Source organism: Chlamydotis macqueenii, chromosome 21 (assembly GCF_036417535.1).
Source record: "Chlamydotis macqueenii isolate bChlMac1 chromosome 21, bChlMac1.mat, whole genome shotgun sequence".
Taxonomy (NCBI): Eukaryota; Metazoa; Chordata; class Aves; order Otidiformes; family Otididae; genus Chlamydotis; species Chlamydotis macqueenii.
The window spans coordinates 3,726,534-3,796,283 of record NC_141576.1 but is presented as its reverse complement, the minus strand read 5'-3'; the positions used below and the strand labels follow the sequence as shown (position 1 = coordinate 3,796,283).

General features: G+C 45.2%; 4 protein-coding genes across 5 annotated transcripts; 2 read left to right on the top strand and 2 right to left on the bottom strand.

Annotated features, from left to right (window-relative positions):
* Positions 1-9,724: 9,724 nt before the first annotated feature.
* LOC147598163 (uncharacterized) lies at positions 9,725-17,540 on the bottom strand. Its single transcript, XM_086764717.1, has 4 exons — positions 17,469-17,540; positions 16,049-16,182; positions 14,282-14,526; positions 9,725-10,601 (listed from the first exon to the last, which is right to left on the bottom strand). Exons 1-3 carry the CDS (start codon positions 17,485-17,487, stop codon positions 14,293-14,295), a joined length of 387 nt encoding a protein of 128 aa, XP_086620843.1. The 5' UTR covers positions 17,488-17,540; the 3' UTR covers positions 9,725-10,601; positions 14,282-14,292.
* Positions 17,541-27,013: 9,473 nt separating this feature from the next.
* TTLL10 (tubulin tyrosine ligase like 10) lies at positions 27,014-47,744 on the top strand. The gene is made up of 11 exons (XM_010129338.2): positions 27,014-27,309; positions 31,870-32,035; positions 33,518-33,636; positions 34,825-34,945; positions 35,603-35,688; positions 35,907-36,078; positions 37,907-38,078; positions 39,844-39,984; positions 41,249-41,365; positions 46,278-46,371; positions 47,261-47,744. The coding sequence occupies exons 1-11, from the start codon at positions 27,210-27,212 to the stop codon at positions 47,548-47,550; spliced, it is 1,578 nt and encodes a 525-aa protein (XP_010127640.2). The 5' UTR covers positions 27,014-27,209; the 3' UTR covers positions 47,551-47,744.
* Positions 47,745-48,258: 514 nt separating this feature from the next.
* On the top strand, positions 48,259-57,024 carry LOC147598162 (putative pleckstrin homology domain-containing family N member 1). 2 transcript variants are annotated; one of them, XM_086764610.1, is made up of 11 exons: positions 48,259-48,492; positions 49,706-49,784; positions 50,295-50,441; positions 51,314-51,400; positions 52,576-52,648; positions 53,014-53,150; positions 54,412-54,558; positions 55,119-55,205; positions 55,343-55,418; positions 55,776-55,852; positions 56,607-57,024. In XM_086764610.1, the coding sequence occupies exons 1-11, from the start codon at positions 48,404-48,406 to the stop codon at positions 56,697-56,699; spliced, it is 1,092 nt and encodes a 363-aa protein (XP_086620736.1). In that variant the 5' UTR covers positions 48,259-48,403; the 3' UTR covers positions 56,700-57,024. The 2 variants fall into 2 exon arrangements, with proteins under 2 accessions (XP_086620736.1, XP_086620737.1); XM_086764611.1 differs by lacking the exon at positions 55,343-55,418.
* Positions 57,025-61,359: 4,335 nt separating this feature from the next.
* Positions 61,360-68,003, bottom strand: TNFRSF18 (TNF receptor superfamily member 18). Its single transcript, XM_010129337.2, has 6 exons — positions 67,771-68,003; positions 65,630-65,764; positions 65,055-65,142; positions 64,466-64,554; positions 63,636-63,776; positions 61,360-63,356 (listed from the first exon to the last, which is right to left on the bottom strand). The coding sequence occupies exons 1-6, from the start codon at positions 67,943-67,945 to the stop codon at positions 63,208-63,210; spliced, it is 777 nt and encodes a 258-aa protein (XP_010127639.1). The 5' UTR covers positions 67,946-68,003; the 3' UTR covers positions 61,360-63,207.
* Between the last annotated feature and the right edge of the window lie 1,747 nt (positions 68,004-69,750).

The window sequence follows — 69,750 nt, the reverse complement described above, 5'->3', positions numbered from 1 at the left end:
GGATGGTGTTTCCTTGCAGGTCGCTTTAGAACTGCCCTTTTCATGTACCTCGTGGGTTTTTTGCACTTAACCCACCTAACGTACTCACACTGCTCTGTGGAAGAGACTTTGACCTTCCAAGCAGCACGAGTAGAAGGAAGGACATTTGTAGTGAGAGCTGGAGTTAAGCTTGGAGCTAATTTGACCTCAAGGGCTTTTCTCTATCACAAAACATGTCAAAGTCAGCAGGGTGAAAGAGTTCTTAAAAGAAAAGTCCATTAAAAAATTCCTCATTTTCTATCCCTTTGGTTTTTCCCTTTTGCCTACGCCTGTTGGAGAAAGAACCAACTCTTTCCTGTTGAAATATCTTTATTTTAGGTGTTCTCCACCTCTGGTGAGCAGGAGGGATATGAGAGATCGTGTAACACTGCTTGCTAGGTACCAGTGCACTGGCACTGTTCTGGACCTTCTGGACACAGAGAGAGGTTGACCTGTTGACCCTCTTGGCAAGATTTGTGTTTTATACCTTTGAAGCGTTAGTTTGTGGCACTTATGTACGTGGTTTTGGCTTGAACGTGCACCTGTGTCTGTGCAACAGCTCTGAAATTGTTGAAAGGTTCCAGCGGTAAAAAAAAACTGGCTCAGGGAAAGATCTGCTGAGACCCAGGAGGGGTTTGTTAGCCCGGAGTATGTTCCTAGGACAGTTTTCCTCTCATGCTCCTAGAAGCAGGAGGTGTCACCTTCTAGTTGGGTCACAGATGGAAACGCTTTGCATCAGGCTGAAATATTCCTGCACCACTGGAAAACGGCAGGATCACGCCAACACCTCTTCCCTGCTGAGTACATCAGAAATGAAACAGTGATTGCCTTGAATTGCCCTGAGATGTCATCAGAAAGACTAGGTCATAGAAAATATAGTTTGGGTTGGGCTGATTAAGGTCATTTAGTCTGATCTAAAGCTGGGTCTGGCAGCTCAGGGCCTTTTCCAGCCGAGTTCAGGAAATCGGCGTGGATGCTGGTTTCACGGCCTCTCCTCTGGCACGAGGTGTGACGGTCTGTGACACCGCACCGCTCCGTTCCGCACCGTGAGAAGGTGGGGCAGTGACAGGGCACTTGAATGCTAATGTAAAACACTTAGGCATTTTTTTCTTTTGCAGCCACTAGTTTTAAGTGAGAAAGTACTTTCCTGGCAGCTTTTCAAGCTTACTGTGGTATAAAATGTTAAGATGAAGCAAAGGCCCTTTTAACAGCTGAAGAGGACATCTTAAAAAAAAAAAAAAAAAAAAAAAACAACCACCCTCTATGTTCTTTGTAAGCACGAAGGTCTCAGGTATTTTCTACTCCAAGGTCAAGGGAGAAACGTTCCTTTGTTCACCTCAATCGTAGGAAGCACTGGCAGCTTCCACACAGCGGCTTCCATCTGCAGCCGAGGGAATTACGGGTGGTATTTGAGGGCAGAACTAGACTGGTAAATTCAAATATGATCCCACCATCACCCTGAAGTGGTGGGGTGTATCATAGTCAAGGGCCTGAGTTTCGTGACTTTAGACAAATCTATGAATGGGCACAGCACGCTTCGCTGTAGGTCTGTAGCGTAGCAGGTCTTGTTTTGGCAGCTCTTGGATCAATGTCCAAAAAAAAAAGCCAGAAAAAGCCTTTTTGTTACTTGGCAGTGAAAGGGATGCCAAGGGTTCAAGCGTGGTAATGGTAAAAGTGGTCTCTCTTCTGAAACCCCCTCAAAATGTCGACTTCCCAGAACCATAAAACTCTCCCAACAGAGAGAGCAGACTCCACAACCCCTCGATGTGTTTCTGGTCCGTGATTCTGCGCTGCTCAATGGACTCTGCTGTCGCTGGTGTTGTTACGTTTGTCAGGAGTTCTAGGTCTGGCAGCGCGTGAGCCGGTTCTAGTACAGCCGTGCCAACCTCTACTTTTTAAAAAGTTGTCTGGGGTTAGCCTCACGGGAGAGCTCTTGCAATAGAACTTCTTGACGTCAGAATTTCTCTTGAGTGAATCTTGAGGAGCTGTTAAATGATAGGTAGCACGGTGACCCACCTAAACTACCGGGTGATGTAGATAATGACATGACAGACGGAGATTAAACTGGGATGGGGTTCTAGTTGCAACAATGACTTGACCTGTCATTTCACCATGTTTTCTTCTAGCTATTTTTCACTTTATCGCCACCTTCTTTACATCGAATGCAGTCCTGCTGCTCAGTGGTCACTGTTTAGGAGTCATCAGTAGAAGCAGGAAGGGTATTTTTGTTCTTGTTGCTTTTGCAAATTAAATCTCTAGCTCCCTTTATTCAGGAATTTACCCTTGTTGGCCTAGATTTATCGGGAACCAAACAAAAGTTTCTCTTCCCCTACTTGTACCTGCACTTTTTGCATCCCTCAACGTTTGCTGAGTTGGAGGTCATTCTATTGTACCCCGTCACTAATCAAGTTGGCGTGGTTTTGGTTAAGATACTCAGCAATCGTGCAGGCAAAGGAGAAAATGGGTGGAGGGAGAGAATGCCAAAGCCCGTGGTGTAGGCACCGGGCGGTGGAGGGTGTATCTCTCAGCAGTGTCTGGCAAACAGAGATTTCCAAGGGGTTTCAGAAGGCACGGGCAGGTATGTTTGTCAGGTTACAAGGCTGTTCTTTCCAAGGGTATTGAATGTCAACGGTGAGTTTCTTTGTGCTGAGCAAATTGCAGTAATTGGTTTAGTTGCTCCAGAGCTGTTCAGAGGACTCGGCGTATTTTTTAATGTATGTGAGTCAACGCTGTAAAAAAAAAAAAAAAAAACCACACACGCCAAAGTCTTGTGACAATTAAGAGGTGATGTGAAGAGTAAGAGGCTGCAACCGTTCTTAACATTTAAATACTCACCGTTTCTGTGTAATAACTATGCTCTGCGAGATCTTTGGACTCCCCAAATATAAATTCCGATTTAAAGATGACTGAAGGAATCAGCAAAGATGAATTGCCTCATAAAAACATAGATAAAGCCTGAATGGCTGGAGTACTGGAAGAAAGGTAAGAAAGAGTTGTACACCCAGGTCTGCAAGCCTGAGTTGCTTCCTGGATTTTGCATTTCCCCACCTTTTTAATTTGCCGTAGCAGATGGGGCATAAAGGTGGCTGTAATTGCCACCTGAAACACCGTCTTGTTCCATTTTCTCAGTTCCTCAGTGTGTTTCAGTAGGTGTAACTACAAATAAGGCCACTTATGGGCAAGCGACCATTCTGAAGGTGTGCGTGGGGAGGCCGGGGATGGTGGGAAGAGGCAGGACTATGACCTGTACAAACATTTCTGGGATAACTTTTGTCGCTTGCGCCTCTCCCGAATGAATAACATTTGATAACTGCTGACATGACAAAGGGCGGACAGCTACAGGTGGTGTTCTCCCCCTTCTTTTCTACTCCAAAGAGTCAAGGTTCTAGCTTGTGGTGTATCTGCTGTTGGTAGAGCATGCTCCTGAGATGCCATTACCATCTTACTGGGCAGCATTGGATGTTTTCTGCGTTTCTAATACTGCCTGGTAATGATGATGATGGTGTTTCACGTACAACGTGGAAAAGTTCAACAGCGGATTCGGAACCAGAGGTTAGCGGCCAATAGAGAAACCCACGCTTGACTCTCAAATCTCCCCAAGCATAAGTAAATTTAAAATTAAATGCTTTGGGTTCTAGAATAAATGGGTAAAGGCAAACAGAAGAAAATCTTGTCCTTATTCTAGACTGATAAAATAATCTTAAAATAGAAAACCGTGCAGAATGTGGAACAGAGCACAGGTTTGCTACTGCAACGATGAAATACGTTCAGATGAAAATGTTAAGCTTGTAGTGGCCAGGTGAACATAGGTACTCTGCTCCAAACATCTTTTATTTATTTTTACAATGGCAGCCTTCCAGAGAATGAAAGTAAACATTTTATTGAAAGGTAACATTTGAGTTTTCTTCATAATTTTCTCTCAACATCCCAATGTTCTTTTTGTCTAAAGGTAAGATAATTTAAGAACTAGACTGCCGAAATCAAACGTGGAGTTTACTTTTTCAGCTTTGCTATTGTAACTCACTCTTTCCTTTCCACAGCAATTCCTCTGCCCCAGCTGTGCTAACAGCAAAGCAATTTCTTTTAGAACTTTGAACTTTTAGGTAATGTATACACTTTAAATTTTATTTTTATGTCGTTTTCCATCCATTTGTCACTTCTGGGAGAGAACGAGGCTTAACTCCCGTTCCCCGTGATTGTTTTAATTACTTTGTTGGACTAAAATTATAAAACATTTTAAAATGTGATGGCCTTGATTCTTATTCTGTGAGGTTTCTTTCCCTAAATCAATTATATTTGTTAAAGTTGCCTTTAAAGAACTGGCTCAGCGTAAAGGGACTCAGTGGAAGTGAGAATGTTGTCTAAAATGGTTCCTGGAGGATTTTTGTTCTTTACTGAGAATTGAAACAATCCAGGAGGTTACGCTTCCCAGTTAGCAGATACGGAAGGGTCTGTAAATAACGATTTATAAAGGCTGTTGCTGCTCTGAGATGTTTTTATCTGACACATGGCTATGGGCAGGTGTTTCAGCGTACCTGGCAGGTGTTAAGCAGCGAAACCCAACAATAGCAGCATCCTGCCCCCTCCCCTCCTGCTGCCAGCCGCTCCCCGGCATCGCTGACCGATCTGTGGTGCGCCGCGGTTTTCACGACTCGCACGGAAGAAAGTTTGTTGTTTCCTTGAACTCTGTTCTGAAGCGTAGCTTGGATGAAATGTCTTCCAGGCTGTACGTACACCACGTGAAATGCTGTGCTGGGTTCACAAATCACGCTGCCTCCCTCCTGGGTGATGCAGGGGGGTCAGTGAGAGTCAGAAATCCCCAGTCCTTCCAGTAACAGCCCTACCACAGAGCTCTTGCACAGGGAAATGCTCGATGGCGAGAAGCGCGTGCTGGGGTTTTTACCTTCTCTGTTGCATGATGTGCTGCTGCAAACTCCCCCTTCGTCTGGAAAAAGAAAACAAAGCAGTCAAACGCCTCATCTTCTTTATCATTAGTATTCACCGTGCTTAATTACTGCCTAGCAACTGTATACCTGAGCGTCCTGTCACTGTCACTTCCATTTCAGACTCAAATTTGTCTGCGTCCCTTAAACCAAAGCCAGTACAATGAAGTATTTGTTGTAAAAGCAACTAATTGTGTTAAAACTTAGGCCATCTTTGTCACTTTTTGGTGCCCTTTTTAATGCTGTTTTATTTATACACCAGTTTTCAGTATGTCATCTTAATTGGCTGTAAAGACTTGAATCTGTTGTATTTTGATGAAGCAAAAGGGAGGAGGGAGTGAGGAAGCTGAGAAACAAAACACAAGAAAACCTACTGCTTTTTCATCCCGTTGAAATAGCACTTAACCTCGTGTTTTCTATTTTAGATCTTTATCAAACTAACTTTTTATACTATCTTGGTCTCCTGAAATCCACCATCCATGATCTTCAAACTATCCTTTATTATCAAATGTCTTCCTTCTGCCCATCTCATATTTGGTAAATTATTTACGCACCCAGGGATGTAAGGCGACCTTCCTCTAGCCATTTCTGTCAGGTTTTTATGGGACACTGACATCCTGAAGAATGTGGATTCATTACTAGGTGCTTCATTTCTCCAGCTGCTGGACAATGGTCCTCTGTGGGCATCTTACTAGACAGTGCTGGATTTTTTGGATCTACTCTAACACTGTCTGGTAACGATGTTTAAAGGGTGAACCAAACAACAACATGCGTCAGGAGGAGCACTCACAGAAAGACAATTTAGGCCAAAGTGGAACATTTGGATGAGAGGGTAAGGACGTTGGCTATCCTATTAACACAGATTTTACATACAGTAAATGGCTGTAACCGTAAATACTTCCAACAAAGAAAAGTTGCTGGAAACCACTCTGCTAGGTGCTACTGAGCCTTGGTGTTGCTGTGAAGGAGGTGAGACGGGACGAGTTGGTTCTAATATACAAAATACATCTCTTCTCCGGGTACAGTAATGCCACCTTCTCTCCAAACAGCAGGTAGGGCTGAGATGCATTGGTGTGGCGCGGCTCCTGTCCAGGACGCTGCAAGATTTGCTTCTGGGTTGCCGCGCTTGGCTGTGGAAGGTGGTTAGGGCAGGATACTGGTTGTAAAGGTCAATCTTCCCAATTACAGTTCAATTATACCTCCATGGTTGAACAGCCTGTGAACTTTCAACCTTCTCACCTGCCCTGTTCCAGGCAGTGCTCTTAGCCCACAGAGCGGGTGGGTTAATCGCTCCGATCATCCCAGTAAGAAACAAAGGGATTTAACCCAAGCAAGGGACAACTACCAAGTGCTGACCCTGCTCTACCCAACCAAAGCAGGGGAACACGAAGAGCTGCGCCCTCACACAAATTCATTCTGTGTCACAACTCCTGTAGAAGCTCACCGAGTGTGAGAATGGATGAGGTTTGGGTTAGAAGCTGGGACTCTGTAAGGAAATAAGTACGTCTCTCAAATGACATAGAGGTCAGATTTAAACAAGTTTCCTGGAGTGACAGAGGAGCAAGCGCTTGAGGAGACCTCTTCTTACTGCAGGAGTATTGTCTTAGTGACCTCGCATGTCCTATTTGAGCCAGATACTCCAACTCCATCCCCTTCAGTAAAAAAGCAGGCGGTCCAGCACTGCTAGTGGTAACATTGCTTGCTGCGTTAAAGACCTGATTCTGCAAGCTATCTGAAACAAGACATCTATTTGCAGGCCAAAACTGGGGACTAAATTAGGTGCAAGGCTTGCCCTCCTCTAGGGATTTTTTTTAATGCCTCCTGCCTGAACTGCACCTACATTTTCAGGGCCAGTCTTTGCTTACCTTGCAGGCCCTTCCAGTCCTTGAGGGATTGATCCAAGTCAGTATTTTGCAGACAACCTGCTCCATCTGCAGAGGGTAAGAATTAACCGTCCACTAGACGAGCTGAGAGTCATCCTTACACAAGGAGCGTTCACACTGCCTGCATTTCCAAAAGACCATAAAACGTCAGCGTTCCTGGGGATGTGACTTGAGGTGGAACGGTGCGCATGCCTTGTACCGATTCTTCGGCGTTGCCCCCGTTGGCTTCAGCTCTTTTCTGTGAGGAATACAAGGCAATGTTACATGTGCTCCTCGCCCCAGGTCTTTAAATGGATTCCAAGGATTGATTTGGGTTTGAATCGCAGCACCTAAACCTGCTCCTCATCCTCAACGCAGCGTTAACCCCTCCAAAACAGAACCGGTCTAGCAACACAGCGGTGCGCTGGACATCTCTAAATGTTGTTTTTTGGTTTTGTTTTTTTCAACCCTTTGCGGTAAGCTGGGCGAACGATTCCTTCCCAGAACTACTGGGAATACAGGACCAGTAGGCAAAATGAACCAGTTGGTATCTAACTGCAAATGGTTTCCATTATAACGTGAACAGCTTAAAAGGAGCTGGCTGTGCCTGCGGTAACTCCACTGGGTGACTCAAACTGGAACAAAGCTCAGTTCTGTGTTTGCCCTTGCAGGTTGTAATTCTCAGGAAAACAAGGGAGAGGGAAGGAAGAAGCGGAGGAGCGTTCTTTGGTGATTAGCCTCTGTTAATGAGTAACCGCTTCACAAGGGATTGAGGAAATGGTGTGAAATTTGAGTGACTCCGCAAATTGGCTTTTAACAAGCGTTTAAATGAGATGAATTGGAGCGCACACCTACTTCCCATCTAGCTTCTCCTCTTAAAACAAAGTATGGGTCCTAACCTTGGATGGAGGAAAAAAAAACCAACCCCAAAACACCCCCCAATTTCCTATTGGGCATCCATGGCAGGCATGGGAATGCGGCCTTACAAAAAAAAAAAAGAAATAAAAAGGGAAATGGAGAGCAGGGAAATCCCCCCTGCCCTCCCCCGTGGTGATGTGTGCTTAGGAAAGTGTCCCTTCAGCCTTGTCTCAGAGAGAGCCAGTCAGTCGTGAGAGCCAGGGGCAACCCAGAAAAATCCCCTTCTGCCTCAAAATCTTTCTCTCCCTCTCCTCCTATTTTCATCTCGCTCAAATCCGTCTCGCAGGAGAGCAATTCCACAGGCAGTGCTGACTCCTGGGGTGGGTTAAGGGCTGTCTGAGGCCTGGGCTGCATCAGGCTTAATTCTGAAAAAGCTGGCTCGCGGCGGGGGGCTCAATACTGATGAGGGCACAGGTTTTAGATCCGCATCCGCGCTCTTGCTGTGCTGTTGGCGGAGCTGCCCGGACACGGGCATGGCGAGCGGTTTCACAGCACGACGGATGCAGCGGACAGAGCTGTGGGTAAGTTAAGTTCTTTACTTTTTTTCTTTTTTTTTTTTTAAACTTCCGTCCAATGAACTGGAAACAGTTGTGTGTTCATAATTGTACTGCCTCATAATCAGCAAGTATTTCAAGTTAAATATTTACTGGTTATTGCTTTGTCTGAGGGAGAGGCCCTCAGCCTTTCCCTGCCCTATCTTTTAGTCCTGGATCTGAAGAAAGTCCCTTAATGCTGGTGGTTTCCTTTAGCTGAGAGCCTGCTGATTGCTGTCTTACCAGGCAAAGTTAGATCTAGCTATTTTTGTCTAATACTGTCTGGTAATGCCGTCAATCGCACTGGCAAAAATCTTCGTCTTGAGTGAAATATGGAGAAAAAAAAAAACCCTTGCCTTTATCAGAAGAATCAATGAAGTCTGGTGTCTGGGGCTTCTCACTGGAGTTTGGGCTTATGTTGAAGGCTTATTTGAGCACACGGGTTCTGTGTCGGTCTCGTTAACACCCAAACAGCCTGCAGAAGTACAGAGAGATGAGAAAAGTCGAGTATAAGCTTGCGTGTCCGTAACACGTAGGTAGGTCAAGATACATTTTCTGAACTTGCTTCCCTGAGAACCGAGGCTCCTGCACTCGCCAGCTGGCTGTAACCTTTGGGCCTATTGCCAGCCTTCCCTAAAATTCGATGGGTGCAGACGTACTAACCCAGTAGCTTTGAGAAAGGCGTGGTAAAGTGAAATCAGCTGAGCAGAGACCATCGTTGTTCCCAGTGATGCAGCGTAAGCACAGCTGAAAATTCCCAGCGCCATGACACAGGGAGCTGACAGTTTCTGAATTTTAAAAATCTTCATAGAATCATGGAATGGTTTGGGTTGGAAGGGACCTTCAAAGCCCACCCAGTCCAACCCCCCTGCAGGGAGCAGGGACATCTCCAACCAGATCAGGTTGCTCAGAGCCCCGGCCAACCTGGCCTGGAATGTTTCCAGGGATGGGGCATCCACCACCTCTCTGGGCAACCTGGGCCAGTGCTCCACCACCCTCAGTGTAAAATTTTTTTCCTAATATCTAATCTAAATTAATCATAAAGAGTTAGTGCTGTACTCAGTACAGAAAACACTGAGGCTTTTTTGCTGCCGTTTAAGATGAAGAGAATTTCTCTGGGTGAACTTGGGCTGTTCAGCAACCTGAGGTTGCTGCCAGCTTCAGTAGCTGCTTCTGTTTGGGAATTATTTGTTAAATGAGCAAAATTCCTCAATAGCTCAGCGCACCCTGTTAGGACATTGCAACTTCTAATACGGACTGCTTTATTTTTACAGTGACTTTTAAAGGTATCTTATAAAAGGGTTTGCAAAGCCCTCCCTTCAGCCAGTCTCCCGTGTGAGATCGTTAATTAGTCAAATTACACAGTAGGAAAGGTGGCCTCCCTGAGAATGCTCCCATTCCCCGCAGGTGCCTACCAGCCTTTATCCTCCCATCCGGAGAAGCCGCGATAGCCGATGGCGATGGCTGGATTTCTTAATGCAGCGCCTGGGTTGAGCAATGTCGGAGCGGCGGGAGGGAGCAGCGCGGCAGGATGTGTTCCTGACCTCAGCTGCCGAGCAGCCCGGGCCCCGAGGGATGAGAACGGAGATAGCTTAGCTCTCTACATCAACGAAGCCTCGCTAAATTGTCAGGAATTTCCCAGCCAGGAAATCACCTTGCCCAAAACTGTGCAGATGGTGGAGATGGTATCTGTGCCCTGGTTAAAATGATTCACGCTGGCAAGTCTCATTTTGCAGGGTAGAAGCGGTGTTCCTTTCCGCAGTACAATTATCGTACGGAGCCTTGCTACTTCTTCTGGTGTATCAGTGTCTCCTCAGGATCTCAGTCCTAGCAGTGCTATCCCTGAACCTCAGCTGCTGGATCCCTTCTGTTCCTGTCCTCTCTGTGCTCTCTTTGTCCCACACTTACCCTTTGGATTTCACAGATGCTACTTCTTATCGGAAGCTTCTGGTTCTGTCTTCATGAGACGCTCAGAATGATCAAGGGTTTGTTGTTGTTTTTTTTTTTTTGGAGTTAATTTGTTTCTTGAAATGAAACAAATTTGACCTTTCAGCAGCACTGAAAAGAACTACATGCCTTTTATTAAAATGTGTTCTTGGGTAAATTGGTAAGAATAAAAAAAAATAAATCCTGTGAGGTGTCCTATGCAGGGAAGTTTGAAGGGTAGGTACGCGTAAAACATCCTCAGAGAAGAAGAGAGTGAGGCTATGACTGCTGTCCTTCATGCTGTAGCTTTCTGTAATTATTTTGATGAATATTCTGCTGTCACTGTTTTTATCGCTGGAATCCACACGTGTGGATGAACACATCCAGGAAAATTGTTTTCTCTGAGGAAGCAGGAAGAACAGTTTCACCAGCTCTATTGTATAAATACATTTTTATGTCATACATGCCATTTAACGTGCTGTTTCACTGCCTTGGAGCTTACGTTATTAATTGTAGGCATTTTAGTTGTATATTTAATAAAAGAATTTAATCTCAACCCAGCTCTGAGTTGAATTTCTTTTGAAGCAGTACAGACCTGTGTGTTCAAACCAAGTAACCGGCGTGCCCCGGTGCTTCAGATGGGCTGTGTGGGGCTGACACAATTTAAAACCAACTGTTCAAAGGGGGTGAAGCTGAACTGGGCTTTGGGACGGTGCTGATGGACCACTGCCTTATCCTGGCCCTGATCTAGCCAGCCACAGGAGACAAACCCACTCGGTAACATTTCAGCGAGCTACACTTTGAAATATCCACGGGTTGGGGTTGGGGGAAGAATTTCTCAATATGCTCCCATCTAAAAAAAAAAAAAAAGCCCCGTATCCAGAAAAAACGGTCCTTACACAACCCAGGAGCTCATGTGTCTCTCTCAATACAAGTATTAAACCCTCCCTTAGATCTCCTCAACATACAGATAGATATTTAATGTTCCTTGTCCTCCTGAGCTGTAGTCTGGAGCAAGCCCTGCTCTTATGATCCTTGCCCTAGCAAGGCAGATCCCCTCACAAAGGGAGAGAGATCCTAAAACAAACCCCGCCTCGGAATGAAGCAGCACAAAGGAAATAAGCCTCATCTGTTGCTTATTTCAAACTCTTTCTCTTTCTTTGGTTGACAAGGGAATGCCCTTGGTAGGGGATGGATTACCGCTGCTACCAGCCTCAGCAATGCTCTAAAGGCTACAGGAACCCCTACCAGGGTACTGAGGTCTGCCTCTGGTTTCTAGGTGCAGGCACAACTCCTTAATCCCTGCCTTCAGTCTTGGGAGCTAGTAGATTTTTTTTTTTTTTTTTTTGGTAACAAAACTTCGTAAGCAAATTTTATACTGCGGCTAAGAGAAATGGGACAAACTTTCTTTATAGTCTGCTTCCCTTTTATTAATCTTAGACTTAAAATGTTTTGGTACCGAAAATTTTGAAAAGCAGCGAAAAATACTGACTTTAAAGTTGAGAAAAGGAATTTGTTTTCAGCCTTATTTGTTCCTCCCATACCCTAAAGCCCTTATTGCAACATGTTCAACATTCTAAGGTGGTCGCAGGTGCTCCTACAGTTAAATATCCCTTTACCAGCCTACAGCTTGTGCTGGGGAATAGAAAATAAATTTTGAGGACTCCGTTACATTACACATCACATACTGGTAGGTAAAATCCACAAGTGCATTCGACGCCATCAGGCAGCAGCCCCGTACGCCTTGGCGTGGTCAACCACGGCATCAGAGCGGGGATAACCTTTTATCAACCACAGCCCTCTGACAGCACCGTCCCCTTCTCCCCCACACCCTTTGCAACTCACAGCTGGCGGCAGTGCCGCAGCCAGGTTGCTGGGTGTTACTTAGGTGTTAAAATTGGGAAAATTCAGGCACACGCAGAAAATAACTTGCCCAGACAGTTGCGGAAGAAAATAACCAAGAGACTTTGTTGTAGACTCCAAATATTCAGCCTTCTTATTTGGCTTTAACTTACTAGCATTAAAGTTTAACGTACCGGCATAGCAACGCATGGGATTAAAAAAAACGTTCAGCACCTCCTTTCCTCTCCTACAATGAACAATTTTTAAAACCAAGCAAAAATAAACCAGAGAGTTCCAACAGGGAGCTGAGCAAAGCCAAAGCATTTTGTTTCCCTAGTATTTTATATGAATTAAAACATCCCGGGAGAAAAACAGCTTGGACCCTTCTACACACTTTATTATCGTGAAGCAATAAAAACTCCAGCGTGTTAAAACCGCTTCATTTCACCTTTAATGCGATGAAAGCACAACCAGGAGCCAGGCCTGTGCTCGGTGGGGCACGGATGCTCCTTACAGCCTCAGCGACCAGCCCTGAACGCAGCGTAGAATATTTAGATACTTAGGTGGTGGGGAAGGAAAACAGAACGCCTCACCCGCTTCAGAAACCTCTGCCTGGGAGCAGCTCTTTTCCTCTTCCTCCACAGTTTATTTTTAGAGAAGGAAAGGTGGAGGCAGCGCCCAAGCAATGAACTGAACAAGCACCTCCTGGCACAACTGTCACCGTTGGAACAGGGTCAAGAGAAGAGTTCAGGACATTTAGAATCCAGGAACCACAAACAGTTTGATCGTTTTAATCTACAGAAGTGGATTTAGGTATTAAAGCAGCTGCTTAATTAATAATATACACGTCTATCAAGCCACGACCTTTTTAACAGCAACAGCAATTTATTTTTTTTCCCCCAGATATCACGGGCTTGCTCTGAAAGTACAAGGGACCAATCCTGCTCCCAAGTTGAGGTCCGAGGGTTCGTGCCCGTGACGCTGCCCCAGACGGAGCCTTCGGCAGAGCCCAAGGGCCGCGGGAGCAGGCGGAATCCTGGGGCAGTTATGGTCCTAACCCCACCGGGTCACTTTTAACCAGCGTTCCAGCCGGGGTTGGCAGGAAGAACCAAGAGAATCTGATATTTGATAGATCCCATTTTAATTTTGGTGCCCAAACGCAGATCAGTTAATTGACTCTGTTAAACCAGGGAGAGGCTACGCAAACACCGAGGAGAAACCACCTCATCTGGCTTGCTAATTTTATTTGCATACCAGCCACGGCTTTAAACCAACCCGTTTGGATTCGGTGTGCCAGCCTAACTCACGATTCACTGTCTGCTGTTCGACGGCTGTTTGTGCGCCTGGCCTTTCCATAAACGCAGGCACCGTGAGAGGAAAAAGCCTTGGGTGCCACCGAATAAAGGGAAACTTGAAAACAAACCAGGATGAGCTAATAACTTGCGACTCTTTCAGCTTGCTGGCTTCTCTTTGGCCTTTAGCTCCCTTCGAACAGGGCCTAAAATCGGGCCTGTTTTAGAACAGTTTGGGCACAAAGGAACTGCCTATAAATACGCTTTACAAAATAGCAAGCAGAAGGCGAGGAAGAGCCTGCGCTGACTGCGGTTTTATGGTGACCAAAGGGAATTAGACACAGCCTGCATTTGACTCCTTTTGTTAATTGGATTGCTCCCATGGCTGCAATTCAGCTTTAGGCGGGACGCTGGCAGGACGGAGAAGCCCCCCAGTCCCTGCTTTATCCCCTGTTCCTGCCCTCTGGCTGGATAGGGGGCACGGAGGGACAGTGGCTGTTTTGTTGTGGGTTTGTTTTTTTTTCCAGTACTGCTCTAACCTGGCAGCTAAATAAATGGTAAGGGGTTTACCCCCCCAGCTTCCCAGCCTTGTGGTCCCCAGTCATGCACTTTGCTGCCTCCTTATTCACATCGACGCCAGCATTCGCGAGCCCGTGCTCGAGAACAGAGCAGGAAAATAAAGCAGACCGGGGAAAAAAAAAAAAAAAAAAGCATGCTGCTCCCCAGCACACACCTTTCCTCTGGGCAGGAGCAGGAACCGTTACGCTGCGGTGGAGGAAGAGGCTGGGCACAGCGGGAGCGAGCCAGGAACCAGCCCCGCGCCCGGGGGGGGCAGCGAAGCCCCACAGCAGGCACCCCAGCGACCAGGTCCCTTGCTGCAGCCACACAACAAACCCATGCAAAGCACAACCAAGACGGGACTGGTTAAAGACAGCCACGTTTCTTACCTGGGAGCTCCTCAGCACTGCGTCCCGGTAGCTGCTGGTCGGGATCCGAGGCGGGATGCCCAGCCAGGTGGATTCCCACCAGAAATCACTGGATAAGCAACTGCCCTCAGCTGGGCCCCCGCACCCCCCTCTCTGCCGGGCTCCAGCCCAAACCCGACCTCTTTCACATCTCCTGGGTCTCTGTAGGTTTGCCCCGTGCTCACACCGGTTTCTGTCCTGGAGCTGGCCCGAAGCGTCGGTACTGTCTGTAACGAAGAGGTTTTTAAATTTACTGGTGGTTACAAACACTAAAGCAGCTTTGCAAAGCTCACAAAATTCCAGCACGCAGGAAGCTGGGTTTTGAACGCTTTGGAGGCTTTTTTATGGTTTCAGTCAGAACTAAACCCTGCGTGAACGTTCCCCATCTGCAAAGAGCCAGCCCATCCATACTGCGTGTGGGATACTTAGGGGGCTTCAGAGGAATGTGGGGCTAAGCCTGCCGTGTCCCTCAATCCTGTTTTTTTTTCTGAGAATATCCCAATCTTTTTCCTGTTTATAGCTCCAGTGGCTCTCTGATACACTGTTATTAAATTCAGCTACTTCCATCCTCCAGTGCTACTGTCAAACCACTGCTGATCCTGGAAAAATGTACTTTTTTTTTTCTGGTAAATGCTATAGATTCAGCTTGAGAGCTCAGCTGTGACTCTAGCTGTATGTCCGTGAGCAGTTTCACCCATTTCGGTTTGTACTGCGGGGCACGCTTCCCCGCAGAAACACCGCCCGAGCAGCAGGGAGCTCGAAACGCCGAGTTAATCGTCCTTTCAGGACTGCAGAGTCGAGCTCGGTGAGGCCATTCGAGGCCAGGGCTGTAACCGTCAGATGTTCGGTGATACCTACCCAGCCCTTCAGGGCGTTGTCATAAACGTGATAAATCAAAGCCAAGTTCGTCTGTCACCGAGCCGTGCGGTTACTCACGGCAGCCTGCGCCTTTCCAGTAAGGGCCCAGTATCCGGTGCAGGTAGCTGATGGAAACAGAAGCTGGCTCTGTCTATAAAAAGCCACCAGAATACTGAATGCTTTTAAAAAAAAATAGAATTTACAGGCTGCACCTGCACGGAGCTTAAAAAATGTCTGACAATTTCTTAAAAGTGAGCTGTCCACATCTATTCCAGGGTGATGTTGCCAAAATGACGACGACCTTTTATTGCTATTTAGTGACCGGGGTGAAGCGAGGGTCGCTCCAGCCCAGCCTGCAGCATCCGTTTACGTTACCAAGAGTTGAACTGGTGGATGCTAAGTGGGAAGCTCAAAAGAGAAGCCAAGTTCTGGAGCTTCTTTCCTCATCCAAGGCTAGAGAGGGGCAGCGTAAACAGTTCGCAGATGAGTGGCTATGCCAAATAAATGGTTCAGTTTGCTGGGTTGCTCTCCATGGGGGAAAAAAAAAAATAAAAATAACTAGCAGCACAGCTCCATGGGATGGTCTTTGCGGTTTATCCAAAACGTGATTGACAACATGCATGAAAATTTGGCCCCATCTGACACCGTGAAGCAACTGCTTTTATGAACTGCAGCACCCTGCCAGTAACTCACCGCAGCAGCTGGGGCCCCGTCGGGGTTTGAAGAGCTCGCAAGGTACAGAGAGACAGACCTGGAACGACACAGACCCCGTAACAATCTGATTGCCATCAAAACTCTACTGAAACGATGGCCATAGCCTGCCCGTAGACTATCGGAATATGAGCTTTGATCGGAAATTCACTTCTGGCAGCGTCTGGGCATCCCTCTTACCTTCCCAAGGAGGGAGCTGCGGGTGGAGCCTCCGACTTCTCGGTTCACTGGCATCACTTCAGAGTCCTGGAGGCATTCAAGAGACAGGTCCAGACTTGAGCAGCTGCGGAGTCTGAAAGGAACCAAAGGCTTTTCTGAAAGAGGACACGTGCGTAGCTAGCCTGAGCGGTACAGCAGTGAGAAATTTGTTTAGGCTCAGGAAAAGTCCTGCCAAGCAACGGTTTGTACTTAGAAAGCTTTTGAGAGTCTCCCAACGCAGTATATGACATAAAACTTCTGCAGAAAATACCACAGTAAGTAAAAGGACACTGAAACTCATCTAGGGAGGCAAAGGTGCAGAGCTCAGCTCGGACAGGGACGGCTCTGGGGCTGTAACCCACCCTTACCGACTGGCTCTCCGCTGGTCGTGCTGCCAGCATCAGTGTTAGGGAAGTTCAACAAGGTCCCTGTGGTTATTCCAGCTTCTCAGGGATGCAGACAGGACTAGGGATATACAGCTGGAATTTCTGAAAGAGCCAAAGCATCAAAGTGCCCAAATCAAATTGGAATTCAATGGGATTTGGGTGCTCAGCACCCCACGACCTTTGAAAATGCCACAATTTATTTGAGAGCCTGCGTCCCTCTGCTCGTGAATCAGCCCAGGTCGCTATTTTATAACGGCTTCATTCCGTAACGAAACGGAATGTCACCCTCACCCTCCCCGGAGTCCCACCGTACAGAGGGTGGGACTGTACTAAGTGACCAGAGCAAGCGAAGGCAAAATGGTGGGGGGGATGTTGAATGGTGACCCTCTGCTGCCACAACAGGCAAGAGCAACACCTTGGCAGCAATTTATCTTTCAAAACCAAACAAAACTAAACACACTTTTTCATTCACAACCACTGCTCCTGCTCGCGTCCATCTCGAATTTCCTACGAAGTCCGGAGGCTGGCTCTCCAGGTAGGAAAGCGGAGCCCATGAAGTCACGTGTGAGTTGTTCTCCTGTGAGTAAAATCAGGACTTGGCCCTTGCACCTTACACTGTTTGTCTTGGGTTTTTTTTTTACATTAACGTTCTTGTTCAGTGTTGGATCCAACTTTAAAAGGCACGACCTTATATATATACACATAGCAGTGAGGTGATGAAGTTATTAATTTATATTTCACTGGTGCAAGGATGAGCCACGCAATCCTGGGATCTTCCAGGTGCCCCAGAAAATGCACGGACTTGGCTGAGGGGGTACATTCTTGCCCCTCTGCTGCCAAAATAGACAGGTTGCCTTGCAGGAGAGCACAGCCTTAGTGTCAATCTCCACGTGCGCCTGTGCCGGCAGGTAGTTTGGGTTCCTGTTATTGAGCGTTTTTTAAAATATTGGTAGCTCATGAGCCCCTGCCAAACTTGTGGCAGTAGTTCACTACTGCTGCCCTACAAGTTCAGGTACCTGTAGCAATGACTTTCATCCTCCATGAGTCTGCTGGAGCTTCTTAGTTATTCTAGAACAGCTTCCTCCAGCTCTTTGCCAGTTACTGCCTTGTGTTCTTTACCTTCTGGCACAACGCATCATTGACAAAGCAAGCAGGGGACAGGTAAAAGGCTGATCTTTATTTCTTGGTCTTCATGACGTGGCGTAAGTTGTGCTTACAAAAGCTCATAACCCTGTTTCACGGCAGTGCCGGACCTGGGTGACGGCAAAGCTGCGAGCTGGGGCAGTGGACGGACGCTGGCACGGGTTGGAATTGCTTCGTGTTGTGGACACCGAGGTGCTGCGTTCGTTTGCTGGGACAAGAGACTTCTGCAGAGCAGAAAGCAGATGTGTTAGCAGAGTTCTGTGGGCAGGAAAGCAAAGAGCTGTTCCTCCTGCCTGCAGCGTTCCTGCCTTTGTGAGCATGAAGCAAACAGTAACGGGTCTGACACACAGCCCAGAGTCACTTCTGCCACCAAACGAGGTTCTGCATCATTAACAGCCGCAGAGCAAACAGTCTGCTCACCAAAGCACGCTCCTCTCTTATTGCAAACGGTCCTCTGCTTTGTTCTTCACAAAGCCATCATCTTCTGCATGGTGACAGCTCAGACAGAACGGGATTTCAGTGCTCTTCAACAAGCTCAGCATTTCACGTGTCACCTGCAGCAGCAAAGAGCCGGCTGTGCCACGACCAACCGTGGATTAAATCACCTGAAAAAAAAAAAAAAAAAATGCAAAGGGGTCCTCAAGGTCCACGCACAAACACAGAACCTCGCAAGTGTTCTGTCAAGCCTGGGGACCGGGGCCGGCCACAGGATCTGCCCCGGGTGCTGTGTCAGGAACAGGTCACTTCCTTACCTGCAAGGGGAGGGAAGGGGAGCAGATCAAACAAGGAGAGAGCGTTTAGAAACAGCACAGAAAAACACAGGCAAAAGCAGGCAGGGAGTATGACACTTTTCAAGAAATTTCTCCCACATATTCTTTTTTTTTTTTTTTTTTTCCCTCAAGACAGCAAAGGTGCTGGCTGCAGAGTGGTCCAGCTCCACTAGAAGTAAGCAGAGCATGGCACAGCAGGCAGGTCAGCTCTGCCCCAGCCTCCCCAGCCCTTAGGGTCCACCTCTGCCCCCTCAGTGGTGACTTTTCCACGCTGCCCGTGAGGCAGTGTCTTCCAACTCGGCGTCCTGCAGCCTTCAGCACTCTGTCTGCTGAAGCTCTTTTCACTGTGCGGGATGAGGTACAAGGGTGGGCTGCCCTCGGGTCGGATCTTTATGGTGGCAGGTGGACGGCTGGTGGCAGGAGGTAAAGGGCTGAAACACATTCAGGTGGAACCCTTTTGGTTTATTTTTGGAAGAGGAGAGCGGTTTGGTCAACTGCTGGTGGGAGTAAGGGAGGACTGGTCACCAAGCCCACTCTTATGGCGAGGAGGAGGAGCGGAAGCTTGCTGCAAGTCACAATTTGGACAGAAGATGACTTTAGGACCTGTGCTCAGCCCTGACTCCCAGACTGAAGCACTCGGTGATGCGGCTCTCGCAGGAGACACTTGGGTAGGGCAGCTGATTCCCACACAAACTGGGCTACTGGGTTTGGAAGGGAGCAGTGGGAAACCTGAGCAGCGGGAAGGACCAGGTACAATGGCTGTTCGCTTCGCTCCTTTCTCACCTTTCTCTTTCCCACTGCCACACCTCAGACGGCGGCTTGGATTTTGCCGAAGCTGGGATGGCTGGCGGCGTGTAAATGTTACTCCAGCGATTCGCTGCTTCTTAGGTTGAAGCTCCAAATCGGGACAAGGCAGAAGAACAAAACATTAGAAAGGGTTCAGCACAAAAAACAAAGCAGCAAAAGCAAAGCAGCAGAGGTAGGAGAAAAGGGAGAGAAAGGGAGTGCATTTTCTAGGATATACTCCCAGTTTGCTCACAATGCTGATGCAAAGCCAGATGAAACCCTTGGATATTTTCCACGGACTTCACTGGACTTCAGGCCAAATTCCTTTTTCCGTGATTGACAGCGCCTTTGCTCTCACAACTCTTGTTCTCATGAAGCGATGAGCTCCTCTCTGTTGATTTCCAGCAGGATGCTGTGTGCTCAGAAACACTGAAAACTGGTCCTGTTAGGAGAAACTGGTTTGGTGCAGAGAATTCTCCTGTTGGTGCAGGTATGTAGGTGTAAATTGGGATTTAGCCCATCATCTCAGTTGTTCTGTTTTCCCATTTTGCTGCAAGAAACACTTGTGGGAAGGGGCTGGATCAGTCTCCTCGTGTATGTAAGGTTTCTGTGACAGGTTACACAAAAGGGTTTTGAGTGGCCCCAGTACAAAACCATGCCAGCAGCCAGCCAAAAAACTTGGATTTTGTGTTTGAATCTAGAAGGTTTGTCTTCTAACCCCTCAGCTTTGTGGCAGATTTTGGGCTTAATCATTAATTTCCCCGTGTCCGCGGCCCGCGTGCCTGCTGTGCAGTGAGAGCCGGTGTTAGACCGAGAAGCTTCCCGGGGAAAGCCGATCCGTGCTGCGCTGCTGCCTGTTCCTTTCCCTCTGGAACTGCAATGAAACCCACACACGCCACGGCTGCAGCGTGATTCTGGGTGGGGACCACACAGCTCACTGCTGGGAGGCCCAAGTATGCGTTGTTTAATAACCATATCAAAGCCATTTATAATTAGCCATTCCTGTGGAAGTCTACAAGAGGTAAATATTGGGGTTTTTCCATCGTGCAAGTGAGGAAAGTAAAGTCTAGACGAGTGTTTGAGCTTCCCCATCTCTCACAGCGGCTTTTCTGCAGAACCAGGGGGAGATCTTGCGTTCTGACCCCACGGAAATGCTGGTACGTAATCATGCATCCTTCCTAGGATGCACGAGGTGGGTTTCTACCTCCCAGAGGGTGCTGTCACCCCTGTAAAAGCACTCTCTGTAAAAAAAACAAAAAAATAAAAAAAAAAAAACCCCAAAAAACCAAAACACTGCTACTGTTGGAAAATAGCAATGCCAAGCTTGGGGGAAAAAAAAAAAAACAAAAAACCCCAGACTGGAGCTGACCTCATCTCAGCTGCAGCGGTACTTTGGGAAGGCGGTGGGGGGAAGCAGCCTCCAGCCACGATTAGAACATTGTTTTCTGAGAGACAAGCTGTTCTGACCCTCCAGCTAGCTCTGGAAAGGGCACCCGGAGCTCGCGCACACCAGCAGCACATGAGTCACTCCTAAAAAATCTTTGAATGAAGATTGTCTCGATAGCGCCGGCCTCCCACCCACAGCAGGCGGGGAAACGTCACGGCTGAAGCTGGTACCCAGCCCCGGCTGCGCTGATCCCAGCCCCGAGCGCGGGTTTTGGCTCGGCGGCTTTTGGATGGAATAGCGCTGGGATGAGCTGGATCAGCTGGGAGCTGCTAAGGCATCTCTCCTGAACCACTGAACCCGTGGTTTTCTGTCCTCAGATTGCATCTATTTATAGAGAGAAGCATCAAAAAGCACAATATTCCTGCAGTAAAGCTAAGATTTTCTTCAGCAAGGAAGTCCCACTGTGTATCTACGCAGCTTGCTTCCTTCCCCAGCGTGCTTTGTGAAATCAGTGCTTTAGGTGGTTACAAAACCGGAGAAACGCGCAGAGCCTCTCAGAGCTGCTGTCTTCGCTGGTGTGTGACCTGAGCTCTCTTTTCTGCTGTTTCCCTGGCTCAACAGTTGTTTGCTTTGAGGTTCCGCATAAGTAACGATGTAGAATATTTATTTTTTTTAAAGGCACTTTCTGTGGGTTAATATCTGAATTTTCACTGGTTTTTGTTTTATACAGTGCTCCTTGCTTTTTTAGCTTAGATTTCGTGAGAATCTTGAAAAAGAATTATAACCTCATTGTACCTTCTACAGTGGAAATATACTCATTCTATGAATCTTGATATATTTTGCAGTCGAGGGACCAGTTTGTCATACATGGATGTCCTGTGGATCCCATAAGACTTTCAGAAATACGAAAATGGGACTTTCACATCAAAATGTTCCAACTTCACACACATGAACAAGAGTCCAAAGGCAACAGTGAGCTGTCCTACCATCTGGTCCCCAAACCAGACGACTCAAACATTTTTTGCAGAGCTAATCAAGTCACAGAAGCTCTTTGACAGAAGAACCACCTTGAATTAAACGCGTGCTGGCTTATAACTCTACCTGTATTGACAATACACATTATTTTTTTTTTGCGTGTTATTTTTTTGAGCCTGGTTTTCCAAGATACTAAGGAATACACGGTCACTTTGTCATTTCTTACTCTAACGACTTTTAAACCTATCGGCCAAGTTCTCCAAAACTGCGTTTTTAGAGGCCGCCCACATTGATGCAGGTTTCACGTAAGCAGGCAGCTGGGTAGAAGAGGAAGAGGTGATGAACGCTCCTTCCCTTTTCCTGCCTCCTCCCATCCCAAGGAAAACCTGCCGCATTCTTCGGATTAGATGCTTAGGCCTAGAGATTCAAACAGAAAAGGGTGGGAAAATAAGCGTCCAAAGTACATTTTAAATGGTCTGTGCTAGGATTTCAAAACACAGGGCAAAGACATAGTTCAGTTTTCCCCGGTAATTCTCTGAGGAACGTCCCGTTCCACTGCAGGCAGAGGAAAAGCGAAGCCGCACATATCGACGTCTCAGGTGAATGAAATGCCTCCTTCACCTTCGTACCTGCCAGCCTCTCCCCTTCTTCGACAATTAGGCAATATTTCCTAGAGGGCGTAACGTTTGCCGAAAGTATTTGCCGCGCCGTGGGTTGCGACACTGCCGTCCTCCCACTCCTTGCTGTGACCAGAGAGATGAGGTTGGGTGGGTTGGCCAGGAGAGGTAATCCAGGAAGGCTGAGGGTAAGGCAAGGACAGGATCCTGCCCGGCTCTGCGTGAGCACTGGAGCTAATCAGAGGCATTGTGCAGGAACAGGAAAATACAGAGAATGTTCTTGAAGGTCACTGCGACCGTCAGGGAGGAGTGCCAGAGTATTCACACCGGCTTGGCACGTCCACACTGGAGGATGCCAGGCCAGCCCAGACTCTTAGCCAAGTTCCACCTTCCATCAACTTTCCTCATCGCTTTTGGTTGTGACGGGTGGGGGAACTACCCCATAAGAAAGCAGAGGTTTACTGCTGGATTTTCATTCTTCCTCTTTTCATTGTGAGGAGCTGCATGTGCTCCCTGCAAGGGGAAATCTCCTCACAGAGCAGATTTCAGCATCTCGGGTGCTGCTGGCAGACGTGGCCAAAGTTTTCTGGGTAGGTCAGTAATTGAACTGTTGTGTCTGCAGTTGGAAGCATGAAAGCCCGGGAGTAAATGCAGAGCTTTCCAAGCTTTATCTTCTGATGTCAGCCCTGGAGATGACCTACTCTTTTTGCATATCCTTCTGAGGTCACAAAAAAAACCCAAAACCCTTGTTTTTTGCTCCTGCATCTGAAGGACAGAAAAAATCTACATAGAGAGAGGAATTGAAGGCTACATACACAGATCTTTCTCTCTTTATATTTTTGATGAGGTTCCATAAGCACCAAATTCCTTTATTTTTGGTAGCTTGGTAGCACACAGCAGCTGCCTGAAAAAATCAAAGTCCCATTGTTTTAGCCACTTTTCACTGCACTCAGACAATTAATGGTCTAATAAAAACAAAACTGTGAGGGAGGAGAGGCTCCTATAGAAAGAGTGATTTGCCAAAGCAATGAAATGTTTCATTTAGTCACAAAACTGGCAATGGATGCACTTCATTTGGGTAGAACTTTGTTTTGGATTAACACCCCAAACCAGAGAGTTGTTTCTTTTTCATACTTATCCCAGCATTCAGACTCCTGGAAACACACGTAGGACCTTACAAGGTTTGGGATGAAAAGGGAAATGCAGGAGTCTCTCTCCTCTATTTTCCTTTCCTTTATCAATCAATCCCTGGGTTATTGTAGGCTGAGCTCAGCAGTTGCTGCAGCTTAGCGACACAGTAAAACTATTCAATAATCAATTACAGGGAGTCTTCTAAGAGAAATCTCTGTATTTGGCAGTTATCTCACACTACTATTAGCTTATCCCTCCCCCTTTTAAAAATATGTTTGAATTAATGCCTTTTATATAAATCAGTGCCATTTTGTACCAGCGTGAGCTGTGTTTGGACAGTGTCACCACTGCCCTTTCTAACGGCTACAGGTGAGTTTGCAGGTGTGCTTTTGATCACATCTGGCATGCAATTTTCACAGAAACCATCACCATCGTTCCTCCTCAGCATGCTTTGGCTCAGCTCTTGGGTGGTCTCTGAGCTCACAGATTGGATTCTGTCTGGACTGAGCCAAACCAGGGGAGGCACTCACCCTGTCCCGCCAGTAACGGATGGCACTGGAGATCTGGTGTCCAGAGTGCAGATGTTATGGAAAAGGTGTGCTCCCTCTCTACAGATCCCCTCTATTGCGTGTATATATTTGTGGATGCAGACCTCTCCTCTGCACAGCGGTTTCGGCTGCCTCTCGAGAGCCGCTGCAGCAGCTGCCTTTGGCCTCTGAGGTGCTCTTCAAGACTTTGCAGAAAGATCTGCCACCGTTCGCTAAAGAAACAGAAGGACTTATGAGGATCTAGAATGTTAATTTTGCCCTGGTACCAGTTTTCACGATTTGATTTGGACTTGGCAAATTTAACAGCGCACGCCGTGCTGGACTAGCTCCAGTACTCAGCGTTAACGAAGTCCAGTGAAGTACTGAGCTGCGCAAACTCTGCCTCAGGAAGGAAAACCACATCACAGACAAAGTATAGATTTTTAACGCCTTTAATCTGTTGTCCTGTCGGTGATCGTGCAGCAGAGAGAATGAAACGGGACTTTCTGGTTTGCTACTCGGAGCAGTGCAAGGGTGTCTCAAGCAGGGGAGAAGCCTGACCTTTAGAGGACCTGAGGAAGAAGGTCCTCTAAGGAAGAAGAGCCAGCAGAAACGCACCAGCCAGCAGACACTCAGAGAACTGGTTTTCCTATTTTTCCGTTACGCAATTCTGCTCTGACACACACGCCGATTTGCTCAGCAGCCTGCCCGTAACGCTGCCGTTGGATGGCTTTATCTCAAAGCACACCCGCCCACAGAAATCCCTTTGCATTTTTAACACCAGAACCCCTTGCGTGATTGCCAGCCGTAGCCTGGCAGCTGTTGCTAGGGGAGCAGCCTGTGTTGATAGCGCTGAGGGCTTCCTGACCCCCCCCCAGCCGGCACAACGGGATCTCCGTATTTATCAGGCAGAAGCAGGCTGGGTTTCCGAGCCTCCGCTTGCTGTGTTGACCCCACCGTTCCTCAGGCAATGGAAGAGCACGCCCCTGCTCCATCACAGGATGGTTTGTTTCTTCAGAAGCTGGCTACAGCCTGACAAGGCGTCGAGCGCAAGTTTGAGCTGAAGGCAAGGCAGAGAGCCCTTAAAGCTCCGCTGAAGGATTTAGAAACTGCTGAGCCAAGGTTATAATTTCCATTACTTTTTGTTAGCTTAAGATATGGTTTTAGCCCCTGAAAGAAGGGGCTAAGAGGCCAGAAGTTGTGGTTGTACAGAATGCCTCTCTAATCTCCGTGAAGACACGGTGCAGAGTGATTTATCTGTAAGATGCTGAAGCCATTTTGTGTCGTCTAACGACAGCAGTGCCGACTTAAACCTAACCAGCTATTTGCACCTGTATTATGATATTTGGGGTGAATGTTGCAGGCCCTTACTCCAAACATGATTCAGCAAATCCTCAAAGCCTCTTCTCTTGAGATCTCGTCAGCTCACCAAAACTGGGCAACCTGCTGTCGTCAGATACGCTTGTGTAAAAATTCTGAACTGTTTTGTGGAGTTGCTGCAGAACAACTAGGTAGGACCTCTCCAGGCAAACAAGGTGATGCCTAAAATAATGTTCTTTGATATCAAAGGCTTTTCATAAATTCTGGATATAGCAGCACCATCTCTTTATTATCACCACAGGATTTCTTCGTGTGTGTTTTGCCTGACCCTTACTCCTTTCCTGACCTGTGCACTCTGGGTGCAGGAGAAAGCACTGCCAGACTCCTCACTGCAACCAGACTAGCCCAGGCAAACCCACCTGAAGATCAACCACCACATACCCTCTGTTCCCCATTCCACACGTTCCCTCTTTCTCTACAGCTCCACCCAGAGCAGCCTTTGCTCCACGCTGGAGTCAGGACCCTAACCCAAGGCTAACAAATCCCCACTTTAAACAACTCTTGTCAGTTCTTTCCCTGTCAGGATGCCTCCCAGTCTGTGGGGGAGAGCAAGAGGAGCATCTTATTTCCTGTCATTCTTCAGGGCATCTTACAGCTTCACCTCACTGCCTGGCAAAAGCCCTCTGCCCAACTCTTCTGGGTGACAGCTGCTGTGTATTACGCCAGCCCACACTCCTTACCTTCCTCTGGAGTCACAAAGAACCTTTTTCCCCCCTAATTCCCCTTGCGGCTCTGCCAGACTGAGGTTTAGAGATGGGCAGGTGTCCTGAGGTTCCACAACACACACCTTTCTCTAAACCTCCCATTTTTTGGAGACGGTTTCTTTTTCTTTAACACGTCACGTCGCGGGAAACTGCAGGCGTCTTTGGCCTCCAACTGAAAATAAAACTCCATTCAGAGTTGAACGGTCAGCCAGACTGCTCTACAAAACGAGAATTCCAGTCCCACCCAGCTGCAATTATGCAATTACTGCTCAGACTGGCAGATGGGGGAACCGGCACTGCAACGCTTTGTGGCACGGCCACAGACACGATGAGTCGGTGGCACCGACACGCTTGTCCCTGCCTACCCACCACGACAAATCACGTTGGGGGAGGACAGGCTCTAACAGGAAATACGCTCTAAACACATCTCAATATCGTATTTTAGCTTATGGCGTTGTATCTTCCTTTGTAAGAGTACTTCCAGTAACACTTTTGCATTTGTCCTTCTTATGGACATGCTCCATCTATCGGGTGTTCTCAGACTATTTGTTACTTTTGCTTGTAAGTCAAAGTCGCAAATATATATTTTCCTAATTCTAGCTGAGGTTTCAGTTGCCCTATTCTTTCTAGGTAAGCATCCTTCCTACCAAATAGTTGCAGCGTTGGGTCAGAACGAGTCATTTTTTTACAACTGACTATTCCAAGCATGAAACTTGCTAAAAATATTCTGCCAACAATTATTTGGTATTATGGTTTCTGTCTACAGATAGTCTACCTCACTTGTTGTTTTCGTATCCATTGCAAAGATAAAAAATGAGTCTCCACTTTCAAGTTTCCCAAAAAGAAGCCTGTCTCTTATCCCAGGGCTGAACAACTGGAGCCTGATGATGCCACAGACAAAGAATCCCTGATATATCTGAAGACCACTCTTGGACACTGCTCCACCATGCGCAGCAGGCTTAGGGAAAGCACCCAGTTACTTACGGCCAATTTACAAGGCAACGCAAGACCTGCAATCAACGGGAAGGAAGTAGAAAATACACAAAGATTAGACACAAAAGCACTCAGATCCTCAGCACCGTCGCCAACAAGCTTAGTTAGCACTAGAGACCACCCATGAGAAGCTATAGATAGCAAGTAGAGCCTATGTATTCCCAGCTAAACAACTATGTCAAAATAAAGATTGTGAAGAAATGAAAAAAAAAACTGCAGAAGATGGGGAAAAAATGGCATCTACAACCAACAGAGCAAATGGTGACAGAGAAAAATACATCTTACAAGCTTTCCCAGATCACTCATGACTCTGGCTGATCTCTCTTTTTGCAGGTGAGGCTGAGATGGCCTTGGTGCCCACCAAGAGGAAGAAGAACAAGAACACCAACTCCAGGATGCAAGGGAGTAACCAACAACAGGCTGGATCCTCATCGGCTGACAGAGGTACATGTTGGATCGTTGGTTTTAGCTATTAATTGTGCCGAGTCCTATGACCAGGCTCTCCGGTGACGCCAGTATCAAGGGAGTTACACCTTCTGGTACTAGCCAAAGCGCTGGCCACTCCGACATATTGCACCTAATTTACACCATTTTAAATTTAACTCTGTGAAAATACAAGCCCCTTGCTTCTAAAATAATTCAAGACAGAAATTATTGGTGCTGGCTGACAAATATCTAGCGAAATTAAAATATTTCATACTAACATTTTAAGTGTTGTGTTGAAAACGTGAAGAAAAATACAAGCTATCCATTAGCGAGCGGCTCCTTTGAAAAGAAACCATGACTTTTTTTATAGAGAGATAATTTGGCTGAAATGTTACAAATCTTTCAAGGACAAAACCTGCAGTACTATTTTTTTCTGATGTATTCATTGTTGAACTCATCTCTGTGCGTTGGCAGTAAAAAACATTCATTTGTTTCAACTGAAAACGTTTTTAATATGAGGTAATCTTTAGGATAACGCTTGTCTTTAAAAAGATGATTAGATCATTTAGCTTTCTTAAATAAAAATTTCAGCTAGATTTAAAAAAAAAATAAAAATCAGTCAGCAACTATTCTGGTAAACCCTCCTTTTCATGGAAAAGGGGAAAAGGAAGTTCTGTGTTTTAGGCTCTGCTTTTTTTTTTTTTTTTGTAAGCAAATGACTCAAAGCAGACTGCGTCGCCCTGCCAGTGTGTTTATCCCCGCGTGCGCTGAAAGCAGAGCGGAGATTAGATAGGAGCTGCTTACACAGACACCACCAACAATTCCCAGAAAAATTAATGAGCCGAATTCAAAATTGTCTCAGGCAGTGCAATTTACTGGCTGCACCCGGTGTGAAGACAATCTCTGTGTGGGCTCTCTGAGGGAATCACAGTTGGATTTCACACTGCTAGCTCACGTGATGAGTCAGAAGACAGCATCCCCAAAGGGCTCTCCTCCCTCCCCACCACAAATACCTCTGGGACAGAGAGGTTCTTCCACAGAACAACGTTGAACTGAGTTCAGATGCACAAAGTCAGCCTCTGAAACACCCACTCCTCTCCGCCGATCAGGTCTGCAAGCCGAGCCGCTCTGCCTGGTCCTTCCTAAGGGCCCCAGTCCCAACAAGCGTCTAATCCCACCTCTGACAGACAAGTGAAAAGGCCCTTGCCTGAAATTTATGCAGTCAGGCAATGGGAATAATCCCCTCCATCTCTGTCTCTCCTTACCTCTTCAATAATTAGCCATCTACGGATGAAAAACACACAAATGAAAAATAAGGGGACTTATGCTTAAACAATACCTGTCAAAAGATTCAATGAAATGAAGGTTCATCTTTAATACTGAGAGATTCCATAATGAGATACAAAAAGAAGATAAAGGGCTGCCACCCCCCTGGGTCTCTGTATAAAGATTAGAGAGGGAGAGACACGTACGTGCTCAGACTAATGGAAGAATACCTCAGCAGCACTCAATCACTGCAGGATATTTCCTGTGTCCGTGTCTCAGGATAAATGAGACTGTTTAAAAGTGGTTAATTTCTTAGCAATCCAGGCAAGGATGGTGGAGATAAAAGAGCCAGAAGCTCTCGCAGGAGGTACAAATGAGCAATTAAGCGTTAAAAATAGATAAATAAATATTTACATTCCCATATCAAAGCGTAACAAGAACTGCACCGTAACACAGCGCGCTAAGGCAGAGGAGAGAGATCAGCCTCCCTCCTGGAAGACACCAGTAGCTGGAGAGGTGGTACCGCTTTGCCGTACGACCTTTTCATAAATCACATTGGGTCAAGGAAACAGTAGAGCTGTACCACTCTTCTGTGCGTCTTTTAATTTCCCTGACGCTTATGCATAATGCATTGGTCCTGTCTTTGAGCTACTTTCAAACAGCTTGTTCAAAAAAAACCCGTCACTGAGTGGCTAATGACAGTCTCTTCTGGAGGGAGACAGAATATGTTATGTTTTCGCCCGGTCTGGTGCTGTGATGGCAAAATGAGAGCATGGCCAAAGAGCCAGGCACTGCTCTCTGCTGGAACGTCTTCCCCATTGCACCCGTCCACCATCCCGCAACCAGCAAGCATAGCCGGAGCTCCGCAGAACCAGTGACAGCTTAAAATGCACCGTGGAAAAATCTCATTTCAGTTGGTTAGAAGACGTTGCTGAGACAGCGTTCTCCATCCTGGACACTGTGCCCTGGCTTGCTTGAACTGGTTGTTTAGTGTGTTGTTTTGTTTGGTTTGGGTTTAATTTAAAGAGGGAATTCAAGGCAGGAGTGCAGGGATTAGCACCGATAATGCTGCCGTTTGTAACAACTCGAGGGCTTTTACTGTTAGAACCCTTTGGTGCAAGGTACCACACAAAGAAGACATTTCAAGCAAGTCCCACCTCAAAGAGTTTGCAAGCAACTTCCTTTACTCCAAAGCAAACGGAGCCAGGTGTGCGAGCCTGCTGGGAAATCCAGTAACTGTGGGCACGCAGGTCACTGTGGACTGCACCTGTGTTCATAGGTGGAGTGCAACCAAGACATAAAACAAGCGCTTGTAAAATACAGGAGATAACAATGCCCAGCACCTTTGCTCCACTTCAGTCAAAGGAGTTTTGGCATTGAGCTGGAAGCTTGTGCTCGTGTGATCACAGGGTATACTGTAACAAATAACGATAACAGAACAGTCCAAAGAGTAGACAACTCCAGTCTTGTCATCTGCTTGCTGCCTGCTCCCTCCTTCCCTGCTCCCACCTCATTCCAGTACGAACGGAACTAGGACAGAGCGGACTTTTTAGTCGACTCACAGGCTTTGCTGTTCCCAAAAGTGTTGTGCATAGCCAGGCTGAAGAGAAACCAGAGGCACAGTTTCTCAGCCCCTGAAAGTATCAAGCCTTTCTATGTTTTCTGTAGGTTTGGAGCCAATGATTTGGGTATCAATATCCCAAATGTTAGTAACATAAACCCCAAACAGACCAAGATAGTGGATAATAAATCCAGCAATGGTTTTGAGGCTGATGACACCATTACGTCAGATACCACTCCTGAAACAATATGGCTTGCCCTTCTCAAGTCCTTTACCAGCAACCATATTCAAAATAAAATTTCCCATTACGGATCATTCTTTCACTCATATCCAGACATGATCCAAGTTCCAATCTGAACGTCTTTTGTCTCATTTATGTACTATCACTTCACTGATTTGTTTTGAGAACATTTGAACAATATGAGGATCGATCAGACAGAAATTTCTCACATCTCATATTTTTTTTTACAACAGTACCACGGCATATGACAGTCTAGTTGCATCAGGAAAGATTCTGAACAAGTTTTGCTACTTTAGTTAAAACAAATACATTATAAAGCACACTGTTAGACCTCTTGGCCTGTATCTCTGTCTGGGTGAGACAGTACTCAAGCTGCTCAGCTGCTTTGAAGTATCTCTATCCTTTAGAACACGACTGGGGACCACACCTGAGAATGGTCTGTGCTGTATGAAGAACGTCAGAGACCTGAATTATGGACAAAGCATTGGGGTGATGGGGAAAAGTCACAGAGTCTCAATTTGCCTTGCAAAAGAACAGCTTTTGCTATGTATTATACAAGGAAATCTCTTGAGCAAGGAAGATCTGGAAGTGATGTTTTCAATTGAGTTTGTCATTCCTAGAAGGCCAGGTAGTTAAAGTTCTTCACATCTGCTACAGCTAGATACAAGCTCTGATATTCTCCTCCACAAATAATGCAGCAACACTTACTGGTTAGGCAGATCCTTCTAACTTTGTCCTGGAAAAAAAAAATTATTCCCTCGGAATTCACCAGCTTTTCAACTCTGGGATCTGAGAATAAGTAACAGAATCGTTGCAAGCCTGACATGATTAGTTACCAGTTTGAAGCAGTGTGTTTCCCATTCCCACCCCTTCAGTCATTGCCACCACAGTTTAGTGTGCCATTCCACTTTGTGGCTGTCAGGGGAACCGCAGAGCTGTCACCTCCTGGGCTTGTCAAAATTCCTACACACTCTAACAGCTGAAAAGACATTTTCAATGCACAGTATATGGGTAACACTTTTTAGGAGGCTCTTCTTGCCCTTATTCCTTTGTACCTCCACACCTCTCCAGACCCTGCAGTCTGTCAGACCCTCCCATAGCCATCCCCAGCCTTCCATATGGATCGCTGGAATGATTTGTGCTCCGCTCAGGGCAGAGCTGAGACCCACCTGGACAAGGTATCTGAGAAAGTCCTGTGAGCAGAGGCCCGCCAAGCAAGAGAATGCCATTTAACGCTGACAGACCAGAGCTGATTGCAATGGTCCCTTACGCTACACATTTTATTGTATTTCCTCTGGTTTTCCACTTAATATTCTATGGTACCTGCTACCAGGTCACATTAGCAATAATTTCTGAATTGTTTTGAGACAATACCCCTAGTGATGGCTATAAAACCAACTGAAGCAGTCCCTTACCTTACAGTATTTTTTTCTGTAACAGCTGACTTTCTAGATGAGGATTCTAAGAAGATCCCAGATGATCTGAAGTTTCTCAATTTCCAATTTTGCAGCTCATTCCATCAACTCTGAAGTGGAGCTTGACAAAGCCAAGTCTAATGAGAACAGAACACAGGGTAAGGCATGCCCTCAAGAAGAACAGCCAGGAAAAGAGACACCAAAAGTACCAATGCGACCAGGACCATATTTTTACATCAGTGGATCCAATGGAGCTGGGCTGTAAGTAGGTCCTCTCAGCAGACTCATATGAACTTAAGTATATTCTGTTACTGCTTTGTTTTCTTTTCCTCTGGTGTTCTGTTAAATCATTTTTATCCCATCCCAAGTCATGCAACGTTATCCATTGTCCAGTGGCCTCAAATAATTTTCCTTTGATTTGCTGTCTGTTTGGGGCGGTACACCTGGGGAACCATTTAAAAATAATTCAAATAGAAAGTATCCACTGGAAGGCCACCTGTGGTAGAGCAGCTAACAACTCTATCTTTGCAAATAGAATACTTTTATTTGTCTAATGAAAGCTTCTCTGGTGGGGCTGTTCAGAAATCACTTACCTACACCGTGTAGCAAATCTGCTAGCATCATCACTAGAGCTAGGAGGCACTGTTGTTGACCAACATAATATTATGCTAAATGTAAAATATGCAAAAAAAAAAAAAGGAGAAATTTCTTCCCAAGAAAAAACGTCAGACCAGAAATTCCATTCATTCCTTTCTGAGCTCTTTCCAGCACATTGGCATTCTTCTCTAGCTGTTGTCACCAGCAAGCACCACAGAATCTCTGCTACAAACAGCACTTCCCTTCCTGCATTTCCATAGTTTTGTCTACAAACAGCTTTTTCTATTGCTACTTGGCATCTCTCCCTAAACTCCTCAGCAGAGAGGCTCCTTATTAAGGCTGAACCCTGAACATTTGTATTCCACGGGTACCGGTTTGTTGTGGTTTAGCCCCACTCAGCAGCTAAAATATCACACGGCTCGCTCCCCTCCTCACCACCCCCCAGTGAAATGGGGAGGAGAATCAGGAAAGAAATCAAGGCAAAACTTGTGGGTTGAGATAAAAACAGTTTGACAGAACAGCAGAGGAAGAGAAAACCGAGATGGAAAACAAAAACAATAACAGAATATACTTCGGCACGTAATTCCCAGTACAATAGCTCACAGTGGATCCTGATGCCCAGCTCCCTCCTGAGTGGCAAAAACCTGTCCCTCAGCACCATCCCCATTTTATAGACCCAGCGTGACATCACACACGGGATGGACCAGCCCTTGGGCCAATTGGGGTAACCTGTCCCAGCTGGTGGCTAACTGGTAAACTGTCCCAGCTGTGTCCCCCAGCCACAGGTGCCACCAGCTCCAGCTCCTCTCCCAGCTCTGGTGGAAATTAACTCAGTCCTAGCCAGAACCAGGACGGAGTTGCATCCTAATTGGGAAAACCCTGATGAAATGGTACAAGCTCTCAGAGCTGCTGAATCACAGTGTTCTTAGCATCCTCTGTTAGCCCCCTGCCCTCTCAAGGTCAGAGCAGCAGGTCCACTAACAGCTGTTCTAATTAATGCTTCCCACCTCGTCCCCCACCCAGGGACTTCTGGGCATGGTAGGTCAGGCTCCCAGAGAAAATTATTAGGAGATCAAGAGACAGGACCTAACAAAGTATTTGTTACTAGAAGGGAGGCTACTTTGCTGTTTTGTTTTCCACGCGCAGTGTGAGCATCTATTGCCAGAGCAGGGGCTGGCAGCGTATCTATGACAACACGAGAGAGGATTATGCGCTGAAATGGTGTGAAATCAAGTGCCGAGAGACCTATTACCATTTCAAAGAAGGTAGGGGTGTCTGTGGGCCTTTCGTGGGAGGGGGTAGTGGGAAAAACTTGAGAATGCTGGACTTGTGGCTCCCAGGGCAGAGGAGGGGTAGGAGAAACAGGTAACCTCAACTTTTTGTCAGACCTCAGAGGGGATATCGAGTTGGATTGCCACGGTGATTAAATAGAAGGGTTTAGACAAGAAAACAGCTCTGGGAGAAAAGATACCATGGAAATGAACTAAGTATAGTGAAATCGGCAGTGCAGAGAGCTAACCATAAACCATCACAGGCACTTTTGAAACGCAGTCCTCCTGCTTTGGATTTGAGGACAGGCCGCAGTGGACAGACTGTAGCATAGGGACAGCACGCAGCCGACTCCGGCTCCTCTCGAGCACCAGTCTGGGCCTTGCATCCGGAGGGTGCCTCGCCTTGACAGACAATCCCCACCGTGGAGGTCGGGAGGGGAGGAATGGAAGGAAGAAAGAAATAAAGTAAGCTCAAGATGGGTCACCCCACACATGCCAGGCCCAGCTGTCTCTGTCTAGGGAGAACACAGTCACTAAAAGCCAAACCACTCCACTGTATTAGCGAGCAACTTTTTAAATTGCCCCTCCCCTCCATCTCATCAGTGATGACTTCACAGGCCCCAGCCAGCTTTCCCACCAGAAAAGCATAAAATCAGTGTCTCTGGCCAGCACCCTCAGAGTGATATTTTGCATAACAAATGCAAAATTCCCTAAGCACAGCTTCTGGGGCAATTCTTCTCCTTCTGGGAGCTGGTCAAGCCTGAGCATCACGGCATGGAGCTGCGTGTCTTCCTGTGGCAGAGGGAGGGTGTTATCACTTCCCTGCCAGTCCACGCACAGCCTCCCGCCAGCCCTGAGGGCAATGTGGTGGCTGTTTGCCAGCCTGCACCGTTACAGCAGTTGGTCGAACACACGGCGGTGCAGACAGGCCACGTTTAAACGCAATTCTGCTGCTGGAACGGTGTGACGACAGTGTCACCTTTGGAGTGGGCGAGGGATGCCCTGTATCGTGAAGCCCCATCAGGTTGGACAAAAACATTTACAGCAGGCGATCTCACTGCTCTGTCAGTCACTACTGCCTGAAAGCAAATTTGGTGAAGGTTAACAGTGACAGTCAGCTTCATCCTGCAGATTCTATTGCATGGGACGATGAGGGCAAGCTTTATTTTTCCCCTCACACAGGTAAGCAGCTTCTCTACCAGATTCCGAACAACAGAGTCCTCACCAGTAAGACTGGGCTTTTATGCTGCCTGAGAGAACAAGAGCGGGTGATGACAAAGATCAGTAGAAGCTCTCCTTCCAAGTAAGAACTCTCACCTCTTGGAAACTTGACCAGAAACATTTCAACAGAAAGCAAGAGCACATAAACAAAGGACTGGTTTTTCCTGGATGTATAACCGTGGAGGATACAAAGTATATGGGGTTTTATTTCTCTCTTAACTTCTAGAAAATTCTTTTTTTTTTTTTTCCAGAAGTACATATATTAGAGACAGAATTTCTTCTTCTTCTTCTATGTCTGGAGTTGCAGGAGTGCCAGGTCCCCCAAAGACAACAGTCACAGTAATTCCCCTGTTTTGGGAATATCATCCCACTGGAATTGCCACAACTTCTTGTGCCGTAGACACTGTAAATGTTAAGAGAAGCTTATTCCTATATTTCTGACCTACCAAAAAACCAAATGGCAATCCTGCACCATGGTTACCTGCAGCCATCTCAAGTAGTTTTTTAAAAAAAAACTGAGCATATGAAGAATGTCTTCAGGCTAACATTTATTCTTGAAAACTTATGGAATGAAGTAGCTCAGAAAAAAACATACAACAAACACACCACTGTCTACAAGCAGGAAAAAAAAAAAAAAAAGCAATTTCTTAACTTTCTACTTGCAATCATCTTTCTGAAATTAACAGAGGGAATGAATGTGCTGGACAGGGTTTCCAACTCATATTTGATTCTCCCATAGGTTACTGAAGATGGAAGAATTCTTCCCACAGACTTTTCGCCTGGACTTAAAAGATGAGAGAAATGCCTTTTTTGAGCTTTGTAAAGGTGATTTGTTTTAATCATGGTAGCAACCAATTGAAATAGCTATGTGGTCCTCTAAAATGTCCATAAAAGTATGCACAGCGATAATAACTGATATCGATGTGCATGTGTATGTATATCCACACACACACGTTCAGGTGAGCGGTTTTCAGAGCCGACTAACTGGCACATCGGTGTTTCATATCACACATGGTACTACAATAGACTCCTCCTCTCTGCAGGAGAACAGATTTGGATCTGCAAACCAAGCTGCTCTAACCGAGGTCGAGGAATTTTCCTGCTTAAGAATCCAGCCGCTGTCAACATCCTTCAGGCCAAGCTCCGCAGCACCAAGGAATATCTGCTCAGTGAGAAGGTGCCATACAAGGGTCCTCGGGCAAGAATAGTGCAAAGGTAGAGACCGAAGCCTGAGAATCCAGCTGTGAGCAGTGGGCTTGGTTAAGCACATTGGCCTCAGAGAGTTGAAGTGTTCCATAGGTATTTAACGTGGTCACACCACAATCTCACCAACCTGAGATTTCGTTTTGTGGAGGAGGGTATTTCTCTGGTTAGCCTGTCTTGCATCTACCCTTCAGCCATTTCAAGGTAGATCTTTGTCATCAGAAAGATTTGAGTCTACCTTTCTCTGGAAATTAAAGAATGACTTCAAAAGGCCAGATGCTACCGTTCTGTACAGCAATGCTACACATAAGGCCTTGTGCAAAGCAATTTAAATTAATTATTATCCCAGATTCTTACACAAAGCTAGCGTTTTACAAATTGTACAGCTACAATATCTGTTCTGTGCAATCTAACAAAGCCTCTCAAACATCTTCTTAACTCTGCCTCAACGCTGCAAAAGTCTATACCTCAATCAACAGGCAGTGGCTAGCAGTCACTAAAATTTTGGGTTAGAGTTGTTTTATTGTTTATTCCTTGCATGAATAAAAGAACTCTGAAGTTTCTTCTTTGTAGAATATAGAACCTCTCAGCCACTGCTTTGTAGAGTAGCAGAACAGCAGAAAAAGGAAGGGAAAAATAAGGCAGGAGAAGTAACGGGAACATTTTCAGCTACTGAATGTCACTTGCTTGCTCTTACACAACGCACTCGACTTCCCTTTGCCTCAGTGCCCCTCTCTTAATTGAGAAATGCATTTTAGGTAAATCACATCAGTGCTTTGAGATGAGTGAATAAAATTTTCAGAGAGAAATACAAAAAAGATGTTTTCATTATTTATCCCAGGAGCTGCGGTTCCCAGATCTCTTTAGTGTGCACAGCTAGGCATACAGGGCACTCTCAACATCAAGGGGTCCATACCTGCATGACACTGCCCGGCATTGTCATGACATGCCAGCAACGCCAACGTGACACGCTCATGACCACGGGAGAAGCGCATTTCGCCATGTAGTGATCACTGCATGTCCAGGCAAAGCGGCGATACCGATTCCTCACGCTGACCCTGTGCCACCTCCCCGACATTCTGCTGTCACGGCTTGGCATCTTTGTCTTGCCAGAGAACACAGCGCACAGCAACCTGCGTTCAGGTTGAAAATGGTAAAGAGGAATAATGATCTTACAGGCTTTTTGCCATCGGGGGGACTGTGTTTATGCACAGCCAGTGCACGGAGCAAAATCTGCCTGACAAAATTAGACCAAGTGCCTTAGTTAGACCAACATGTGGTCTTTGACAAGGACAAGCAGCAGTGCCTGGGCAAGACGTGGTTGCACGCTACCTTACATCTCATTTTGATTTCTATTAATGAGGGAATGGCTTATGGTCTGAAGAACGAGGCTCCATATTCCTTTGAAAACTGTTGTTAGCATTGATCGTTTTAACAGCATATCCTTGTTATTTACCTGGACATCCAGCAACCTTTGATGATAAAGGGAGACAATTCCCAGATTACATGACCCTGGCAATAAAAGCAATGGTGCTGTACGAAGGGCTCTTTGTGCAGAGGCATAAACTTTGTATATTCTGCAGTAAATATTAGTAAATCTTTAATTACCTCCTGCTTCTGAGACTCGGCGCAGCTTCTGTTCCTCTCGAAATGAGCGGTTCTTGGCATCTCTAACCTCTCCTACGGGCGCCCTCTGCTGCCATTCACCTTAAAAAGGATTGAAAAGGACAAACATGAGTTCTGTGGTGTGAAATGAAGGGCTGTGGGGTTTTGTGAGCTTTGAATTGCCATGTATTATGGCTACTTGTTGGTGACGCCTGTTGAAATGCTGCTCTGACAGGTATATTCACCAGCCTCTGCTCCTGGAAGGGAAGAAGTTTGATGTCCGGTCCTACCTCCTCATTGCCTGCACAGCACCGTACGTCTTGTTTTTTGCCCAGGGTTATGTCCGGCTGACCTGTGTCGATTATGATGCCGCTTCTGACGATCTGACTGTTCATCTGACCAACCAGGTAAACTAAGTGCACTTAGTTCAGAAGAAGGGGAGGGTGCGGACACAGATGGGAAGCAAAAAAAAAAGGCTTTTGAGACCTAAAAATAAATGTCTCATGCACGCAAAATCCCTGCACCCAGGAAATGAGTGTGAGCTTATGGTCAGGCACGGCAACAAGGGTGAACAGAAGCAGTAACGGATCAGGTTCTGTTCTCTGTCACGGACCAATTCTCTCTTAACCTGACAATTTATCTCCCTGGACCTCTTTTTCCTACCATTATTCTCTCATGTATCTGTAGACCATAAGCTTCTTAGGGCAAGGAGCCTTTGATTGCCACTACCTAGCAGAAAGGACCCCTAATCTTGGCTAAGGATTTTGCTCATCCTGTTGCGCTTAAACACGATAATCATAATGATGTAAGATGCAGATGTGTTCTTCAAGAGCCATCATCCTTAAATCTCCATCATTGCTTTTCTTCTCAAATGAGAACTGTAACAGAACAAGACTGCTGTGGCTTGTACCCCCATGCATCTCTTGTCATACAAAATAGAAGCCTGCCTTGCTCAGATCTACCTGCGGTTTTGCTTCAAATGAGGCCCTTCAGCCGTTAGAACTGGCATTGATAAAAGGGAATTTAAAAAAATCAGAAGGAAGAGGACAGTTTGCTTTTAAAGCCCTTCTCTCCTCCCAGTGTCATGCTGTGTTCTGAGAACTCGCAAAATACGCATTAGAGAGGCATCAGACAAGCCCACTTCAGTTGGAGTTTTATGGTTCCTGCAGAAGTGCAGTTCAGGACAGCAGATTATCGCTGCTTCCTGCAATATATGCCATTATCAGTGTGCCACTTGTTTTCCTGGAACAGTTTGTTTGCTCAGCTAGAGAGCGATCCACACGGGAATTCAGGTGCTCGCGCAGGATCCCATGGCACAAGTGCTATTAAACAAAGGACAGGTGTTTATTAGCAGAACATAAATTATCTGGGTTTCTGCTGGGAGAAGGGAAACAAAATATGCAGGTAATAGGCCAGACTTCTCCAAATGACCGTTGATTCTGGTCTCAATCCCTTCCTACCCTTTCATCCCACCTGGAATCAGCCATTTTCCCCACTGTATTTCCAAAAGACAAGAGGTAGCAGAGACAGCATCACTAACCAGAAGCTTTGCAACCTCAGTAACAGATGGAGTTGCAGCCAAGCCCAGCTGTTTCACAGGGAAGGGGGACTTGCCTTTGATTAAACAACGTAAATACCCCATTATTGATAAACTCCAGGTCCACGGGGATTAATGAGACAGTGGAAGAGAGGAACCCTCACCTCGGTTTCCTCCTCGTCTCTCCCAGATGGACTCTCCTCGAGGAGAGCACTAGGCAGACAGACACTGGAACTGGATTTAGCCTAAAGAATGTCATCACTGTGACTTGAAAGCACCTCTCCCTGTCTGCCAGCCACTGGTCCGGACATATCACACATGCGCACACACACACACACAAACACTGCTTTGACAGACACCCTGCGTAATTGTCTCTGCAATGCCCGTGTGGGTCAGGCACATTTCTGCCTGCGGCCGCGTTGTACAACGGGAATGAGCACATTTGCTCACGTTTAGCTCTGCTACTGAGGGGCTCTATCCCCTCCACCTCTCTAACTTGATCCTGGGGTTCTTCTCGACTTCAGATGTCTGGAAGAACTCGGCGTAGTTGGATGTCTGCTGTGCAAGCCGGTTCCCGGTTACTCTTCACTGCTGGAAATCTAATCCTCCCTTTGCTCTGTTCCCCCACCTCCCAGTACATGCAGAAGAAGAATTCCCTGTACGGCCAGTTGAAAGATGAGACAGTTTGGCGCATGGAGCACTTCAACAGCTACGTTAATGAGAAGTTCAGAACAAGCCATGGCCTCCCCGAAGACTGGGTTTTCACTGTGTTTACTGTGAGTACAAGCGAGTGTACGCTGTGCTAGTCTCCCTAATTAGGGTGACAGGAATAGGGAGAAAAACCGTCAGCTCACTGGAGCCCCCAAGGAAACACATAGACTGGGTGAGACGGCACTGATGGTCCCATGGGAACCATTTATCTGCAGATGCTAAACACCAAAGTGAAGACACAATGAATTTACTTTAATAACATGGGTAAACCACTGGGAAAGAGCCTGTGAATGTAAATGCTAGCTATAAAAATGTAATTATAGTCTTCACGTTCCTGGCCTCTGCACTAAAAAAAAAATAAAGTACACATTAGAGAGCTCTCCAGCCTGACAGGTCTCAGCCTGAGAAGGGACTGCACTTTCAGTGGTCTCTTTCCTGTCTGACTTGGTCTCACCCTTCGCTTTCTGTCTGATTTTGCCACATGAAAATCACGTCAGGGCCTCAGATTTTCTTTTATCATGAAGGAGAGATAAGAAGACTCAGCTGGCTTGATTTCTTACCCTCTTCCTGTCTTGTTGAAGAAACAAAGTGAAGAAATGATCCCCGAGACTTCCTTTCATCAGCCTGAGTCTAATGATGAATCAGTCCTCTACATGACTTGCTGGGGTGAAAATGAAAAGGACAGAGGCCACAGCTTTCTCAGGTTAATTTTGGAAATGCTGTAGTTTAAAGCCAACTACAAAGAAAATTTAAAAGCTAAAAACTTTGTTAAGATAATGTTTTTGTTTAGAAAAGCAGCTCAGAGGCCAATCTAGTTGAATTAATCAAGTTTCTCAGGGGATCAGAAACTTTTCAGACAGCTTTATGGTATTTCTTTTCATGCAGAAATTCCCCTCTGTGCATTCCAACTCCAAATTGAGTGAAGCTCAGCATCACCTACTGCAGGTTGCTGTAACTCACCAGGCTTCTTTAAAACATGATGTCCAGTACAGCTGTGAGGGGGTTGTGAGTCACCACAGCCAGAAATAGCTGTGTTCAGCTCACATCTAGGTGCCCTCATAGGAGTAAATGAAAGAATACCCTAAAAATTCTGCAGACAGCTCCTTCTGGGTAAGGGACAAGGGCCAAGCTTCCTTCATGCACCACTGCAGCAATCTGGAGAAGCAAGTTCAAAATTCAACATCCTTCCAAGTCTAGAGAGGAGCTGTGCTTGAGGCAGGGGAAGAAAAACTATCCCTAAACCAAGAAGGCACCTCTGACTTACAGGGACTCCTATACCCTTGGCATTCACCATGACCAGTTACCACTGTTCCCCGTCTTCCATTTCAGAAAAGGATGCAGCAGATCGTGTTGCAGTGCTTCCTGGCCGCCAAGCACAAACTGGATTGCAAACTGGGCTACTTTGATCTCATCGGCTGTGACTTTTTAATTGATGAAAACTTTAAGGTAGGAATACAATATTGTCAAATACCAAGTACGATGTTGGCAAGATGTCTCATGCCAGCAGTACAGCACGGTTAACACAGGCTCTGGTGCTAGGAATTAAACAGAGCACTCAGTCAGTCAGCTGTGAAGTGCAGGATTCATTTTTTTTCTCCAGTTCCATTGTCCACTATCAAGACAGGGCACCTATACTGCCTGTACATTTACTGCACGGAGAAACCCTGCCATTAACAGCTCAGGGTGGGACAGGAGTACTCACTGCAGCTGAAACTGTTCTGTGCAGAATTTTCGCAGAAAGTGGAGTTCATCGTGAAAACGATGGGAATTTTAATGCCTGCTCATTTTTTTCCTTTCTCCAAAAACCAAAAGTGCCAGATGATCAGTGTGTAATGCCTCTAACACCACATGAAGTATACTGATTTGAGTATTTCACTGATTTACACTAGCTGAGCGTCTGTCAAAGGCGATGAAGAACTCGCCCTCACCATTCTGGAGAATCAGTCACTATCGATTCAGAAGTCAGCATCAGCATCTCCATGTTCACTGCGGGTTTGACACATTTATCAATAGGTCAGCCTGCTGAGTCCATAAAATCTGCTAGAATTACAACTCAAACTCGTAAAGGGTGAACGAAACACAGACAAGGAAAGGCAGGAGAAAGGGAAATATTAAATACAGTGGTTGAGATGTAGCACAGTCCTTCAAAACCACCTGGCCTAAGCATAACAGAAAGCCACCTGGCAGATTCTGCTGTTACTAAAGCAGAAAGGAACTCAAACATATTCCAGCAAAGGGCAGTGGGAACAGCAAATCTTAAGAAAAAAAAAAGGCATTAATGTATGCAGCACTGGGTAAGGCACTCAAACAATAGACTTCTTTGTACAGGAAGTCAATGGCAAGGGAGAGTAAATGGCAAAGACACAGAAACTGGTGCTTCTCAAGTTTCAGTGGGAATTGTCTTTTGCAACGTTGGCATGCAAAGCCCTGGCTGTGTAAACTTTAAGTAGAATAGAAGATCCAGTATCACTCTATTGTGGCAATTCCTACTTGGCTAGTTAAAAACTTCAGTGTTTAAAGAGCATTACGTCCCCATGTATTTTACATAAGGAGAGATAAACAAAATCTGTTTCTTGACAAGTATTATCTGTAAGTATGATGAGGATTTCTGGACACTTAGTGGTGACAGCGTAAGTTGGAACCTGGAACTTTCCTTTGAGATAGAGCAATGTGGAAATTTAGGCATTATTTAGCATAGGTTTGTCCATGTTTTCTTGCCCCTGCTGGGGAGCAACCAACCTATTTCTGTATCGGTGCATCAAGAGACACTGTACACTCCCTGCAGAGGCAGGGTGCAACAGCTGGACGCAGGAAAACAGCTTCAACCCACAGTTAACACTGCTCAGTGCAGCAAACTCCTTGTTTTCTGTGGGCTGACATTACAACTCCTGGTCTGACATCCTATCCTCTCCACCTGGAATACGTAACAGCCTTATTCTCCCCGTCATCCTATTTCACATCACGTATGGAATCTGCTTTATGCTGATTTAATATGGTCTTGTATGTCCAGTCCTACAGCTCATCACGCTTTTCCCCCTTATTTGTCTGAGATATTAATGCCCCCAGCATCATTCCTAATAATTCTTGAAGGCCCCGCAGCATCCTGATCCGCTCTTTGGAAGGTGTTTTTCCTGCCTCAGAGTTCTTAGAGGCACAGACTACGAAAGCAGAGCCTGCTGGGAAACCACAGTTTTCTGTGGAGCTTTGCATATTCATATGTAAGCTGAGAAAAGAATGAAGTACTTTAAGAGGAGAGGCAGCAAAGCGATGGATGCGGTTTTGCTGTCGTTGGCTTTTTTCCTACCATTTTCTGGAGCTTCCTAGTGCTGCACTGTAAATGCCTACGTCTCTCCACAGCTCAAGGAACCTGTTTTCAGAAAGCACTGCATCAGCAGTGCAAAAGGGCTTCTCTCCAGAGGTATGCTGGGAAGACAGATGTGTAAATTTTTTATCAGCTGTAAAGGGATTCAGCTATCTATCAGCAGAGAACAGACTGAATACAGATAAGCCTTTTGCCAATTTGTGATGATGTACATAAATGAAGCTAACACTCAAATCCTCGGTTAAAGCAGGGACGGTTCCTTCGATTGGAACGACATAGCTTTTCATTCACCCCGGGATCATGAGGTACCACATGGATACTGTAGACATGGTTGTGCCCACTCCAGGTCACGATGATAAAAAAAAAAATTCTGATAAAAGCTTGTTGAGACTGTGGAAAAGAGAACACCACTGCCTTAGCCACTCTCACTAAGCAGGTCCCCTTGTGGCTCAGCAACATCTGAGTAGCCCTTCCAGTGCTTGGTTTGTGACTCTGCATGAGGCTTCAGCTATGTCCACACAGGACACAAACCAAGTTATTTTATTCCTATTTCTGACTGGTATTTCAGTGCTGCTTAAAGCTCCAGCCAGAGGTCAGGCTGCCCAGACGCCTGCTGCTACACAAACACAGAACAAGACAGCCCTGCTGTGGATAGCTTTGGGCTTTGGAGCATGTTACAGCCATCCTCTCTACGAAAAAGTCCTGATGTAGAGAGAGAGAGACATTCCCACTCAGCCTTGGCTATCAAGTCACTTGGAGCCTCTGGGAGCACGGACCGCTGATGCCCTGTTCCTCCCTGAGACCCCAGCAGGAGGTTTAGCTTCTACCCAGCAAGCTCCAGCAAAGAGCCACGCAGTTAAATAAATGAAATGTTTTTTGATCAGAAACAGAAGAAAACTCTGGCTCAATCATGCATTTCCTGCACACCAAAAAATCTTACCTCTGCCCATGTTGGCAGGGAAAGGACCCTTGAGACAGGTCTTACGCTGTCAGCCAACGTGTCAACAGGTGACAGAGCCCAGTTCATCGTCCAAAGCGCCTTTCAAAGACATTGAACTGTTGCTGTAAGAACAGTTCTACAGCAATGAGACTACAATAGTCATCAAAGTAGGTGAAAATAAAAAGTATTCATCAGATGCTGCTACTGCACCTAGCACAATACAAACAGCAAGAAATGAGACTCAGATCCTGGTGTAATGCAGGATCTGGCCACAGTTGGCACGTTGTTCAAAAACCTATGGGCAAATGCTGCTATTTAAAGTTTTCAAGCCTACCTGTGATGTCTTGACAGAGTAGGTTTATGATGTGACAGAACACGGAGTTGTACTGGCAGGCTGCACGGAGTGGGAACCTCTTCATCCCCGAGAAACATCCAGAGCAGCACTTCCGACCAAAGCCACAGGGCACTCGTTATTGTTCTCATCCCTCGAAAAGCCTAAAGAAAAAAGATGGTCCATGGTTAGGAAGTCAAGGACAGACATTCTGTTGCCCAGCGAGGTGGTGGATGCCCCATCCCTGGAAACATTCCAGGCCAGGTTGGACGGGGCTCTGAGCAACCTGATGTAGTTGAAGATGTCCCTGCTTCTTGCAGGGGGGTTGGACTAGATGACCTTTGAAGGTCCCTTCCAACTCTAACCATTCTATGATTCTATGATTCTGGCTGTCATATTTTTGCCAGGAAATTTTGAGCAAGGCACCTGCATGCCAGATGCAGGCAGAAGCACAAGAATTGTACAATAATGGGGAATGTGGAAGATGAACAGCATGATCGATGTCACAGAGAACTTTCTCCCTCCTCTTTGTTGGTTTTATTTGTTTTGAGAAGAAATCAAAGCCTAATCAAGACAATTATGAAGGTTCAATATCTATCAGCACAACATCTTACGAACTTTTAATAGGAAAAAGAACCCTTACTCAGAAGAATGAGTTTGCCAAGAAAAATGTAACTTAGGTGCCCTCTGTTGGCATCTGCAAAGCAGGTTTTTCTCAGCAGCTGTTCCAGTTCACCTCTGGGGGAAAAAAAAAAGAAGACATTTCACTGCTCTCACTTACTAGCTTCTCATTTGTTTAGTAAAGTATTTCAAATAAGTGAAAATTATTGTTGTATTTTATTCTCAGAAAAATAAAGAGCCAAAGTGAAGGCTATCATGTTGCCAAAAATCTACCAAACACTTAGACTTCATTTCACAGGTAATTGCAAGCAAACTCATTGCTGCTTCAGAAAAAAAAAAAAAAAAAAAAGAAAGAAAAATTATTTAAAAAAAATCAATTAAAAGAGAGCAGAATTCTCCTGTTACATGATTAAACATCCCTCCTTACAAAAGGCTGAATAGTTCCTGTATGTTTTATATACAAGATGCAGCACCATATGGCGGAGGCAGGAAGTGAACAGATGAGTTTCTCTCAACGTAGGGAAAATAAACAGTAAACAGAATTACACACAAGTCAATTGTTCCGTTTCACACAGATTTGCAACTGGACGATCGCACTGTGTGGCTCATACCTTCAGACTTTGGCATTTCAAAAGGAATTGGAGATAAAAATCAGGATCTTACATGGTTTCTACCTGAAACTAAAGCTTACCCAGGAAATCAAGGCCAAGGGTTCATTGAAAACTCAGTACCATGTTCACTTCGTTTTGATCCTGTGTCTATCTCAAATCAAAATGATTCCTTATAAATTTATTTCATGGTATCCAAAAAACTCACCTAGAAACTGTTAAGGAAACCGCTATGTTAAGAAACACAGTGCCTTTATACACCTATCGTGCAAGAGTTAATCCAAAGAGCATCAGCCAGAGACACCAAATAACGTGTAGGGTTGTTCCCAAGTCAGAAAATGTATGCAAAAAGGGATTTTGTTGAATTCATCCAGTTCTTATGAAAATTCTGTCCTGCTGCACTCGATGTTCTGGCAGTTTGTTGGGATTTCTTAGTATTCCTACCTCTCATGGTGTTCACAAAGTCAGTAAAAGGGCATTGCTTGGGCTCTAAGGGGACCCAGCCTGGTCTCCTGATCGGCATTCATCTTTCCTAGGTCTGGCTTCTGGAGATGAACGCAAACCCAGCATTGCACACCAACTGCAAAGTCTTGAGAGACATCATCCCAGCTGTAGTCTACGAGAGTCTTGGTAGGTGAACAAGACACAGGGTGGCCAGCAGCAGAAAATGGTATCACTCCACTGCTTGTCAGAGGAAAGACTCTTGTTTATATCAGTTGGAGGTCCGAAGCAGCCTTTGAATAAAGATATCTCCCTGCTGAGTTTATCAGCAATTTAGAAGGCACTGAAAATTTTAATCCATGCAGACCTGGAAAAGCTGTGGTCCTTTTAGCCCCGCAGCTATTAGAAAGAAAAAAGTGGTTAATTTTTTTTTTTTTGTGTTATAATTACTTTTAAGAATGTTTTCTTATAGATTTCCCTACAAAAGGCTAAATCTTAATACGTGGCCCTATAAACTACACCTGCACATTTTTCTCATGCCTGTTCTGAATGTGCAGTAATTTAAGTTGGTTTTTACATTGTGCCTTGCACAGCTGCAGCAGCGCTTAAACGGCAGCGTACCCCACTGCACCTCAAAATATAGCCGGCAACTCTTAGGTGAGCTATACAAAGACTGAAAAATCGTACCAAGGTATCAGCAATAGCCTACTTACGCTCACTTTCAGAGGTAGTTACCTTCCTATGCATCTGTATGTTTATTTGGGGGTGCATGCATATCCTGTAGTGCATTATAAGCAGTTTTACAATATTTTTCCCACCAATTTCCTAAAATGTTTCCAGTGGAGCTGAAGCTGGCTGAAGTGGAAGCAAGAAAAGTGCGGGTTGTTTTCTTTTTTTTAAATTGTCTTAATAGTCATAGTCCACAGAGGCCACAGATCATAGGTTGGAAATCACTTCCCCTCCTCACCCCTCATCCATCCCACGCATACATCTGCTTCGTGCGTGCACATCACAGCTCGGGTGTATTTTAGCGTCAGAGCGTTCAAACCATCTCACAACTGCATCTCTTCTTTTCCAGATTTGGTTCTTGAGGTTTTCAACAAGCGCCTGAAAGGCCAGAGCATTTTGCCTTTAGAGACACTCTGCCACTTTGTGCTTCTCTATCATGAGGATGCTGCAGACCTTGGCCAGAAACAACCCTCGAAGCCCAGAACTGGCCTGTGCACAGGGCAATTTCCGCAGCCACGCGCAGGCAGTACGAACCACTTCGGTCAGAGCCCTGCCACAGTGCTGAAGAAATCTTCCAAGAAGATCCATTGCTTTAGAAAAAAACGTTGCCTTGTTGCCCAGAAAGGATTGTCATCTTAACTAAACCACATCATAGAAAAACCCTCTGAACTGTTACAAAGCAAGAGGATTTTCACAAGTTCAGAAGACATAAAAAGAAAATAAAAGCTCAACTTGTGTGTGCTGTGCATGTCCAACTCATTTCCACCTTATATAAAGAAACAGGTATCAACCTCAACTGCAAAACGAGTAACTATTTCCGTACCTTCCTAGTTCTTCTGCGGAAAGCTACACCTTAACCAGCCAGCCAGAAATTATAGGAAAATGAGACGACTCTTAAAACTCATTCAAACACATTAAAACACACCCCTTCTAAAAACGATATCGACCTGACCAGTGCAATCCAAAACCAGGCCAAACTTTTTACTTACAAACCCCTCAGACAAAAAGGCAGGGGGAGAAGCTGCAAAGACTAAAACTAAGGCTGAAGAGTGGAAAGCCCTCAGTTTGTCCCACCTTTCGTAGCTGCACGTCCAACTCCCTCACTGATTAGATCCTCTGTGCCCTGCCCACTCAACTGCGCTGCATTAAGACTCTCTTTAATTTTTTTCACTTGGTTGAGGTGACAGCCAAGCAGCAGCACGTACTTACCATATCGGGCCACCATCATGGCAGGAAACAATGACGCAGGGGGACCAAGGAGATGAGGAGGAAGGGAAAGAGGTTTAAACCAACAGGAAATGCTTTTACATCTCAGATGCTGCTGCTTCTAACCCAAGAGGAATTGAAATGAGCAGTAAGTTGAAGGGTACGTGTGTGTTTCCTTCCCCTCCTGTGCTTACTCTGAGCATAGTTCAGGCACATTCCTGTCACCCTGTGACTGCAGCATCAGTGTGAAGCAAGCATCTGTGGACGGAGGAGCCAGTGACCAAGCATGGGATGCTGCAGCCTGAGCGGCAGGCAGGCTGGCTCTGCAGGAACAGGCCAGGATAAGGTGGAGCTACTGAAGACAGACAGGACCAGGTAGGTGGCAATTTGAGGGGCACATGAAAAAAAGCCAATTAGCTCCACTGAAACAGAAAGACATTCGGTGATTGAGACTGAAACTCAGTGGCTGCATTCACTTTCCAAATATGACTCCCTTAAAGGAAAAAGCTTTCTCTTCTTCTAGCCAGAATTTACAGTAATGCTAAGTGTCAGATTCATCTAATCTTCTAACTAGAGCATGCTTACTCCTCCTCCATACATCCACCCAGGTGTTGCGATCTTTTAAGACAGAGGGTCAGCATTTGAGAAACAGAAGGTGGAAACATTCCTTCCTGCCACGGACGTAACTCCCTGTTTTGGAGGGGCAACCACAACTGGGTCCTGGGGCTCTGGCAAGCACTGGTTTTGTTTTGTCAGAAATGGATGTTTTCAGTCAGACTGTCACATGTCAGAGACAGATCAGAGGCCTGAAAAGAAGTTTAGGAGGCATTTAGTCCTGCTTCCACCTCTGGAGTAGCCTCAGCTCTTCCTAAATCTTGCTTGACAGATGCTTGTCTAACCTGTCCTTGAAAACCTCCAGTGATAAAGGTTCCGCAGTGTCGCAGGGAAGCCATTGCCTCTTCCTAATAGCTAACCCGTAATGTAGGTAAGGCCGGTGTCTCCATCTTACGCACCACAGAAAAAAAAAGAAAAAAAAAAACTGTCCCCCTCCTCTTTCTAGTGGTGTTTTATGTACGTGAAGACTGTTACCATACCACCTCAGTATTCTTTACTTTAGGCCATGTTGAGCTACATTATACATTTCCTTCCATAATTTCACCACATTACAAGAAACAGTGTTTCTCCTCCCTTGCCCATTAAGACAGACACACTGAAAGGGCCTTCCTCATCCCTACTCTGTTTTCTATGTAATGCCACTGGAAAATTAGGAGTCTAAGTGCTCTGCTGAACTTAGGACCTAGTCTCAGCTTAATGTGAGGGTCATGTTCCCCAGAAGTTCAGGTGTGTTATTCCCTGACATGCCTGCTTTCTGATTCTGCATCTGCTGCATTTTTTTTTTCCTAGAGTTCACCGAGCTGTTACCAACCAATATGCCTGTTGAAAACAGCATATTCTAAAATACACCACATTTATTCAAGAAATTCATAAATTTGTCTGCTTACCAAGCATTAATCTCTCTCTCTTTTTAAAAAAAATGCAACACATGTAAGTGCTTTTCCATGCTTTTCTGTCTTCTTTTCCATTTCAGAATGTGGTCCAACTCAGAAGGCCAGAGTGAGGCATCCCTCCATCCTCAGGACCCTGCAATCCTTGCAGAAACAGAAGATGTGAGTATGAGCAGGGTGATGCAAAGCAAAGATTTGTATTTAAAATCAAGGAAGAAATCAGAGGCCTATTTATCTCACCCACCACGGCATTATCCTGATGCAGGATCCCGTTACAGTAAAGTGCCTTTTCTTTTGAAAGCAAGTAACCAACAGTTCGCTCTGTTTTGAGGCCAAGAGATAGGTTTTCAGCTTTTGTTCTACAAAAGTCACAAGCAGGAAAGTTTGTCGTCACAAGCCAGTTTTGGATTTTTCCCTGGGGGCCTGTTTTATCACCGTTGTTGAGAGAAGATGCTCAGAGGGAAGTGATTGATGCAAACGCGCATATATGGTCAACAGCCAAATCTCCCACTGTCTGGGCTGCAAACCCACCCCTTCTCTCTTTCAGCTAGTGTTAGGAATCATTTTTGGCTGGCTCTCGCTTCCATTTTTCCACCTCTAATTGTTTTACTTTACAGGATATTCCTGGTAAGATTATCAGAGGCAATACATGCTAATGCGGCTTTGTTTCAGACAGAAGCGCTGTGGGGAAGAACACGGGAGGAACTCGCGAGCGTGCTGATCGCACAGCCTATCAGCGGCTGGGAAGGGATGAACATTCACTCTCTTGGGGAAATTATTTGGTCCTCCCTGGTTTTTCTGAGAAGTTATTGCATGGAGGTAATCATCCTTTTACTATAACCACTGAGTAATATGCAAGGGATAACGTGAAGGTAAATTTGGATTTCGTACGTCCTGTCCAAATTACTATCAAATCCCAGGGCTTGACTAAAGCTACAATTTGTCCTGACCTTTGTTTTCAAGAATTAATGCTAATACGTTCAATTTTTTTCACCAGTGCCAGTAAAAGCTGAATGGATTTCAGAGCCAATTCCTTGAGCAGCATGAATCTTTTCATTCACTTTCTGGGGAAAAAAAAACAACCTTTTTTTTTGGTCAGAGGTTTCTTATATTCTTCTCCCCAAAGAGACAAGGACTGGCTATTATTGATGCAGATTTGTATGTGTAACAATCGAGCCCTCTCCACAGCTACGGGAGGTGACTGGTAAAATTAACGCAGTGTGATTGCCGTTACTTTGGTTTTGATGAGGTCGGAAGAGAGAAATGCGATATATTCTAACTTTGCCATGGAATCAACGTCTCTTTAACCGCACATCACTGTTTATCTGGCTGTACACACACGAGTAAAACCACCCTGTCTCACAGGAATGCCATGGTCTGGCTTACTAGTCCACATAGAGACCGTTTAAGGAAAGATGACATAAAATTTCAAAGTACAGACATAAAGCTTCAGTCAAACTGAGACCTAGCGCAAGAGAGCTCGGCGGTTAAATGCTACGTAGAGCCCAGTTACCAACCAGTCACTAGGCATGACAGCCCATCACCACTGTCTGTACATACAGATGCACTAAGGAGTGCATCAGCAGAAAGGAATGCAAGGTGAAGAGCTTTGAAGAAATATAATTTCATTTAAAAAAAAAAAAAAATTGAAACATTTTGGAGGAAAGATATAATTGATCTTATTTCAACAGGAGATGTGTGAACGCTACATTGTGCTGTCCTCCTTCCACTTGCTGATTCTTTCAGTGGATCGTTCAAAGAAGGCATTTGTTTATGAGGTAAAGGACAAGAACCCTTTTGTGTCTGTCGTACCATGTTCATATTGAAGATTTCCTAAATGTCTCTTTGCTCATAGCTCTAGCATGTGCATGGCAAAAAGAGTACCTACCCTTGGTGCCCTGCCATGAGGATGGAGCTTGGGATGGAGCAAACACGTGCAGGTCCCATCAGCCAAGACAGAGACACTTCCCCAAGTTCAGCGGAGCTTTGGCATGTTTTCTAGCACAGTAGCTCACAATTCTCCATTTTTCAGCTTATTTGGAATAGGGAAGCGAGCCCGCTCCAGAGATCGAAGAGGAAGTGCCAGTTTCTAGTTATATATCTGCTGCTAGGATCTATCCTGTTAGCTGGCCTCTTATAGTTTCATTTGTTTACCCACGGAGAGGAACTGCAACTCTGTCCAAGTGAGCTAAGTGAACAAGGAGGTATCGAAAGGTCACAAGAACAGGAGACTACAGGAGAGCGAGTTAGCAAAGGTGTATCGGGCAGCAGACATGGTGTACCAAGGAGAGACGTATCCAGAAGACCTGCCTTCAGCACAGCCGTGTCTCCTGATGGCTGTCTTTGGTGGATGCCTGTGGATCCTAAATGTGAGAAAAAAAAGAGAGCCAAACTAGGAAACTTTATGAGTACAGAAAGAAAGTCCTTGATCTGTATAGCATTGGAGTCAATAGAAACCAAAGTCCCTCCATCAGTTAAGATTGGTGGTGTAAGAGGACACAAAAAAATAAATAATGAGTTTATGAAATACAGGATCCAAAATGCAAACCAGGACCTCTTTGTCCTGAATAAGGGTGTAGTCTTCTAGCATAGTTTGGAGCATGGGGCAGGAATTAAAGAAGGGGAGGCTGCACGGCAGATGACATTCTATCCAGTTCATACAAAGTACTCTTCAACACCAGCCTTGGTCTACGGGTGGAGTTCATCTCAGAGCACTTCAATAAGGAGGACAGTCATTTTATGGGTAGGGAAACACAAATAAACCTCTGACTTCCTATGTCTTCAGTCAATATGCTGAATATCATCCCACACAGACCTCCTTTAAGTAAAAGGTTCGAAGGATGGGAAATTCTTTAGCCTTACAGAAAAACATTCCACATCAGAAGGACTGCAGTGGGACAAAGAGAAGTTGTTGTTACCAACCAATTTCTAACATAATTCCTTACCGTATCAGGGTCTTCTTCCTCTTGCTGGGATGCGTCTGAGAGAGATTGCAGGTGCAATCAGCCACACGTTTGAAATTTCTGGTAAGCCTGTTCTACAGTCCCTGAGAGAACCTGTGAGCGTCACAAAGCAGTGATATCCATACTCTAGCCTTCAAGGACTGGCCTATGCGGCCAGAAGGTGAGAGGGGTGGGTCATGCAGCCATGTGGAGGACCACTGCAGAAGGGACGTGCCTCGTCTCTAACATTCAGCCAAACATGCCGTGCCTTTCTGCACTGGACTTTCACGTGCAGCATATGCCGATATATCAAAGCACAGGTGGAATGTGGCTACAGAGACAATGAATGACAGAGAGGAGGGGCAGCACCCAGAATTCACCCACTGGGCTCAAAGGCAGACGGCAACCACCCTTCGTGAGACCCAGGGGCTGTTTGTTTCTTTGCGCAGGGTCCATGATAGAATCCAGGCTCATTTGCTGCCAGAGTTCAGCTGACTTCGACATGTGGGTTCAACACCTCCGACGCCAAATCGAGACAGCAAACGCTCACTGCCCAGCCAGTCCCAACAATAACATCTCTTTTCTGGTGAGTCCATGCACAAGAGATGTAAAGACAATGAGATGAAAACAGGGAATAGTGTCAGCTTTGAAAGTGGACAGAGTTTTTCAGGGATTTTTACAATGCAGGCTGGAAACGAATAGCGTTACCTGAGGATACTGTTCTAGGCTACGGCAAGTAGACTTGCTACACACAAATTTGCAACTGCCACTCTAAGCTTATGAGAAATTAAAAAAAAATACTTACAGTTTTTTTTCCTGGGATGTAACTACTACACTAGTAAGAAAAAAAAAAAAAAATTCCTCTTAGTCACAGTCACAAAATAAAGACACGCTGACTGTCGCACCAGCGACACACTGCAACATCCACGAGGATCAGCAGAGGGCAGGGTGACACTGCCACTAGAAACACCCACACAGCCGTGCCAGGGGGAAATCACACACAGCAACACAACCAGCCCTCCTAAAGCTCTTGCCCAGTGGTGGTAGGCTCAGATTGCTAAAGGGTCAGAGTCAACTGGAAAGCCAGCTTGTCTTTCCCCCTCGCCAGTGTTATTTATTAACAGTTCTGTTAAGGTTTCTCCTTTTTTAAAAATCCACTCTGCTGTTCTTGATGTCTAGCATGGCATGGACTGCAGGGAAACGCTCTACCTTAGTTGTGTCTAACAGCATGCTGATCTTTGGTTTGGGGGGAGAAAGTGCAGCCCACACCACCCATCCTTAAGAGCTGCTGATTTCTGACGTCCCCTACAGTTGACATAATTGTCTGGAGCTAGTGGATACAAATTAATTTTGCAGTAGTTAGCCAGGTGGTCCTGCTTTAAGGATTCAGCACAGATTGCAGAAATCCATCCAGGACTCGGCATAGCCGTGAGCCCACATCAAATCCCACTCCCCTGTTAACTGGACAGCATTCCTTTGAAGGAAAGTATCCCCTAACAAAGAGATTTGAATGCCAAGCTCAAAGTGCCCTGAACTAAGAAGAAATTCTAATTCAAGTCAAATCAGTGTCTCAAATAACCTCTTTGGAAGGGGAGAAGGAAAATGAGACCTTTCTCTTTTAATAGCTAAACCTGTTTGGCTGTCAGGTGCTGCTCATGAAAGCACAGTACACATGATTTTGTAAGAGCAGGTAGGAAACCTAGAGCAAACTGGGATCTTCACCACAGGTTTCCCAATTTTCAAGCATATATCCTAAATGCCTTTCTTCTGTAACCCTTAAAAACATTATATTTGTAGTTTTATCTCATTTTGTTCTCTCTCAAAACAAACAAACAAACAAAAAAAAGGTGCCGTGTGATGAACAGTGGAAGAAAAAGGAGCTGGTGAGACATCTGTTGTGTAACACCATTCTGCAGTGGGAAGGAAAACCCATTCAGCACCTGGGAAGGATCCAGTATTTGACCACAGTGCAAGTGGCTAGCAGCTGCATGGGGGTAATGTCTGATGTCTACCACTGACACCTGGGTGGCTTTAAGATGGGAACCGGTGAAAGTTTAGGCCTACATGGAACTGTTGCTTAAAGAAATGGGAAAAAAAAAAACAAAAGGGCTAATCACGTCAAAGTCTCACAGATTTAAAGAGTCTGAAGGAAATGCAGTTGTATTTCTGAGAGCTGCTTCTGACTGTGCCCAAACAGTTGCAGTCAGCTTCCAAGGGAGCAGAGCTGGCAGGGAAAGTCCACCCCTTTCCAATCACACGGCAAGATTTTCTAAACATCTCCTTCCAGATGTGTGCCTGACCTATTCTAAAAAAAAACCTCACTACTTTGTGATACCCTATCAGCTTTCGAAGCAACGAATATCCAACCTGAATAAGAAATACGGAGAACAGTATCTGTGGCTGGCACAGGAGCAACTGGGTGCTGCAGACAGTTCTGAGTTTTGGGTTATTGTCGTAGTCATTAAACTTCATATTCTGCCTTTGACTGAGAGAGAGCCACTGAGTGGAAGTTACTGAATGTTTTTGCTGTCTCTAAGATGCCTCTTTTCCAAAGGACTGTGAGGAAAGACTGCTGATCCTGTTTACAGAAGATCTGCTTTTCCTCTCTGTGGATAAGGACAGAACTGCAATCACATATAAGGTAAGAGAGGCAATGCTGGAAATGGTCAAGTAAGCGAAGAATTAAAAGGAGCTGGAGCTAGTGAGCAGCATTGGGTGATGAGGAGAGAAAAGGGAGTAGCCGAAGGAAAAGAACCTTTTTTCTTTTCTTCTTTGAAGGGAAAACTCCCTCTAACCGGAATCCAGGCAAAGGAGAAATCCACTATGCTGGGGAGGTTACAGTTTGAAATTACAGGTATGTAACTGGAAAAGAAAGATGAGAGCAATGAAACACAGGAGATTCTGTCTGAACATAGGGAAACAGTTTTTTACCGTGAGGGTGACTGAGCTGGGGAGTCTCCAACCTTAGAGACACTCAAAAGCTGTCTGGACACAGCCCTGGGCAATCGGCTCTGGGCAGCCCTGACTGAGCAGGAGGGCTGGACCAGGTGACCTCCAGAGACATGAGAAATTAAGCAATACTGGTGCTCAGGCTTGCCTTGATGAGGGGTTATCTTATGAAGTTGTCTTCCCACAAGGGACAGTCCCTGTGACTCTCCTTGCTATACACTGTGTGTCACAGCAAATTTTGTTCCCTGCTGATGTTTTGCAGGAAGCCTCACAGAACCAATCCTCATCACCTGTTCCACAGCAGAGGATTACGAAAAGTGTCTCTTCTACCTACAGAAGGTATTTTTTTCAGAGAACTACTGCAGCAATATCTCTTTTAAAGCCTGGGATTTTCCCAGCCATCCTCCTGACTTTTCTTCTCCTTTTCCACAAAAGACTCACCTGAGCAGTCTTCAAGCCTATCTGTCTCCTGATAAGACTCAGCCCTTTGGCCAGTAAAATATCAGTGGGTATTTAAAAAAAGAAAAACACTGTCAGCAGGGGTTGAACTTGGGTCCTCTTAGGCAAAACACCTGCCTACTCCAGAAGTGAAAGACTGATCCCTAAGCACTGCAATTGCACTGATTTCAATGGCAATTACATAGCAAAACAAGCAGAACTACTGAGGGGAGGAGGCAGGCTATTGGATTCTATTTCATGAAGCGAGACACACATTATGTCACACTACCTCCTAAAATAGCCATGATTGCACTCCCAGCTTAGGGCCTCGTTCCCTGGAAGTTATATCCATGTAAACAGGAGTTAGTTCCAAGTAGGTCCTTCAAAATAGGACCTTACCTAGGTTCTAGTTTTCAGAGTCAATGACTTTTTGTTGGCCAGCACATACAGCACACCCTACACAGTGGACACCACTATCTGGGCTCCGAGGACAGAAAAGTGAATCAGGAGTGGATGTTTTAAAAGCAAAAGAGGTGTTGGGCTCTGAGTATTTATTAATTGAGATGGGTATTCTGTGGTCAAGCATGGCTATGTTTACCTAGTGTGTAAATTCTTGGCAGAGTTAGGATATTCACGTACTGAAAATACATTTCAGCCAGAGAAAACCCTCGATCCTTCGACTCTCCAGCCACCACCAATGATCCCTAAGAAATGCCGGCAATATCAGTGGGACATCAGCACGCAGTAACGAGAGAAGGTTTGTTGAACATGATCCCCACAGAAAGTGAAGAAGCTGCAAGAATGAGTAAGAATAGACTGGAAATTGCAAACCAAGTTCCTTTCAGACTGAAAGGTGAATAAAGGTCTGCACATGAACTGTTCCCCACTGGCTGCTGTTTTGAACGGGCCACTGCAATCTATGTAGGACGCTGTGATTCTGACCTCAGCTGTACATACGCCTCAAGGAGACATCTTTCTCTATTCTCTTACTATATTTATTGCCTGGTTCTTATCAGAAAAAGAAACCTTGCAAAATAGTGTGTAAAAGCTACAAATAAAATCCACTTACCTGACCCTAAACCACGTATAGAAAGCAGCATTTGGGTAACTGTTGGTTTGGAGAGCCGCTGCCTTTCTTTGAAATGGCAGGCACGGTGCAGTTCTTGATGGTGAAGAGTCCCTTTCCCATAGCTTTTCTTCCCTGCCCAAATAAAGAAAAAATGTTGGAAAATCCTGGAAGTTTTCACAAACCAAAAACTGTTTTCCCAAATAATCATTGCTGTCTTCTACTCTCCAAGAAGGACAACCCAAAAACCTTCCGGTTGCATCAAATTATTCATTTTGACCATTTCAAAACATTTAATTTGGACTTTTAACACCTTAAGAATTCTTCCCCACCCTACATATATGTAGCACTGAAAAGGAAGCATCACTACAAATCAAAACAATGAAACATTTAATTTCAAACAGAAGTCCTCAGTTACCCGTAGGTTAATCATCCAGGCTGCATCCGTGGTATAGCTGCAAAGTCACCTGAGCAAGCTTTGTGTGGTCCCAAGGCTCCTGTTCTATCCCAATTTTTTCTTCATGCAGCTTACACCGGCCACACGGAAATCAAGAAAATAGACAGCTGCATATACTGCAAAAAATAAAAAAAAAAAAAAATCAACCATTTTAGAAGAAAAAAAAATATCTAACAAAGGTATGCATACCCACAAGCACCATAAATTATGAGTCTCTTTTCCTGATGCTTTTAGGAACTGAACACCTCTGCCAGCTTGGGCTGAAACTAGGCAATAAGTTGACAAGTTGTTTGGAAAAACAGGTGTGTAATCACACAACGGCTTCATTTCCCTTTCCTTGGGAAAGGAAACAAAAGAAGCAAGGACAGGAAGTCCTGTGAAAATATCATTTTACTTTTTTTTTCAGTTTCAGAACACTAATAATTTGCAGGAAACACGAGCAGACATGGCAGCATCACAAAACACTGCCTGCACATATCCTTAGTTGCCTTCGGTTTGAGCAAAACCTCTAGCGTGAGAAAAGCTATTTCTACACCTCAGGCATTTCTCGTATCCTGTTACTCTTTCACTCTTTTTTTTTTTTTTTTGAGGCTAAAAGATGAAGAAATCCCCAGAGCTCACTGAGGCCCCGAACACCCGTGATCATTATTTATCTGTGAGAGCAATGACTATCTGAACGGGTATCACCTTGTTCTCCTTGCTGCCGCCCTGCACTTCTGGAAACTGCATGGGAAGGGCTTACGCTGAACAGTGAGCATCAAACATTGTTTTAAACGAAACACCTCACCTCCCATGCTCTGGAATTTTAGTCCTGAACCACTAAGGTACCCTGATGAAGTGACAGAATGTTCAAAGAGAAAACGTTGTGGCTGTTCTGAAGAGACACAACTTACTGGGCTGTGCTGGGCCCTGGCCAGTATCTACCAAACACTGGTTGATGTTACGCAGCACCCTCAAGGGGAAGAGAGGGAAAAAGACTGACCGGCACGGTGGCGATGCAAACCTCGGCAACAGGCACTGCAACGCTCTCTTCATCTACCGCTTCCTCAGCAAACAAAGGCAGCAGTGCTGGCCACAGAACGCAAGTCGACAGTCAGGCAAACCCTGCGAGATGCTCTCACAGTTGTACGCAGAGCTTGCCTCCGTGGAGCAGAAGGGGTGCGAAGACGCGACTCAGCCTCACAGACAGGCGGACACCACCAAACCCAACCCCAAGACACTACCTGAGAGTTGCTTCTCTTGCAGCCAAAGACGTACACCGCCCGCAGAGCTCCACGTCACCAGCTGCCCCAGAGCATCCTCTGACGGGCAGCCAGCCACACCTGCCCTGGGGAAGAGACGTAGCCCTCAGAGAAGCAGCTACCTCCTGGCTGCTCGGTGGATTCAAGCGTGTGAAGTCAGGGACAGCATAAAATTGCTAGTGAGGGCAAACGCTCTCCAGACTGATAGGACAAAATATTTATCTAGGAAAGATTCCCACTAAATGGCAACAAGCCTTTACTCATCACTGGCAGCTCAAGAACTTTTCTGCAATTAGATTCCTCATTTCATAGGACAACTCAAAGACAACCTTAAGATAAATGTTGGACAACTATTAAAACAAGGACTAAGTGCTACCAACTGAATCACAAAAAAATGCCTTTTTTTCTTTCATAAACATGAACTACACCTTTTAAGCTTCACCTACACATAGCATAAGACTTAAAGTCCTCAGTTAAGCCGTAATTTGATGTTGTAATTTTGCAGCCTGCGTATTTACCTTTTTGTTAGCACTGTCAAGGAACTTTTGTTTTGTTTTGACCATATTATTTTTGTTATTTTTTTACCACATACCATATTTTAACTATTTACTCATTACAATAACAGTAACAAAACATCGCATTTTAAATTTGCTTGATCACTTAGCCTCTAGAAATTTGGGGATGTTTTTCAGGGATATTTTATCTTCTCTTTGGAAAAGAGATTCAAGCAAAAAAAAAAATATTGTTATAGACATTTAATTGAATGTAAACTATTTGAGGGAGCAGCCTTTTTTCGCCAAATGTCCATGTACAGAGATCAATCTGAAGTTCAAATCAGAACTTGAAAAACCCCGCAAACTGAGATTTGAGCTGAAAATTCAGCCATGATCTGATTCAAATATTGCAGTAATTGCAGACTGATAAAATAAAGCTATTGTTCTTTCTGAATGGAAACATGAAGACAGTGTTTTCTTACAAGCTCGCTATTCTGTGCCAATGGCCTTCATTTCCTTTGATGCAAAGAACAACTGAAATTCTCCAGGGCTCAAATGATTCACACTTTGGGTTTTTCCCTCTGAATCTGAGCTTTAAGAAGTCAGGAAATCGGTTGCCTTTCCCATCAAGAAGCAGCAGTAAATTCAGGTGGTTAGGTAAGCAGGAAGTGGAACTGTTCTTCAAGGTAGGCATACAGAAACCCCAAAAGCCACCGTGCAAATTTCCAATGAATAATATTGGCTCTGTTCACCACGTTTCAATATTGTCTGGCAGCAGCGTCAGCTATTCAATGCTCACAGCCCAGAAAGTCTTGTACACCTCACCAAGATTTGCTGCATGTTGCCAGGGGCTTCCGCTAGACACTCAAATCTTTCATTCCGCAAATAGTAAACTCTGTTGAAGTTTTTTTTGCCCCAGACATCGCTGCTTCTTTGCCACTGTCAGGAACAGAAGTAATTGTCGCAGTTTCTTGCTATTTTGGTAGGGGGTAGCTGAAAATAATGGTTTAGTCAGCAGCCAGGAAACTTCAAGCTACGAAAAACGTGCAAGTGCATCCATCTAAAATTCAACGACAGAAGAATTTGCTGAAATAGCCAGAGTTCTGCGAGAGAGGGGAAGTGAATTGAGAAACTAAAACTAAGAGCACTCATGAACACTGGGACAACCTAAAGAATAAACCCCTTACTTTCCAGTTTGCTTCATTTTATCACATAGGCACTTCAATCGATTTTTCAAGTTTATTTTACCTTTACAAAAGGTCACAATCAGAAATCTTGTTGAAAACATAAAAAAAAAAAACAAGAAGGGTCAATACAGAGCCAAGAATAAACACAGCCAACACAGAGAGAGCAGTAAGAAGTGTCTTTACTAGCCAGTGTTTAGACTTCTGAGTATATTAAATCCCACAGCGAAACTGCTTCAAGGCAGAGACAGTCTTACACTTTTAAAAAGTTATCCTATTTAATCCAACCCAATGCTTTCACCTTTCCTTGGCCGAATCTCCAGTTCATCTCAAGATTCCCAAAGCAATGGAGGACAACTCACTCTTTTAAAGTGAATTTCACATAAGGATATCTATGGCAAAAATTATCAGTAACAGAAGAATTAACAGTAAGAGGACCAAAGAAGGCAAAAATACATTGAATGTACTAATTACGTCTCACAACATTCTTTTCGGATTGAGAAGTACCACTGCTCCCGTTCTACATGAAGGGGAAACTAAGGGATAGGGATGTCACCTGCAGTAACCACAATAACAGAGAAGCTAAAAGATTAAAACCAGGACTATGGAGGAATATTCCAGTGAATGAGGGTAACCCTTTGCACTTCATTTTCCCTTAGGAAACGTTCAGCAATAAAACCACATCCATGATTCATAAAATTAATCCTTCAGCTCTATTCAAGCTTGCCAAGACCTCCTTCAGAGAAGGCTTCAAGAAAGAGCTTAGAGAGAGACTAAGAGGTCTAGAAAACACAGCCTGTGAAGTAGGATAAGAGCCTAAAGAAAGCAAGGAGAGATGATGGTTTACAAAAGCTTAAAAAGATGCTGAAGAGTCAATTCTTCCTCATTGTCATAACGGATAATATAAATTTCAACTAACAAAATCTCTCTCCTCCTCTGACTTGAAATCAGTCATTGGACTGGATTGTCTAGAGAGGTCATGGAGCCACCTCAATGAAGGTCTAACGGGTGGATCGTTATCCCATCTCGCCAAGCCTGCCTTGGAGCACAGAGGCTATGTGACCAGCTTACCAAGGGAATAACCTGTCCCACTTAGGATTTTCTGTTCAAGTGCTTTTGCAACACACATCTGTGGAGGCAATAACTTCTGCTCCGCAGCTATTCTAATTTCACAGAGCCCTACTTAAACCAGCAAGTCATTCAGTCTGGGAATAATCCCCTCTGAGGGGGATAATCACCCTCTAAGTAAGGTGATTAACAGAAATTTCATCATTCTGTTCGGATTTGATTTAGAAGCCCAGTACTGTTTATGTTATCTGTAAGAAATCACGAGGAAGCGGATGTAGTGGCTGAACTGCGAGATACTTACAACGTTTCATGTGAAGGCTGAGTGAAAACTCATTTTTGCCTAAAGCTGATTCAGTCATAAGAGAGTCTACTCCAAGCAGCTTTCACTAGAAGGCATCCAGAGCTTTGAGTCTATTATTTCAGTCACATAACACAAAAATAATTATACAAAAAGACACACAAGTTTTAACTAGTTGAAGTCACAGCCTAAATTCTTATTTTAAACGAGTGTCAGTTCAGAGAAAGCAACCAACTCCAGCCAAAACCCTGCTTTAAAATCAGGCAATGCAATTCATTCTAGCCATGTTAGAGCTCTATGAAACTGGAGGAGCAGTAATCTAACACACAGAAAAGTTTTCCATGGTACAGTCTTCAGAAAGGAGAACATCCTTCAGCTGATGATCAAGTCACTGGAGCTATGCTGGTATGCAGCAGCAGACACACTGGTTCTTTTTCTTCTGGGGTGCGAAAAAAAAAAAAAAAGCATCAAGAACAAATGCTGGGCTTTTCTCTGTTGTCCACTGTTTTTTCCCCACTCTCTAAACCAGGTGAGAAGAGAGCATTAAATCGATTGTCTTTCTCTAGACAGTGTGATCCTCATTTGAGCCTTTCAGAAGTCTCCCTTTTGTAATTCAGGATTCCAGGTACCCAGGATTGCTGAGTTATAGAAAAGAAGGAAGATAACTGTTACTCCATTCTTCCCTTAGTTTCCCCGGAGAGGATGAGGGGATTGCAGAACTTGCATAGAAAAATCTCTGCAAGCACAAATTTTGCGGCCATGGGAGTTTACATCGGCATCTCTGTGCAGAGACCGGCCTAACCAACACCTTCTGTTGGGATGGGAGGGTATTCAATGGCTTCAGAGTCACGGCCCTTTGCTGTGTAACGAAGGGGGCAATTTGATAGGAACGAAAAGCACTGTCCGCTCAGAGAAGAATAGTAGATATGGTTGCTAGGCACAATGCCTTCTTCCCTTAATATGAGCATCAGGACACATCTTGAAAATACGGATAGTGTGTGAAAGCTGTCAGAGTGCCCTTATAGCTACTGTTGTATTTCCTGTGGCACTGAAGGGATTGACGGCGGGACGCCGGCCTTCTGCGCACGTATCAACCTGCGGGAGCACCACAGAGACGTGTGCAGAAGATGCAAAGAGGAATAATGGCAAGAAGGGTCCCTGGTCCCAAATAAAGTTGAAAAGAGGATCAAAGGAAAAAAACAAAAACAAAAAAACAAGAACCCAGGAAGAAACTTGCAACACTGCAATGCAGCTGGACTGGATGTCAGCCTGACTTATCAGTTTTTCTGTTTGTAAATGCTAGGTGTGTTGAGAAGAAACAAAGCAAAACTCCTCCCAAATGTGTTCCTTATTGCTATGTATATAATGATGCAATCAGCCCCTTCCTTCTTTTTTGAAAAGCTGAGCTCAGCTCCCTGTTCTCGCAGCATGTGGCAATTTATCTGGTTTCACTGTAGACTCTGAAAGTGGAAATGGCAAGGCTTTTCTGGTGTTTTGTCTCCACGTTCTTCTTCTGGAAACTGGCAGCTGTAAGTCTCTTCTCTATGGGGTGACAGTTGCGGAGCCGCTGGCAGCCTAAGGAAGTTATGTTCCAGATCTGCAGTGAGAATAAGCAAAAGCACTGCACATACAAGAGGTCTTCATACATGTCAGTTAGCCGCCCTTTACCTTTACCAATCCACCACCAACGTCCTCTCTGAGGAAAGGACAAAGGTACAGGTGGTGCACTGCATCTTAGTGAAACTAGGTAACCCACCCAAAATCACGGAGTAAATCCATATTTACTCTATTTATTCAACCTCATTTATTTCATTCTGACTCTGGATCTTTGTTCTCCACTGGAAAGCTACGTAGAAGTCCACAAAGGCGCACTTACCATCAGCTGGTTGGGGTTTTTCTTTCTTCAGCGACCATATGCAGAAATGCAAGAAGAAGGTCAGCAAGATAAGAACAAATACAGCCACTGCAGTAAGGATGGCCAGGATGGTGGTATACAGAGAGTCATTTCTACTAGCAACTGCAATAAATACGTTTAATAAAGATTAAGAAATCACGTGCCCAGACTACTGTTAAAGGAAAAGCAGTTCTTCCAAGGAAAGTTAGAGATTAATTTCCCCTTTCTGTGGAAAATAATTTTCCAAGGAAAAAAAACATTGCAGGTACTAACAATAAATTTGAGATGCTCCAAGTTAAGGGTGCAATAGATCACTGTCTGCGGTAGGAAGCATTCATGCATAAAAGACACATGCCTTATCTCTTCATTGCTCAGTGTCTCTCTCCCTTGCAGGTATCACTTGTTCTTTCCACTCTGTTTTGGTTTGTGCTTTTTGGGGGGATTTGGCATCAACGTTTCCCTGAATATCACTGCAGCAAGCCAAATTTTCACACTTCTGTCAGCCTCACTGAAGTTAAAAGGAGCACCTTTTTGCAATTTGTCTCAGCAGAACTAACAATGGATGAAGGGCCCAGAGCTGAAAGGCACCAACTCATTGTAGGGTCAAGGGCGGTGACAGTGCTTTAATGGTGGAATCTTTGCCCATGTCAACAATTCTACGTATATTAATACTGCAAGAAACACAACAGTAACTTTCAAACCAAATTTTCATGATAGCAAACTCTGGATGATAACTATGCAGCAAATAATCAACTGAAGAAGTGTAGAGAAAAGTTATAGGCTCAAAGAAACAAATCATTGTGAGAAGGTACCTTGCTCCAGATCTTTAGCAGGGAAACCACATATTGCATTATGTGTACTGTTGCCTTGCTTGATTGTTAGAAACCCAGAACTTTCACAACTAAAAGAAGAATAAAAGTCACATTTAGAATGTCCCCACCTTTCCCTTCATTCCTCTCTAGCCTTCCTCTTCACTGCCTTTCTTCCTTCCCTCCACTCTTTCCACAACTTGTCTCCTTTTTTCTTTTTACAGCAGTGCAGGTAAAATTACGGCTGTTCTCCAACAAGATAACACCACATCCCAACTGTTCATATGCATTTTTTTTCAGTCTCTTTGTTTCAAGTGGCATCCATGTTTGGAATAATTTTGCATCAGTTTGAGCTGGGCTTGGAAGCAGGTTGAACACACAGCAGTTTGTCTTAAGTTCTGCTTTCAGACCAACTATTTATAAAGTCAAAGGAGAGAGAATTATCATATATTGCTGCATTTAAAAAACTCATCATTTAATCTCATTGGTGATCTCGTCTTTGATTCAATTTTATTTTCTCATTCAAGTATTAACCATTTGAGGATTTTATCACACATATTTCCAAAGAAGGAAAGTATCAATAAATACATACTCTGTCCAGTTATTGCACCAGCCATTCTTAACATTAGAATAGGTTCCTCTCTGACACGGTTTACATTTGAATGTGAAGTCCACAAGGCCTACAAGAAAAGAGACCATGAAGTATATTAGTGGTCAGTGCCCAGTGAAAGATGAGGATACAACAGATCAGAGCACAACGCATTCCCTCTACACTCTTTCTGCATTACGAATCACCCTTCTGGAGAAACACCTCAGCAGTTCTTGCCACCTTTACATTTTAGGAAATGTAAAGAAGAGGTACAGAATAGCCTGAATCTGACCACAGAGGTTGTAAAGTTAAGAGGCAACACAGAGTAAAACAGTCTTCTACTGACAGTTCTACCAGCTTAGAAGAAAAGCAATACTGCAAGTCCGAGCATGAAAGTTAACATTTCAAATTTAGGAAGTGAAGAGCTATAGGGAAGCAGGGGCTTGAATCACAGAGGCCACAGTATAAATGCCATTTCTCTCTGCATCATGAGCCTTCTTGAAAGCAGGAAACTGCTGCTCAGCCAACCACTTATATTGAACTCTGACTTTTAGAGTAATTTGTGTTTCTTTAGTTACCAAGCTTAACCAGCTCCTCGCCCTCCGCACATTCAGGCAGTTTTGTGCAGTAGAGGCATATACGATCAGCACAGCTGTATCCCTGACGACATCTGCAGTCATGGTCCTGAACATTTTGACATGTGTTCTTGTCTCCTGTCGGGAAAAAAAGAAGTTAGACTTGCCTTTGTCATAGGGGTCAGAAATTAACTTAACCGTTAGTCTTACTGGCTGACACAGGTGAAACAGTTCCTTGCTGTGCTGGGATGGAAAAAATGGATACCAGAAAGATATCACTCTCACGCACACTGGGTAAAATCTAGAGTACTGAAGTTCAGCACCACACAGATTTTCACACCATGGTTATCTGAGCACTGCGTGACTTACCACGGTAACCCTTGTCTCCTATCTTGAATACCAGCGTAGCTCACGGTAGACAGAAGTAAGGCAGCAGGCTTGCTTTACTACTCGGTGCAGATTTAGACACCGTGAGGTAAGGAGGGCACTGCCAGGGACCCAGAGAAACACTACACATTAATTAGCCACCCAGTCAGCTCTCAGGACACTGCCAGAGCTCTTCTCAGTTAGGCTCAGCCACATTAGAGGAGGCATACCCATAAAGAGCTCCTTTTCCATGCCTTTCCTAACAGCAATAGCTGCTTCTTACGCTCTGTTGGCAGAAGTGGGTCCAAATCCAAGCCATAAAACCAGCACCCTTCCTACCCTCTATCCTTCTGTTTCTTTCGTGAACTTTGCTTGCACTCCAAAAATATAATCTCCAATTCTGAGAGGCTCCTGGGTTCACGAAAGCGAAGGATTGATTATATATACTGATCCCATCAGTAAACAGTATCAAGCAGTCCTTCAGGGGGTTGGAGACCAGTTAGGGGTGCATAACCTTAAAGAAAATTATATAGAGAGGGAAATGCTGCGTAGTTCAAGGGCATGCTGAAGAACCCACAGTGAGTAGCAGCAAAGACCATGCACAGATTATTTCCTGAGATTAGCAGTGGAACATACAGGGCTACCAGGGAACTGCCCACATCTTCCCCTGCCTACTGGTCTCCCAAACGTAATGAAGTTTGGCAGCAAAAAAGAAACAGCTTGGAGGTGCTTCTTTTCAGTGCAGTACTAGCAGGTGATTCTGGAGCTGATCCCACCAAGCAATGACTCTCCTACCTCATGCTGAATGACTTTACCTCAATGGGAAGGGAAATACCTTGGGATCTCCACGCTACTGAGGACTCAATAGCTCTTCACCTATTTATTGCTCATTCCCACAAATCCCATGTGTCTACCCACTCCTTCCACTGGGAACTCAGTATCCTTGTTGGCTGAGGCAGATATATTCAAGCTACTCACAGGTGAGAGGCTGACTCCTACCCTGGCACCAATGAAAGATGTAACTTCTCGGCTACTCCTGTTGCTAACCCACAGGACAACAGCACTACCCTACTAGCTACAATGCTTCCAGCAACCCTGTTTCGGGACAGGTCCTTCAGCCTAACAGGCACAGAAACGTCACCCAGTAAGTCCTGCAGCTAGCCTGTTCCACCTCCAGTGTCTTAATTTGACTTAATGTTACAGTCCAGTGAGAATCCACTGCCATCTAACCACCATCCTAAAATCAGGCAGGGGTACAGGTCAAAACAGGCTGTTTAAAGTAAAGATCACCTGAGATCTTGTCTGGGACAAGCACAGGTCAGTGGAATGGAGGGACTGAAGTAGGATGCTTCCTACTCTTTAGGACCACAAATTGCAAAGGACAGCCCTGCAGAGAGCATCACTCCCTATATTTCCTCTGAAGACTCAGGCAAACTCTGAAACCGTGCTCGAACGGAGCACGGGCTCAGAATCAGTGTTAAGTAAACATTTTCTTTCCTTGTGAGCAATGCACAGAAACTTAGCTTTCACTTTCCCACTACAGATTAACAAGTATAAGCATGTAGCAAATCTGAAACACGAGTCTACTCTGAAGTTTATAGCTAAGGCACATTATGAATGCAGGGGAGAGGAGGGAAGCCCTTGCCCTTTTGTTTTGCATATACGGTTCCTCAAGACATATTTGCATACACACATGCCTGTTCCCCACACCTGATTATCCTGGCTGACATAAAACAATATGGACAAACAGAAAGCAGACAGACATATCATTCCCTTACCTACGCTCGAGACGCATTTGGGGCAGCATTTCGTTTCGTCTTTGCCGATTATTCTCAGTTCACCATCCTTGCACGGTATTGCCAGAGTTGGCTGTGTCCATGGCCACAGGCACGCCATCAGCAGCAAGGAAGCTCGAATCCCGAGGTAACCAACCTCACCTGTCCGCTCAGCCATGTCTTGAGCTACACAACTCAAAAGCACACCAGGGTGGGCTTGTACCAGGACTTCCCTGCAAAAGTACTCTTTCCTCTGACACTGGGGGAAGGCACTCTGCTTTTTGTGGCTGCACTCTTCCTGCTTCTTTAGGGGCGGGGAAAATATTTTATTTTACATCATCAAAGTCATAAAAAAGCAGGGGTAAGCAACCATGCACCAGTGACTCCACTAAGAGAGTAGCAGGTCAGTAGCAAGATGTAGCATCATGTAATTTGATTTACAAAGGCTTTTGCATGTTGATAGACAACTGAAAATTAATGCAAATTACATTCGTGTGTGAACTTCAGCAATCTCAGACTATTTCTTTCTGACTTAGAATTCCTAATGAATTTAGAAACCTTCAAGGATTTAACTGTCAGATTGCAATGAACAGTAAGTCCATCCATCCACTCAGATTTTCTGATTCTGCCAATTGTTTCCAACTTTCTTCACTCTGGACCAGGAGACTCTCGTATTATTTTCCAGAGCTGATGTAACTCCATAGAGACACCATGAAACCAAGAAAAGAATACTGTCTTCTCCACAGGCTGCAAGATCAGCCCTGGTACCAAAACTGAAAATGGTTGCAATGGGCTCTTTAGAGACAGGCACAGCTCCTCTGAACCCCAGACCCCTGGGATTTAGGTAACAAAAGGCAGCTGCTCAGCAAAATTGTACACAGGCACAGACATGTTGCTTGTAACCATCACCTGCTGCTTGATTTCAACTCCAAAATGTCTTGCCTTATGCAAAAGCATATGCAAACTTCCATCTCTGCTTTATGTGCGGACGGCTTCCTTGCTTTCCCCTGCCTCCCCTCCTGTTTCCACAGAACCCTGGGGTTTGCTTCTATCCCTGCAGCTTGTGGTTGCTTTTACGTGCGCACAGTGAAGACAGTATTTAAAATCCAACCTCATTCTCAACTGAACAGATGAATTCTGCTGCAGGAGCAGTTTTTAACGGATTCTTTTCCACGCTGCATGTGATGACAAATAGGTCAAGGCAAAGGCGAGTAAGACCTGCGAAGAGATGAGTGCCTCTAGAAAATGCCATGCCTACAGCATTTGACATTTGCCCTGTTAACTCCTTGGTTTAATACACAGCCAATGAAACCTAACAAACTTCCCACACAGATACCATCACACTTCCTTCACTGTCATCTTTCTTCCTGAAGATTCATCTATGGATCTCAAAGAGCAGGTCAGTTAGCACACTTTTCACTTAGTCTTTGTTCTGTTCAAGGATCTCCCTGTGTTCCCGTCCTGGGATGGAAACAATCCGATAGGTTTGGTATGCAATAGACGCTTCTCATTTTAAAAATGTGTGCTGCAAAACTGCTTGTACTCTTAAATGTGCTAGATGAAACCTTTTATCAAAAGATGACATCTAAACTAGCTGCAAACAGGCAAAACACACGAGTCTCTGCCGTCAGTTTTTCCCACATAATGCCCCTAGAAGGCTAACCGTCACGTTTTGGAAACTAAAAGCTTCCTACTTTGTACTTCTGCCACACAGGAGATCCCCTTCTCTTCCCTGCACTTCCTCATAGTCGTCACTGGAAACACAGACACGCTGCCTGCTACAGCTGCTGCCCAACTGGCCACGGAGAGTCCTGGACAGCACAGTTGTTGGGTTCAGTCCCCCAAGTCAGGAGCTCTTTCACCAGCTCCTCCAAACAGCACGACCACAATGCTTAGGCAACACAGGGAAGGTTTACAGGTACTGGTCAGGGTGCTGCACTTGTACAGAAAATACGGTGCACTCAGCTGCATACAAAACTTTGT

Excerpts from the sequence above, each read along its gene's own strand:
- TNFRSF18 (XM_010129337.2), bottom strand. The coding sequence starts at position 67,945 with ATGGCTGAGCGGACAGGTGAGGTTGGTTACCTCGGGATTCGAGCTTCC. Across the intron at positions 65,143-65,629 it reads CGAGGAGCTGGTTAAGCTTG|GCCTTGTGGACTTCACATTC; the intron begins GTAACTAAAGAA and ends CTTTTCTTGTAG. Across the intron at positions 63,357-63,635 it reads AAAACCCCAACCAGCTGATG|ATCTGGAACATAACTTCCTT; the intron begins GTAAGTGCGCCT and ends TTCTCACTGCAG.
- LOC147598163 (XM_086764717.1), bottom strand. Across the intron at positions 14,527-16,048 it reads GCAGCTCCCTCCTTGGGAAG|ACAGTACCGACGCTTCGGGC; the intron begins GTAAGAGGGATG and ends TCTTCGTTACAG.
- LOC147598162 (XM_086764610.1), top strand. The coding sequence starts at position 48,404 with ATGGGATGCTGCAGCCTGAGCGGCAGGCAGGCTGGCTCTGCAGGAACA. Across the intron at positions 48,493-49,705 it reads CTGAAGACAGACAGGACCAG|AATGTGGTCCAACTCAGAAG; the intron begins GTAGGTGGCAAT and ends TTTCCATTTCAG. Across the intron at positions 55,206-55,342 it reads GAACTGCAATCACATATAAG|GGAAAACTCCCTCTAACCGG; the intron begins GTAAGAGAGGCA and ends TCTTCTTTGAAG.
- TTLL10 (XM_010129338.2), top strand. The coding sequence starts at position 27,210 with ATGGCCTTGGTGCCCACCAAGAGGAAGAAGAACAAGAACACCAACTCC. Across the intron at positions 34,946-35,602 it reads AGTAGAAGCTCTCCTTCCAA|GTTACTGAAGATGGAAGAAT; the intron begins GTAAGAACTCTC and ends ATTCTCCCATAG. Across the intron at positions 46,372-47,260 it reads TGTAGTCTACGAGAGTCTTG|ATTTGGTTCTTGAGGTTTTC; the intron begins GTAGGTGAACAA and ends CTTCTTTTCCAG.